General features: G+C 35.1%; 1 protein-coding gene across 2 annotated transcripts; it reads left to right on the top strand.

The window, feature by feature from the left end:
* Positions 1 to 21,158: 21,158 nt before the first annotated feature.
* Positions 21,159 to 46,269, top strand: LOC149555651 (Actin-like ATPase superfamily protein). 2 transcript variants are annotated; one of them, XM_089829772.1, is made up of 4 exons: positions 21,159 to 21,727; positions 30,127 to 30,282; positions 45,383 to 45,743; positions 46,080 to 46,269. In XM_089829772.1, exons 1-4 carry the CDS (start codon positions 21,182 to 21,184, stop codon positions 46,082 to 46,084), a joined length of 1,068 nt encoding a protein of 355 aa, XP_089685898.1. In that variant the 5' UTR covers positions 21,159 to 21,181; the 3' UTR covers positions 46,085 to 46,269. The 2 variants fall into 2 exon arrangements, with proteins under 2 accessions (XP_089685898.1, XP_089685897.1); XM_089829771.1 differs by lacking the exon at positions 46,080 to 46,269 and having other exon boundaries at positions 45,383 to 45,976.
* The last annotated feature ends 25,820 nt before the right edge of the window (positions 46,270 to 72,089 follow it).

Here is a 72,089-nt window from a genome sequence, read left to right as displayed (position 1 = left end):
GGTGATCTTGCTACTATGTGGAATTTAAATCTCAGAGATAGCAGACGAGGTTGCACCCTTGGCCAAAGACCTCGCCACGGCAAGCACCGAGTTTGCCAAGATGGGAGGTGGACTCCCCCCCCCTGACTGGGACCCTGAAGATTAATATAGATGGTTCTTCTCGTGGGAAGCCTAGTCATGCTGGTATTGGGGGCATAGGTAGAGACAATGATGGTGGTATGGTTTTTCTCTTCTCTATTTACAAAGGTCAATACTCTAATAACCTAATGGAGGCCCTTTCCATTAAGATTGCAGTTGAGAGAGGTTTCTCTTTAGGCTGGAAGAGGATCATTTGTGAGTTTGATTCTCAAATTATTGTGGACATGCTGAATAACCAAATTTTGGAGGATGTTAGTTGGCAATTAGCTACTTTGGTTAGACAGACTTTAAGTCTTTGTAGTTCCTTGGCCTCTATTTCCTTTCATCGTATCCCTAGAGAATGGAATAGAGTGGCTAATTGTTTGGCAAAGTGAGCTTCAAAGAACGTAGATGGATGGGATATTAGTGGAAGATACAGGTTGCCTTTTGAGTATAGTGGGATTGTTGAACAACTAGTTGTGAGTGAAATGAATATGTAGTGTTATAGCGGGTTGCGTGCCCTTGGTTTGTACTTTGAATAAATTTTTACCCCTTCTTTTTTAAGATTATATAAAATTAATTTACTTTATTAAATTTACATATTTGAAATAAAGTCATTGTAAAAAAATTATAGAAAAATACCCTAAACATTAACCAACGATTACCACTATGAGTGAATTTTTAATTAAAATTGAATTCAAAAGATTAATGACTACTTTATTATGTTAATGAAAATAATTTTAACTTAACTTGATTTAAATAATCACAACCCTATGTGTGATGCTAATTGAAAGTTTTAAATATATTTCTTTAGAAAAAATAATTAGTTAACTAAAAATACAAATAGGAAAATCAATTTTATTTTAATTCTAATATTTAATATCTTTATATTGAAGATTAAAATTATATCACTTTCAAAATATTATTGTGTATGCATGTAGTTTTAATTTTAAAATTTAGTAAGTAAAATTTTATATTTAAAATTTAGAAACATTGTGTTTTTTGATTTTTCTAAATTAAACTTACAATTTATTTATTTTTAAAATTGTGGGTTTTAAAGTATTATATAATAGAAAAAATTGTAGCTACTAAAAATTAAACATATAATTATATATTGTAATAACCTCAACTGGTTATTCAATTGTTTGACATTTTGTCAAACACTTTGCAAGCAAGCTCTGATATCATTGTAATATCCCTTGTCAATTCGAGCCTCAACTTGTTGATTTGTAGGACAAGGAATATTGTAAAATACTTCCAATACGATCTCTATGCTTGTTGTTTCTGAGTTTCAGACTGATTATGCTTGCTTGAAATGATATCAAAGGAAATCTAAAAGCCTATAATTGATTACTACTATATCTAAGAAAATAACTAAATGCATATGCAATTCTCTTTTGGCTTTTCAAATGTATATAGATGAATTCTAAATGAAAAATGTGCACTTGCAACCAATTGGTATTTTGTCAAACACTTGGCATGCATACTATTATGTCAATCATGGAAGATATAAATATGCACATTACATCAAATATATGTACCTCCAACTTATCACTCCTTTAGTGAGATATTTTCTAATTCAATGCTTAACATAATATTCTAAGTTTCTTGGCTTTGCAACCCCCCAAAAAACTGAGTAGAAATGACATTATAAATCTGATATAAAATATGCATCTTCAGCTACTTATGATAGTCACTTTTACAATGCCAAATGACCAATTTAAATGATGCAAATTGATTGTAGAACCTAATATACAAATCGCCCCATGAAGGAGATGAAATTGAAATAATAGTCAAGCCAATTATTGTAGTGTGGGTACTGTTCACGACACTATTCACGTCATTGTTCACCGCACTGTAGCAGCCAACAATAAATGTATTCTCCAATTTAATCACAAATAGAACTTCATAATGAAGCTCTTCTAAATGTCAAATTTAGTGGATATTTCACCACCTCAAATGGTTGCAATAATTGACGCTCTCCAATGGCTAACTGAAATAAAAAATCCTTAGTTTCTTCTCCCAAGTTTATATCAAATGCAATTGACAATAATCAAATGCCTAACAATGAAGCTCTTGCCTCTATTTACTCTTTTCCTTTTGGAAGGAAATAAAATATTATTTAATTGCACTCTCTAGAAGCTTCCCCCTTTCCAATATAATAATTAGTTGTGCTTCTAGAAAAATTAATTAATTAAATATAAAGTCACCTTTAGATTTATTTATTTATTGGCTTTAATTTAATTTATTTCTCCTTATTTCTCCACATAGCCTCCAGAGAATGAAAAGCTAAGAACTCCGTTGATGGTATAAAAGATGGGGAACATTATAGTCTGCCCTCCCTGAAATTGCTTTTCCTCAAGCAATCCAACAACACAATGAACTCCAACCTCCACCTAGATCCTAAATGAAGTAGTATGTGACACCCCTGTCAACATTGAACCAACTGCATACCACTAACATCATCAGGACCAACAACATAACTTGTAGTATAGAACTCAAAACTTGTGCTAATGATGTAGGAGTTAGAATATCATTGGAAGAAAATCCCACAAGAAATATCTTCATCCTAGTCCCCACCCATATAATATATATTGGACTAGAACCCTGATCAACAATCCCTTGAAGAGATGTAGCTACAGGAGAACCATATGCACTCATGCCAATTGTATCAACAATAGGTGTATCCACGTCAAAATCTGTGGACACAGGAACATTACCAACTGCCCAAACACAAGACTGAATCTTTACAAATGGTGAAAACTAAGCCCAACTCCACTCAGGTGAGTGATCAACATCAACCTCAAACATTAGTTTGTCATAAGACAATGTTGCATCCATGTTAAACATAGTATTGTCCATGAAGTGAACATCAACACTTCGTTGATCGATAGTGTAATATGACTTTGTAACTATATTACTCACCTCATTAGCAATAACAAGTGTACTATCATCAGAGCACACATCCACAACTGCATGCATGATACTGAACTCCTCATTGGATGGTTCAATTGACATAGAAGTGGCTGTTGATATGCTAGTATCCTCCCATGCTCCTACTCCCACTATTGTTGCATCGCCGTCAAATACATGATCTGGGGAACTAATGCCAACAATTGCATCATTTGACTTAACTTGACATGAATTCTCATCACATTCCACCTCAATTGTGCCCAACTCATGTAGTGTTTCATAAGAAATTTCCTACAAATCTGAAGTCGCAGCTATATCATCACATTTTGCTCTTTGAAAAAGCGATATCATGCTCTGCTCAAACCTCATATTCAAAATCAGTTGGGTAATCAATTTGTGATTTTGATTCATCTCATTCACTAGCACATCCAACTATTTCCCAATACCCTATATCTTAGAATTTCCATCCCTTGGCAGAGAAGGACAACCTCTATAGGTATAATCAATTCCAAGCCTTCTATCACCATCCATAACACTGAAAACCAAGCCCTCTACCTATGGGTTGAAAGAAAAGTGATGAGCACTCCTCATAGTGTAATGCCGATAAAAAACTCCCAAACTCTGTCAAGGGCTCATCATCATCAAATTGGGAATCAAAAGATGGCTCCAATCTTTGACTCCAAACTATTTGAAAACTCTCTAGGAAAACCCAACCACAAAATCCCTATTGGGAAGCATTGTAGCCAAAGTCTCTACAATCTTCCTCACCAATCGTCGTATAGTACGAGAGCCTTGAATGAAAGTACCCTTAGATATACTATATGAAACCTCCTGCAAATCCAAGCTCTCAAGAAAATACTCCATGAATGACTCAGTGCAATAGAAATTATATTTGGAAGCATCAATCTGCTCCCTCGCAATCCACAACTGATCCCTCTAAAAATGTGACAATGCCAACTATCTAATGCTACTAGCCATATGAAAAGAAGAAATACATTGACTTCTAGTAGAAGGAAGAAAATCATAATGAGATCCTGTCTCCATTGATGCTCTCACCTCCTCTGTACATACTACACTCATATCGTAGATGAATGTGTTTGCCAGATCATCATGTCCCTCATCCTCAACCATAGAAGCAAACTCACCACTAACCACAATATGTAACTCAACAAGGTCTGGGGCTGGTGTCGATTGTACTCATTCTAACTCCATGGTAACCTTATCCAACTATGACTGTGACTCCTGAAGATCCAACTGAGTATGCTAAAGAGATTCCATAGTCACCTCAAGCTCTTGGGTAAGCTCAACCACTTCCTCCTCTTTCCCTAACAACATCTCATAGTAGGTACTGCCCCACTCTAGAAGGTAATCCCTGTTAGTAACTAAATAAGAGTAAGTATGCTTCAAGATCCTAACATCCTCTCAAAGTGCATGAACCTTTGCTAGAGAAAGAGTACTATCACCATGCTCATCAAGCATAGGAGCACCCCAATCAGATGTAGTTAACATCTAATGGATAGCATCATAATGCTCAAGAGCTAAAGAAATGTTACTATCACTCACCTTCAGCTGACAAGTCACATGATGCCTCTGTAATCCCTGACTCCTATGCAAGCTCTTTATCTCACCAACTACACTGAGATAGGAAACTGAATCAGAACTCTCCACCACAAAATTACTCATATGGGTGTTATCTTCCTCACACAATTTTGCATTTGACATACAACTGCCATGTACCTTAACCATCTCCTCATCAAAAGAAATGGAAGCCCTTGTCGTATCAATCTCCTCACATGTCTTAGCTTCCACCTCAATAGTAAGATCTTGTAAGAATCAATCCTGGTACTCATCCAAAACCTCCTCGAAGTTGCCACCCAATATCTAAGAAGGGGTGTCATACCTAGTATATCTCATAGCATCATCAAATGGATTATCATATGTGTCAATACTATCTGCACTGGCATCTCCTGACAAAACCTCAACTGTGGACTCTTGACTCTGCACACATGACTTAGTGCCAGACTATGAATCAATAATACTAGAGCATAAACCCACATCTACTGACTCCATTGAAACACCCACATCACCAACATCATAATTAAGTGACTATATGTGCCTCTGTCCTACCTGAGGAAGCAACTACCTCCTGCACTATACCAACACCATGAGATCTCACATACGAATCTTCACTTATAATCTTGTCCTCGAGAGAGCCAAAAGTATCAATGGTAACAATTGTATCAATTGTCTCTGCACTAACTATAGCAATAACTCTAGGAGCATTAACCTACTAAAGCTTGATGTTGCTAAGTCCATCATTAACTTTGCAGATAGGACTAGTAGGTGTCATACTAAATATAGTTACATCTGCATTAGGGACTCTTGTCGAGGACTCAAGCTTCCTCCCCTGTAACCTTGATGTTGGCCTTCTAAAGGCAAAAACCATATACCTCACTGCCCTTTCAATTATCTCTAGATCCAATAAACTCTCTGTTAATCTCTATTGATGAAGCTTAAGTCTCTCCATACTCTCCTGCAAAGCATTCATCTTCACGCTAACTTCTTCATTACTCCACTGACTTCTAGAACTGCCAGTTCTCCTATGTCTGTCCATGGCTAGAAAATGCTAGAGTGCTAGTCACTCCAAATGACACAACAAATCTGACAATAATATAAATTTCCTACTCCACAGGATGGCAAGAAACCACTCTGATACCACTGTAATAATCCCAACTGGTTATAATTTCTTGAAACACCAAATCCTTCTCAAATTCAATTGTTTGACATTTTGTCAAATACTTTGCAAGCAAGCTCTGATACCACTGTAATATCCCTTGTCAATTCGAACCTCAACTTGTTGATTTGTAGGTCAAGGAATATTGTCGAATACTTCCAATACGATCTCTATGCTTGTTATTTCTAAGTTTTAGACTAATTATGCTTGCTTGAAATGATATCAAAGGAAATCTAAAAGCCTACAATTGATTACTACTATATCTAAGAAAAGAACTAAATGCATATGCAATTCTCTTTTGGCTTTTCAAATGCATATAGATGAATTCTAAATGAAAAATGTGCACTTACAGCCAATTGGTATTTTGTCAAACACTTGGCATGCATACTATTATGTCAATCATGGAAGATATAAATATGCACATTACATCAAATATATAGACCTTCAACTTATCACTCCTTTAATGAGATATTTTCTAATTGAATCCTTAACATAATATTCCAAGGCTCTTGGCTTTGCAACCCCAAAAAAAATTGAGTAGAAATGACATTATAAATCTGATATAAAATGTGCATCTCCAGCTACTTATGACAACCACCTTTACAATGCCAAATGACCAATTTAAATGATGCAAATTTGATTGTAGAACTTGATATACAAATCGCCCAATGAAGGAGATGAAATTGCAATCATAGTTAAGCCGAGTATTGTAGTGTGGGTACTGTTCACGACATTGTTCATGTCACCATTCACGATGCTGTAGCAACTAGCAATAAATGTATTCTCCAATTTAAGCACAAATAGAACTCCAAAATGAAGCTATCCTGAATGTCAAATTCAGTGGATTTTTTTCACCACCTCAGATGATTGCAATACTAAAGAATTGATGCTCTCCAATGACTGACTGAAATCAGAAACCCTTAGTTTCTTCTGCTAAGTTTATATCAAATGCAATTGACAATAATTGGATGCCTAACAATGAAGCTCTCGCCTCTATTTATTCTTTTCCTTCAACCTTCTAGAAGGAAATAAAATATTATTAATTGCACTCTCCAGAAGCTTCCCCCTTTCCAATAGAATAATTCGTTGTGCTTCTAGAAAATTAAATTAATTAAATATAAAGTCACCTTTAGATTTATTTATTTATTGACTTTAATTTAATTTATTTCTCTTTATTTCTCCACTTAGCCTTCGGAGAATAAACAGCTAAGAACTCCATTGAGGGTCTAAAAGATGGGGAACATTATATATATTATTCAATATAATTATTCTCAAAATAATAATGTGATTTAAAACTTTTTCTAAAATAAAAAATTATTATTTTTAACGTATCCATGTGTCTTAAATAATATTTTTTATCACAAGAATTAACAACAATTTTAAACCATAATAAAAATAATGTATGAAAGAAACTTTAGCAAAACATTAATTCAAACTATTCATTTAGATAAAATATTTACCCAACCAAATACATATTTACATCACTCATAATGAATAAAGAAATAAATTAATACTAACAGTTGCAAGTTTTTGTGCTTGCAACGATGAGCTGATAAGTGTTTACTTAAGTAAAATAAAATTTAATTTTGTAATAAATTATATGCTAATAAATTATCATCTAAAAAATATTCCCATAAAATCTATTATGAAAAACTAATAAGAAAATTATATGGAAAAAAAACATGTATAAAGTGAAGCAAAAAGTATAAAATGAAATAATTATAAAAACTAATTTAACTAAACTAAGGGAAGTCTTGATGCTTCACCTCTATGAGCATCACCTAGATCCAATGAATGCTAAGTGTTCTATTTATTATCATTAGAGATGGATTTTTGTAAATTAGTACTCATTAAACACTAGTTAACGAGTTTGACTCAAAAACTAAACCCTGATAACAATATCACAATTTAACTTGTCATGGAAAAATATCTCCTACTTATTAATTTAAAGTCCATTAGCTTAAATATATGAGTAAAATCATTTTAAAAAATTAAAAAACTAAACTAATTTAAAATCTACCAACTTAAATATATGAAAAAAAAAATCATTTAAAAACAATCTCCGTAAAAAAAAAATCTGAAAAATTAATATGAGAAATATAAAAATTATATATTAAAAAATAACAACTCCCACAAATACCATATTGGCTAAACTAAAAATCAATATTTTAATGAAAAACTATATTAATTTTAAAAATTAATTTAAAACAATTTATAAACTAAAACTTCATTTATATAAATATCCTAATCGCTAATCAAAAAATAATTATAAAAATTAAAAGCTTAACTAATTTAAAGTCTATTGGCTTAAATATATAAATTAAAAAATTATTTTAAAAAAAAACTAAAAATTAATATGAGAAATATAAACAAATATAGTAAAAAATAGGAACTCCTCCCACAATTATCCTATTGGCTAAACTAAAAATTAATATTTAAAGTAAAAAACTAAACTAATTAGAATAACTTAAAAAATATAACTTCAATAAAAAAATGAATTAAAAGTGGAGAGAACAACTAATTAATTTTCTAAATAAATAGAAAAAAAATAGAAGTTAAAAATATAGATAAATTAATTTATAAAGTAAATACAAGAATATAAAATGGAGCTAAATAAATAAATAAGGAAAAAAAAAGTTAATAGTGTAGATAATAGCTAATAAAATTAAATAAATAGGAAACAAAATAAGAGTTAAAGTTAGAATGAGATTAAACTAGTCGAAAAATAATTAATGGCAAGGGCTAACAGTTTTTCGGTCAAAGACTAACAATTTTCCAACGAAAAATGTAATTTTACAGGAACAAAGTTCCCACATATAGCCTATCAACTATATAACAATATGAATATTAATAAAAAATAAAACACAAAAAAATGCATTAAAACATGGATTTTTTTATGTACAAGATACATGTGTTGGGTTTCAACTAATACATGCACTAAATGCAATCTAATGAGGTGGAATTCCCTTCTTTACCTGAATTGCAACCATAATTTTTTCTTCGTTGTCAAGACAAATAAACAATAAATCTATTTTGTGAAGTAAACTACTGGGGCTTTTTCAAATATAAAATATTTGAACTTTTCCTCTGACGCTGCTTTTTGATATGATAAAATAAGTAGAGGTAGTTTTTATTTCGGCCCAAAAAACTTGACCCGCTTATTGATACATCCAATAGAGCAAAAGTATCACATCCTCTACACTAGTTTTTTCATCATTTAACAACAAAGCTATTATTAAATTGCACAATATTTCAGGGATGCAAATTAAAAAATTTGAAAGCCTATCCTACCATTTCAAGCAAAAAAAACATAAAATTTCTCATAACATATTCAAATCCTAAGATGCTAAAAGAGGTTTGGAACCTTGCCAAAAACTTGCAAAATTTCAAATATATACGATAAATAGATGAGTATACTAAAAAGTATTAAAATGAGTGAATTTTATTTCAAATCTTAGATCTGATCCACAATCTATGAAATTAAGAAAAACATATCAACACCTACGTTGAAAATAAATTTTGAAGAAAAAAGATACTCTCCATAAATGCCTATCTGCAAAACATCTAACTAAAAAATGCCACAACTTAAAAGAAGAAAATTTGTGTTGAGCATGATAAATAAAAGAAGAACAAAGTACATGGTTTAAGATGGAGAATAAATTTTTTAGAATACTTTCTTTCAATTGTATATTTTTTACATTTTAGAAACTAATTAGTTAAATAGATAGGAAATAAAATTTAAATATATGAAAAATAAAAATAACCGAAAGATCAAACAACATTTCCATCGAAATTCTATTTTTCACGCCAAATTTGGAAGAACAAACTCTCAGGGCCCGTTTGTTTGTCGGCATAGGAATAGAAAATTAGAATAGGAATGGAAATGTGGAATGATAATGGAAAAGAGCATTCCCATTCTTGTTTGTTTCGCCTGGTATTTGATTGAAATATGTTACTCCCTTGTTTGATTGTACAAAATTAGAATTGGAATACAGTTAAGTTTATATTTTAATATATATTATTTATTTTAATATAGTATTATATTTGGTTAATTATTTCAACTTATTATAAAGAAAATAATTAATCTTTTTCATTCTATTTGAAATTAATTTATGTCAACATTTTTAATGAGTAGATATAAACATAAAAATATTATACACAATAATATAATTGTGAAATTCATAAAATTTGATCTGAATTTGATGAATCGATTCATACGTCAATTTGATTTTTAAATTCATTTAATATATTTTATTTGTTTCACTATATTATTATATTTGGTTAATTATTTCAATTTATCATAAAGAAATTTTTTCTTTATTCTATTTGAAATTAATTTATGTCAACATTTTTTAATGAACAGATAGAAACATAAAAATATATACACAATAATATAATCATGAAATTAGTTAAATTTGCTCATCTTGATCTGAATTTGATGAATTGAGTTGTACGTTAATTTGATTTTTAAATTCATTTAATATATTTTATTTGTTTCACTATATTATTATATTTGATTAATTATTTCAATTTATTGTAAAAATAATAATTTTTTTCATTCTATTTTATCAAATGAAATTAATAAGAAATTAATTTATTTCAACATTTTTTAAATGAATAGATGTAAACGTAAAAATGTTATACAAATAATATACATTTGAAATTACTAAAATTTGCTCATCGTTTAATACAAAATCATATAAAAGGTTTAGTCTCCATGATTTTTTACAACAAAATGGTCATTTCATTACTAAAATTAGAATCACCATCACCAATAGTGTGTTTATAAAAAATAGAACAGAATTAAGTCTACGTTGAAACACAATTTTGGCTTTCACCATAGAACCAATCTCCCTAGCAGCTGTCTCCCGTACAATGCACAACTTGCAACCCTTCCTATCTTCTTCTGTAGATTTTGACATGCTTGATGTAGATGAGTCTTATTTGACCCACTGAAAGAAATTGCAGACATTGTGCCCCTGCATTTGAAAAGTAAATTAGGGCTTGCCACAATAATAATTTTTTTTTAAAAAATACAAAAGATTAGTAACAACCTTTCTTTTATCCGGACAACAAAAAAACTTACGCCCAGGATTATCCTTTGTACGTGACGTCTTTATTATGAGAGGTCCAACACCACATCGACACAACGAAAAAGTTGACAAATCCATTGACCCTGTATAGAATAATGAACATGGAATAGCCATCAAGCATATGAACATGGAACAGCCATCAACCATCAACCTTCAAAGTTATTTGGCTACCCAATCTTATCATTGGGCCATTTCCCATTATAAATATTAGATATCAAAGATTGTAGGTGTAATGTCCAAATCAAGGTCTTCATTTGCTATGTTAGGATCTGTTCTATTTTGTAGTATCTTTGTACTAGAGATATAAATCTCTCTGGGTCATTATGGACTATAACACTGCAAAGTTAACACGCACGACAACTACTATCCTCATATTTTCTTCTTGTAAATAGTTGATTCAAACTACAAAACTAACATCAATTTATTAGATCAGTAGGAAAAATACACTACGTTGATAAATGCTTTGTTTATATCAGATTCATTCATAAGAAAGTGGATAGTATAAGTGACAAAACATACTCATTGCGTTCTCTCCATATACATATAAACATTAGACTATATTTAATAAACCTCCATAGAAAATATTGGTTTTTTGATTCTCTCTATACTAACAATACAAATGTTATTACAAGCAATATATGGTATGGAGCTCCTGGATTAAAGATTACGCATTAATACTCCTATTTTTTTTTTTCCTTTTCCCATAGATAGATACTATGTCTATATGGTCGGTCGCCCCGTATTACATTCAGAAGTGCAACACCTCTATTTTGTCTGAATGAGACATGCCTATTAAATTGACGAGTGACTATGAATTTAATGGTAGGTGAAGCGATAAAATTTCATCTTCCAATGTAGCTTGACTTTTACTAAGCAGACAGGAACATAAATCGTGATGTCCATATTCTTCCCTTTTGATTACTGTGCATGGGTTTAACATGTGAAGATTATCCTCATCTGGCTATGAACATTTTTTACTTCATAATAAATGAAATATACATGCACTAAAATTCATATAGCACTCTAATCGTATGAAAGCTACCACTTTCATCAATATGGTACAAAAGCCTGTATACTGTTTCCCCAATCTATCATGTGACTTTCTAGTATTAAATGTCGTAGTAACATAAGTTCTGTTTTTCCCCTTCTACATAAAATGTTGGATAACACGTCCACTATTTGGTCTAGACCTGACTGTATGGAATCTACATTAAGTAGCCACAACAAATAACTTTTTGAATCCTAGATATAAAATCTAATTGATACAAGTATTTGACTCATATTATATCTAGCGAATCCTGATTACAAAACATTGCATGAAATTTGATTTTGAAAAGCAAGGCAAATATAAGATTCAATATTAAGTTTTAACAAACTTCAACTATAGAATATCATAAATAAAATAAAATAAAGAATGATACTCTAGGGTCATCTTCCTTCCTACTATTGGTGACTCACCTTAGCACAAGCTGTTGGGAGCACTAAACGTCTAATGCAACCTACATCACTTAAACTCAACATTTTCTCATACAAAGGGGTAATAACATTTTCCTTTCTAATAAATTCATGAAATTCTAAACAAGCATATAAATACTGCACCTTAAAAATATTATTAAAATTTCAATCATATAAGTTGCAAAATCTCCCAAACAATCCCAATGATACATGGCACAAATAGTAGTAGCATTCAAAAATTTGATCATGCAAACAAGTTATAATTTTGAAAAATTTGATCATGCAAAAGTGTGATAAAGTCAAAATGGAAACACAAACTAAACATGGAATGTCATGTTGGAAAATCACTACAACCCTCCAAATTTATATTGGACATACCCTTCTTTCTCCTTTGGACTCATCACTAAGAACCCCCAAGCTTTTCTAGGTTTTGAAGTAAAAGTGTCATAAGCGACAATCATAGTTTGTCGACTAAGTCCAGGTATAGCCTTAAGGGTTGCAAATGTAGCTGATATATCTTGCTTCGTTTCTCCTTTATCAACTTTTACTATTTGAGACCCCCTCACGCCTTCCCATATATCTTGTATTCTTTCACATATCACATCTAAAGAAGAAGCCATGCTTGCCTTCCTCTTCTTTGTCCTCCTCGATGATGATGGTGTGGAAGCATTTTGTCTGACAGATGTATTAGAATCATTCATCCCAACGAACCCTTCCTCAAATTCGGGAGTGCCATCCATAGGTGTAATGAAGCCCCCATCATTGTCAAGATCAACCACCTCATCAAAAAGGTGCCCATCTTCATTCTCTTGGGCTATTGTAGTTGTACTTCCATCTGCAATGTCATTCCCAACAATGATTGCTAAGTCACTGTAATAGAGGAATGGTTGCCTCTTGTACACCCTAGCATTCTTGAAGTCCTTTTGCTACATGAAGGCAAATAAGGTATTAGATATTTATCTTTCATTAGTAACTTATCTTATAAACATTGTGTAGAGTACATTCCCTTTAACAACTCTTCCCATACAACATCATCAATATCCACACACTGAGTAGTTTCATTCCATGCAAAGCCACTCATATTTCTCAAGTCTTTCATCATTTGATAGGCTTGCTTCCATGTTTTCAATTTATTCTTGAAGTTGTCTCTTACAAGATTCATCTTCATATCCAAATTGAACCTCCTTTCAACGCTACTCCAAGCTTATTTCCGAAACCCCCCTTCTCCTTTTCTTCCTAATGTGACTTGCTCAAGGAGTATATTGAGCAATTTTTGTTCCATATCTCGAGTCCAAACAACTCTCAGATTTATAGGTGTGGAAGCAACAGTGGTGACACGAAGCCCCTCATCAATGCTCGTCAGGAGATTAGTGAATGACATTTTCAGCAATTATTAGCTGGAAAACAATAGTTTAGATGCAGAAAACAAGATGAAAACAGGTTTATGCATTTAAATCAAAATAAATGAGTATACATAAAAACACTTGGCTGTTAATGCACATCTAAAATCCAAAGGGCTAAAAAATCAGGAGAAATAGATCCAATTAACAAGTTTGACTAGTTGAGCTTTACTGAACTTTTAAACCTAGTTAACAAATGTCATTAAATTGTCAAATATGAATTAAGCAACATAGATACCTGCACATTACTAACGTTAAAACAAAGGACACAAATGGTTGCATCAACCCAAAGTATAGAATAACATCATAACACTCAAAGCTACCTTTAGTTGGGGGCACTTGATTGGAAGATTTTGGAGAGATCAAATCCTAAGCTAGAGAGATGATGTGAAATTCTTTGTAACTTTCAGAAATTGTAAATCATATAAACCATTAATGCAACTTCAAAGCTGATAATCTCACTTTATCCCATTAAAAGCTCTTCCATGAAAACAATTTCAAACTTTAACATACTCAAAACTTTAAAACAAAATCTCAAAAACTCTCCCCAAATGAAAACCCAATTTTCAAGATCTTTATCAAATTCCAAATCAAAGAAGTCTATCAGATATTTATCCACTAAAAAACTTTCAAATTAACCAAAAAAGCAAAATCAGAGAAATTATGCTGGAATCTTCATACCATTCTGTAAGCCATCAAATTTGTATTTACCATAACAATTCTCATGTAGTGTTGAAATCATATACATAACGCAAAAAACTTCCAAGCATTTTACAAGCAAAACACGATTTTCCAAATCTTTTATACTTATCTGTTTCCAAATCGCGAAAAGCTATGAAGCATTAATCCAAGAAAGCAAGTTTTAAATTATGCTAAAATCTTCGAACCATTAGACAATTCTCCAATCTATCATTTTCCAAATGAAAAAAAGTCATCTCCTAAAACAACTTTCTTATTAATCTGAAATCCTATAAAGCAAGCTAAAATCTTCAAAGCATTTCACAAGCAAAGCTCAATATCCCCACACTTTATCAAATTCGAAGTCAAAGAAACCCATAGACACAATGCAAAATAAAATCCAACTCATCAAAATGCATAGGAAATATATATTTTTACCAGTTTTTAATAGAAACTCCAGCTCTATGCTCTCTTGAATGACCTGCTAAGTGAACATCCACATAATTAAACATTTTATCAAAAGCATACACATTTCATAGATCAATTTCTTCATAGACTGTTAAAGATGTTCCATTATATTTTATTCTTTCCTCACCAGAGAAATTTCTTGAGAGGACATTTTACTTGACAAATTATAGTGATTCATGCGAGGTTTTGGTGAGGTTGAGAAATGGTGAAGGCTTCATTCTAGTAGGCTGGCTGGTGAAAAGTGGAAAGTAAGAGTGTTACGTGAAAATGAATTAAAACAAAATGGCAGCAGCTTAACAACACATGGGTAGCTCTAAATCTATAGCTCTAAATTAGAATTAGTTTAACAACAAATAAGTAGCTCGAAATTTGTAGTTCATACTAGTCTAAATTAGAGTTAGTTTAACAACACATGGGTAGCTCTAAATATGTAGCTCTATATTAGAATTAGTTTAACAACACATGTGTAGCTCTAAATTTGTAGTTCATTCTAGTCTAAATTAGAGTTAGTTTAACAACACATGGGTAGCTCTAAATTTGTAGTTCATTCTAGTCTAAATTAGAGTTAGTTTAACAACACATGGGTAGCTCTAAATCTGTCTTTTATGTTCAGAGACTAACTAGAGATGGAAATTTGATAGCAGTAAAGAAACTTTATGCCAAATCTACACAAGGCAAAATAGAGTTTATGAATGAAGTTAAATGGCTGGCAAATGTTCATCACAAAAACTGTGTAAGGTTGCTAGGATGTTGCACGGAGAAAAATGAAAGGTTGCTTGTGTACGAGTATTATCCCAACAAAAGTTTGGACAACTTTCTCTTTGGTAAGTTATCATAATATCTTAATTTGCCCTAGATAGATGAAGAAGTGACTAATGTGTTAAGAATAGGAATAACAGATCCAGAGAAATGCAGAATCATTCATAGAGATATAAAGGCAAACAACATTATGCTTGATCACAAACTCAATCCAAAAATAGCTGACTTTGGCTTAGCAAGATTTTTCTCTCAAATCTTCATATAAATATATATTAAACACAACAAATGTCAAGGCAATTTAAGCAGATCCATACTGTATGTCATGGTAAATTTTCCTTCCTCTATTTAATTGCAAATAAATGTTCATGTTTTGTGGTACAATTAAGTGTGAGAATTGTAGTCTTCCCACATTCTTCGAGCTATTTCATTTTGAAATTTTGTCCAATCATCTCTATCTCGTTGACTCATCCCATAAGTTTCAAGAATTGGCACATTTATCAAACACGACCATTGTCATCTTTTAATTCCACTTCGAGTGGAACACCGTCCTCCACCATAATGAAATTGTGTAGTATGGTGCATGCTAATACAATCCTTGTTTGGGTCATGATATTATAGGATGTCGCATGCTTCAGGATAGGAAACCGTTGCTTCAAAATACCAAATGTACGCTCTATTACACTCCTAAGAGAGGAGTGTTGGTGGTTATATAACTCTTCAGGATTGTTGATCGAGTTCGCTCTACAAAACTCTTTTAGGTGGTAACAAGTACAACAATATGGAGCAAGAAACCTAGGTACATTTGGGTATCCGACATCAACTAAATAAAATTTTCCTACACAAATAGAAAAAAACATTATAGTCAAAATATATCAAAGAAGTTTAGATATCATATAATCATATAAAATATGAATTAATATACCAGGAGGAACCACAAGTGGATCCGCTCTAGAGAGAGCTGAAGCAAGCATCCGACTATCTATAGCAGACCCTTCCTAACCAGCAAGAATGTATTGAAACTTATAGTCAAACGAACAAACACCTAAAACATTCTATGACAAGTTGCCTTTTCTATCACAATATTTTGCTTGGTTTTCCACTTCAACGGTAACTGGCACATGGGTTCCATCAAGTGCACCAATACAATCCTGTAAAAATAAATAGTATTATCAAATACATATTAAAATTATTGATTCTATAGCAAAGAAATACATGTCATTACGATGTTTACCTTGAAGAAAGGATCAAAATGGTCCTTCCCAATGATTGCCAAAGGAGTGGTTGGAGCAGGGGCTAACAGATAGTCTTTATGTAATGCTAAGATAGCCTTCAAGACCTTGTGGAAGTATCGACTCACTATCTCTCCCGAGTGACCAAAGTTATGGCCAATCTTATGATTCCTTAAATTGTGGTCAAGTGTATGCAAGAACATCACAAGTTCTTCTTCTAATGTTATGTTTATTGTATCTTGAATCCTCCCTTTTTCTCTTAGGATTTCAGCCAAGCGAAAGAAGGCTACTCTAGACATGCATATTTGGTCATGGCAATTTGTGTGATTAGAATGAATAATATGCTTATAAAAAGGACATGCAACTCTTCTTCGCTTACGCCCTTGTCTTCTACCTTCTTCATGAGATGCCACTATTTACACAACAAGGGTTACAAGCAAAACAACAAGCAAGTGCACGACCTTCAACCTCCTAAAAATGGCTCCTTGAACTTGAACATCATCTTCAACATCATCATTAGGATCCATAAAATACCTGCAACCACAATATGGACTACATATTTTAGAAATATACAACACAAACAGAGAAAGATTATGACAGTAAGGAAGCATAACTTCTTCTCCCAACATCCAACATCCACTATAACTTATTCTAAGATGGAAGGTAAAACTATGCATTTATGAAGCTACATGATCAAATGGAATGATAAACAAGATAAAATGATGCAATTCAACTAGAATGATGATCTTTCAATGCAAGTCTCATAGTAGCCTAATCTCCTGAATAAAAAATGTTGTATACAAATGACTTGATTTTGATGTGGATTTATAGATTCTCAAGGCTTTAAAGAGTTGTATTTGTAGATCAATGGTCAAGATCATTCATTTGAAAGGAATGGGTGAGATAGAAAAGGCTACAATTAAACTTAGAGTAGATTTTCTTCAGAGCATTACTTAGAGCTGCAAAAGAAAATTCTGTTAAAAAGAAGTGCTTAAAGAAAGATACAACCTCTTTAATGAAGTCAAAACATATGAGGAACAAGGTAAGTTTCATGATTAGCAATATAAACTATACAACAAAAAAATCTTCCCTCAAATTTAGAGTCTCTTCAATTAACATTTTGAAAAAAGATCAATGCTATTCCTAAGAATTAACAATGGTTCCCCCCACAATAAATTAATTTCAGCATAGAGATCAAATTTGCACAATCCATTATAATTATAGTGAAAGCTTCTAGATTAGATTGCGTTCAAATTTTTTCATTAAAGTTTCCAATCGCACTTTGTGATGCATCATCAAAATGAAGAGATGCAAAAAACAATTGCACCTCTTGCTCTCTTTCATCTTGAAGATGGATTAGGTAGTGTGATTGGAAACTTTGATAAAATAAATCTGAACACAATTTTTTGCATCTCTTGCTTTCTTTCATATTGATGATGAATCATAATATGATTCAAAACATTGATGAAAAAAATCTGAACACAATCTAATCCAGAATCCATAAGCTTTCACTATAAGTACCATTATATATAAAATTACTATTCATACCATTGATAGGGCTACTCTTAAACATCACACCAAAGAGAAGAATTAAGGTTGGGAAGAAAAAGTTAAATTTGACCATTTTAACACTTTTATTCTAGGAATTGAGCTTAGTATGTGATATTTAAGCCATTCCTGATAGACAGGAGAATGAGGAAAGAGTTCAAAATGAGCCTCTTTGGGCTTTCTTTGAACAAGACACGATAAAGGTAGATCAACCTCTAGTTGGTTAAACATCAATTCAAGATTAAGTCGAAGAGAACAAAACACGATCAAGATAAATATGTGAAGGAAGGAATAAAACAAAGAGGGAGTTATGGTATTGAAGAAAACAATATAAACTATATATCTCACCCAATTTCATCTATTAGCAGGGCATTCTATATCTTGGAGGCATTCGTCATAAAATACAGTGAGATCTATCTTCTAAAAAACAGACATCTCACTCCAGTTATACAATGTTCCTACATTAGTTAGTATAAATGCATTCGAGGACAACGCATACAAAGTAATGAAAGCTCACAAAACTGGCGTACGAGACTAGAATGAAAACATCTACATTGTCCCTACACCAACTCTATGGCACCGACATGAATGCAAAATAGTCCCAACAAAACAAACAATGATAAAACAATTCCTCTACTACTACCCATGGCGAACTTAAGTTATAATAAATTTTATATTAATACAACAAATTATATTAACAATGATTAATATGCATTCATATTCTCCAAAAAACTCCAAATAAAGAGACTTCAAATGACAACATATTAATAGTGATTAATATGCTTCTTGTTTTAATCTTTTAACCTAATCTCTCTTTTATATTAATACATTAATCACTATTTTACAACAACCAAAAAACTCAATGAATTAAAAAATGCTCTAGACAAAACTTAAGATTAAAACATGTTTTCACCAAAAAAAACTATGGAAGTGGAAAATGAAACAGGGTTGCACAGTAAGTACTTAGAATACACTGTTCATGATTGACTGAACATTAAAATAAAAATAAGAAAAGAAAAGCTTTTTATAGAGAAGCATGCTTACAAGTTAGAACACAAAGATTAGGTTTTCACCATGAAGAGAGCTGCAAACTCTCTTTGTTCATTTAAAAACTAAAAATGATCATCTCAAACATTTAATTACTTGGAAAATCCATTGTATTCATGTTTCACATTTAATAGAACATAAACCAAATTGTTCATGGGCTCGAAGATAGAAGAGGTGTCAAAGCAAAAAACCAGTGAAATAGGAAAAAAAAAAAATGCTCATCTTTAAGCAGAGCCTATTCTACAATCAAATCTATCCCCATAGAGTTCCACTGAAAAGAGAGATTAGGTTAAAATATTTGGAGTTTGCAATTCCTCTGCTACTAACCAAAAGTTCACAACATTCGTTAAGGAAGAGTTTTTTGTATGGTGCTCTGTTCATTATAATCAACAAAGAAGACTCCCACAACCATTATCATTCTTAATGCACTGGCTATATATACACAAAGACACACTGATCAGTGGTTTTGGTGAATGAAAGTGAAAGAGCGATTTTGTTTGCCAGATTCTGTGTAATAATTGTAACGTGGAGAGAAATTAAATTAGATTAATATGGACATGGTAGACATGAAATTGCCGCCCCATCATATTTGCAGTACGAGAGTTTGTATAACATACGAATGTCAAGATAAGATGGAATACAATATTAGGGTTTGATAGAAATGTGAACGAATGAATACCAACTCATCGTTATCTAGAAGGAACAATCATGGGAGACAATGGAAATATATTGTTGTGTTGGGAGTTTATGTGTGTGCCTGTTCAGACGTGTTACATTGCCATAACTGCAAGTTAATTTTTCCTTGCCCTTTTGCGACCAGTCATTACAATTGCCATTTGAGTTGCCCGACAAAAGAGAGAAGGTTGTAAGAGCAGAAGGTTCTAACAAGCCATTTTTTCCTATTTTTTTTGGGTTATTTGTGTTCTCTGTTCTGGCATTAAGTTGGGTTTCGTCTTTGGGTTATTTGTCTTCTCAGTGATGAAAGCCAAAAGGCCCTCTTTGGTACGAAGAGGTTATAGAGACAAACCATACAAACAAACGTTGCGAGAAATCAAAAAGTACACTTACAATCAGAGGCAATCATAGAAGGCTCATTGGTTAACGAGATCATACCAGCATCGGTGGCAATTGTGGAAACAATGGCATCGACCGTTCTCCACAACGCAAGCACAGCAAAAAAAACCCTCCACAAACTTGGCCTCCACAAAAATGAAAATGACGAAATCGAGTGTCAAAGCATGAAAATAACAAAATCAAGCGCTAAAATGAGAATGGATTCGAAATAATTGGTAAATTTTGAAAAAGATAATGTGAAATAGGAATGGACCATTCCAATAACAATTTTTTTTTGGATATCCTTGGGTAAAATTGGAATGGAATTCCGTATTCCGTATTCTAATTTGGCAGCAAACAGCGAATACAAAATCAATTATAATTTTCCCATTCCTATTCCCGCAAACAAACGGGGCCTCAAAGAAAACATTTAATTTCAAAATAAGGATTTTCATTGGCCTAATGCGCCTGTTCTAATGGCGAGCAGACTTTCAATCATCTTGCCCGCTGCCAGACGTTATGAACCGTCGATTTCGAAAGTCTGGGATTCGATTCACACTAGTATCCTACCAATTTTGAAGAAATGCGTAGGGGAAAAAGAGCAGCAGGGAGGAAACACACGGATTGGTGTTTTGACAGAGGCATCATAATAGGATTGCAAATTGTGATATTTGGGAGGAGGCGAGTATGATAGCAATAGGGTTTGAAGGCTCTGCAAACAAGATAGCTGTAGGAATTGTTAAACTTGACGGAACAATCCTTTCGAATCCGCGGCACACATACATAACCCCACCAGGACAAGGCTTCCTCCCTCGAGAAACAGCCGTACATCATCTGAAACACATTCTTCCTCTGGTTGAGGCAGCGTTAACGGAGGCCAAAGTTAGTGGAGATGAAATAAATTGCCTGTGCTACACCAAGGGCCCTGGCATGGGAGCTCCCCTCCAGGTGTCGGCCGTGGTGGTGAGGATGCTCTCTCAGCTCTGGAAGAAGCCCATTGTGGGAGTCAACCACTGTGTGGCGCATATTGAGATGGGCAGGGTCGTCACTGGCGCCCATGACCCTGTTGTGCTCTATGTTAGCGGGGGCAATACCCAGGTCATTGCTTACAGTGAAGGCCGCTACCGGATTTTCGGAGAGACCATCGATATTGCTGTGGGAAATTGTTTGGATAGGTTTGCTAGGGTTTTGATGATCTCCAATGACCCCAGCCCTGGTTACAATATTGAACAGGTAAGTCTAATTTCACATTTTACTGCTTTTGTTGTGTGTGGTCATAAACATTAATTCAAGTTTCACTAACAGTTTGCTCTTGATATGCCTTCTCTTGTATCTAATTGGAAATATAACTGGAAAGAATGGACCCTATCTGACTACGTTAGAGGCCAATAAAATATGTTATTACTCATAAGGCTAGGGTATTTGCACTATAACGATAATAGCCATGCACACTGGAGCGATCTTGATATTGTAGATTGCACTTTGATCTTGATAATATTTTTACAGCATAAGTTGCACTTCGCCTATTTTATCCTGCATTACCTTTTATTCTTGGGGTAATGTACACTGCCTCCCTTTGTCATGACATCTATTTGGCAACATAATCTACTATCTTTTCATCACAGAGAATGAAAAAATGGAGTTTCAATGTTGACTGACACAATTATGAACTCTTGTAGGAGTAAATTTAAAGTAATGAGCAGTTTAAATCAATATGGTTGGTCTTTAATCGATTTTTAGTCAAGTTACTTACGTCAGTTATTCAATTTGGACTTGCTTTTGATCCTGGAAGAGATTATTTAACTTTGAAGATGTTATTGTGCAGAGTTGTTAGAATAGGAATGCAAATTGCCAATAACTATTGCCACTGCCATTGTTGCAATGCGACAACTAGTTATATTTGTGGAGATAGCTCAAGAAAGTGTTCTGCTATAACAAAATCATTAATATTAAACAAGTGGACAATCGAGAGACAATGAGCAAGAGAATGCTATCACATTAATGTTTATTGTGTCACTTAGAGGAGTAATCATCCAATAGAGCAGCAAATGTACATATAATATTTTTCAAGATGTCTCTTTCTTGCCTAAACATCAGATGTGCCCAAGTCTTTGTTTGTTAATACCTAATACATATATTACTATATTGGAAAGGGGCAGTCCACCATGGCTGAAATTTTGGAGAGGTCCAAACTTAGCTTGTCTTTTGAGGGGAAAAAGAAAGGCTTTAGAGACAGACAGATATAAGAGATGGAGGCAATGGGTTAAAAGTGAAACTTTTGTACTCCACATTTCCTCTATTTGCTTTGAATGCAAGCACTATTGTTGCCCCTTGAGAGTAGATTTGTTTATTTGTACCACACACTTTAGATTCGCAAATTTACATTTCCCACTTTTTAAATTCAAGTGACATAAATTGTTGAAGTTTGTAGCTGAGATAGAGATCTTTATCTGTAATAGAAATATGTTTGTTATGACTGTTATGGTCATCTTCAGCTGAAAGATATGTTTGTGATTATAGTTAAGTTAATATTATGCAAAAGACATGTGTCATACATCATGCGAAGAGGCATGCATATGGAAATATGAATTGTTGAATATGTGGAAATTTGAAGGGTCTTATTTTTGGGATTCAAAGAGACCTTTGTGTGTAAGATAAAGAACCTTATACAATCTATTTATACGATTGCTTGGTATATTGTAATTAAGTCAAGAAACAGGCCGTGTACTCAAATGTTTTATATCAATAAAATATATATTTTGCTGGTGTGGTTGGGTTTTTCCCTTTAAGTGGAAGGGTTTTCCCAAGATAAATCTCTTGTGCTTCTTGTACATTTTGTTTAGTTTTTCTTATGTTGTTTATCTAATTTGTGGGCATAAAGCTTTAACATAGTATCAGAGCCAGGTTAGATTCAACAAATAAGGAAATGATGAATTATGTAATCTAGGATTCGCATGTCTTTAGATGTTTCACAAAAGTTTTTTTTTTGTTGCCTAAGTCATAAGATTATGTCATCTCGTATGATGGCATTCTCATGTGTTCATACATGTCATGGGTGGATGTAAGAAGGATCAACTTGAACCTGAATTAGAGCATTGGAGTATAGTAGTCAAGGATGGAAATGTTTTGGAATCAAAGTAGAAATCTGAGATCCAATTTCCTCAAGGTGGACCTCTCAGGCTCGCTAGAACTCTTGACAATACACCTTAATGAGTCGTGTTAGTGAATAGATTTGTCCTTCGGAAAGAAATGTAAACGATGACTCAATATGCTCGGAAAGAAGAACAAAGTGTACTAATAGTTGGATGAGTTATCATTGATTGATAACTCTCCTCTGAATTGAGAGGTATAACTCCCTCATAAAAGATACTATGCATGTGATAAACTGATTATGTCTTTTACCTGAAGACACGAAGGGTTACTAACATTCACCCATCAATATGGAATGAATGTGATTACAAGTTTTAAGAACGGAATAAAGAAAGAAAGCATAGAAAGTAGCCACATGACTAATCATTTAACCTTCTTTACATCACAGAGAAATGGAGAAACCATATTTTATTCTGCAACTATGAATAACCCAGGACTATATTCAAAACACAACAGAAGTGACCTTGCGATCAACAACGGTCCAAGAATTACATTTCCAGACCACAAGACCTGATAAACATAACCCATCTTTATTATGAACACACAACATAAAACCATAAGATAATATGTCCTTGCAATTACAATCAAAATACAAAATAACAAATAAATCCCTTATCTTTGTTACAATCCAATTATCATTCTTCTCCTTTGGCTGCCCTATGACTTGTAGGAAAAGGAAGAAGAACCCCGCATGAGAAAATATCTTCCTCGATAAATAGTCTATCTCCTTTTTTTGCATTTTGATGATCTCTTTCAGTTTTAGCAATAGATTCTTGGAACTGACTTTTACCTTTACTTGACTTGGTAAATTCTCATAATTCTCAACACCCTAGGATAGTTTGGAATTTAAATAAAATCAAAGGTCGGGGTTCCTCATATGATTTTATAAGATTACTCTTAATCGTGATAATTTATAATAGTCACGTGCCTCCATGTGCTCAAATGGAACTTGATTAATTCTAGAATAAGCTAGTGAAGGTTATTTATCACTATATTATCTTCACCACCTATCATTGTTCTATCACTTTTTGTAGTGATTTTCTTATCATGCATCGGCTCTGCAATATAGGAAACTGGGATCTTGGGGTGTAATTCATATTTGATGACCAAGCTCATTATATGTTATTTTTGTAAACTCCTTTCCAAGCTACACTTTCAAACACTAACTTGACCCCTTAATTGCTATCAGATCCACATGGTCCAATAGTGGTATCCTATGATAATACGACTATCACAAAAATTTATAAGTTTCGTCCTTGAGCCTCCATCTTTGCACACTATACCTTTGACCTGGTCCCATTATTTAGAAGCTTTTGAAGCTTTTCCAACAACTATGTTGCACAGGCTCATGATAACATTATAGGACCGCACCCACTTTGGACATTTTGTCAAATGATTGGCATTCCCTCGTCCTTTGTAAGTCAGGATTGATTGCGCCCGAGTTGCATGTATATAAAGCTTCCATAGATCTTGTAAAAATCGAGTCTATCTATTGACCCTTATTTGTCATGCCGTCAAAGAGAGTCTCGCACTAGAGATGACCTTTTATATTTCTTTTCAATCTCAATTCATGGTTTTGTTGCATATTCGATTCCCTCTAATTCGACATCTACAAATTCATTATCTCCATCTTAGATGCGATCTATTGACTCCTTAAATGATGAAAATCTCCACTTTGCAACTAAACTTTTCTCCAGAATGCCAATATCAATCCTGGTCTTCTCATTCACGAGTTCTCATGTACATAGCTTGGCCTGCAACTCCACAATGATGTCTAGCACAACTTAAAGATTATAAATACACATTCTCAATGACCCCCCACTTAAATGTGACATGCACAAATGCATACCATTGACAATCACAAGGGCATCCTTTATCTGATTATTATTATATTCATTCAAGCCCTGGTTATCCATTCAAAAAAATACAGCTTGATTTAGACAAGTAACACTATCATCGAGGTTAGGTCAAGCGTGTGACCCTCATTAATTTCAATATGTATATAGTATATGAGACAATGGGTTGGTTCTCCTGAAGTCATCCATCATTGGCTCCAAGGGTTAGGAATAGAAGACCAAAAAGATGCCCATGTTGTAACTAGGAATGAGTGAGACAACTAATGATGATTTCATCATTGACATAGTACTTGGGGAGATCTGTTTTCTTATCAGCGAACTGGCCACATCCTGCACCTAGATTTGACATATGTCTTTGGTGCCCAAAATGCATTGAGGAGAACTTAGATTCAGGCCTCAAACTCTACCTATTTGGGACATCCAAAATTCCCTTATATTTTGATCAGTAATATTTTCAATCTTATACTCACCTACAACTCATGCTTTCCAATTAGAGGTTTTGGCAATTGATAAACCAGGGCTCTTAACTCATGGGACTGTAGAGCTGAATTGTTGAGATCTTGAACCTGAACTTTGAACCATCACCTCTGCATTGAACCTCTGAACTGCATACTTCTGATTCAATGAATCTACATTTCGAACCTTGAACTTTAAACTTTGAACTTTGAACTTTGAGGTTCAAGTTCAACATGGCTAGAGAACATTGCTTCTTCATAGATCAAACTTTACAAAGGCATCAATAGTAATAAAAACCGGTGAGAAACTTAAACAATTTAAGAATCTTTTCCCGCCAGGCTGATTTTCCAAATTTAAAAACTCGGGTGCTAAAAACATGCTTACAAGTCGTATATCGTCTAAGCTGTATATGAATGGTAAGCAAGAGTATGCTTTGTTTATATGTTGAATGAATCTTAACCTCAACTTATATGTATGGGAGCGTTATTTTTGTGTTCATTAATGATTGGAGAATCTCATAATATTTTTCTCTATGTATATCAACGAGATTTGCAATGTATCAATGCTTGATGGTTTTGACTCTCGCATTTTCTTGAGTAATTCTTGCCTATCTCATTGTTGCGGCATTCAACATGCTCACCAACAAAGATGTGTTTGCTAGGATTGTTAATTTTTAAAGCTCTAATTTGGATGGTGGAGCCTTTGTATTCATCTCCTTTCGTAACGGTGATGGAAGTTAAGTCATTCACGGGATCTAATCTCTTATTTCTCGCAGTCGGCTATTCTAGAGTTGGTTTCATCTAAAGAAGTTTTCTCTTCTTCTCTAGTTTATATATGCTAATATATGTTAAATTGAGAGTGATTTTATTTGTTTCGTGACCTGCCTTTCTGTTTAACTCTTACATTGCATTGGTGAATTCACTGTGATTAATGTTCACGTCTTCTAGTGATTCTCATATTTATGGTATCATAATGTTTACCATTCTTTGCCACCTGTGGAGGAAATTCTAACATCGCTATTTCATAGTGGTTGCGTGGGCTTTACATTCAGGAGAATACAATTCGACAAATGTAACTTCCATCGATCCATGTCATCATGTGTTATCTGGTCAAATGCACATACTCGATTCTTTGCCTCTAGCGTCAGGAGTTTGCTCTATGATGAATAATTATCTCAATGGTCGAGCCCGTTCCTGCTAATTTCAATGCAGTCAAAGGATGAAGCTTCGTGTCATTTGTGTGTACTGGCAATGTTTATGCCAAATGATCTTCAATTTAATCAAAGTCGTTGTGTAAGTTGTAATGATATCAAATGGAAGTTTGGCTTGGACCTGGATCGGTTGCTGGATACATTATGTTTGCTCACGTCATTGTTGGTCTCTTTAGTAGTGGAATTGGGTGATGGGAAGTAGTAGGGTTCCATTCATCTGCTCATTTATGCTTAGACCTTCGGTGTTGTTGTATTCAGAGGGTTAATGGCATGTCTTTTCCTCTTCCAAAAAGATCGCTCATTTTTTATGAATTCTTGACAGTAAAAGTCAAGATCTTCTATATTGGTTGGTCTTCCAGTAAGCGAAGGTGCTTCAGCAGTTTTGTACGATAAATAACATTCTGACAGTGATTTAGTGTTCAATAATTCACATGAATGTTGGGCTGCCTTTTTATTTTTATTTTTAATGTATGGGTTTTGAGATCCTAACCTCAAAGAGATAAGTATTCTATGATTTTTGTATCTAACTGAAAAGTAAGAATACCTTTGCTTGGATCTCTATGATAAGTGGTTTTTATGAGTTGTTATAAATCTCTTGGTTGCAGGGTGCAATGGGATGGGGAGACTTTGCAAAGGTTGTTTGCAGTCTTGAATATTAAATTGATGGCACATTATCTTCATTAAAAAGGGAGAATCACATTTAGAGAGAGAGACTATTCAACTTTTGAGGTAAATTACGTAACAAAGGGAAATGTCCAACTCTTTGCAGGTTTATGTAACAGTCATCCATCTTGTTGTAGTTATTGAAGATTTCCCTGTTGAGAGGGAGTCACTGTTATCAAAATTGTCCCTGCTGAGAGGGAGTCTTTATTATTAATGTTGTCCCTGCTGAGAGGGAGACTCTGTTATTAAATCTTGTCTCTGTTGAGAGGGAGACATTGTTATTAAAGTTGTCCCTGCTGAGAGGGAGCCTCTGTTAAGAGAAAATCTCAGTTATTAATGCATTCATCTTTGGGAGAAGTTTGAGGTGAAAGCCCTCGTTCCACCCTTTTTGAGCAGGTACGGTGGATCACCCTCTACAAGTAGGCATGGTGGATATGCATTCTTCTTTGGGAGAAGTTTGAGGTGAAAGCCCTAGTTCCACCCTCTGCGAGTAGGTACGATGGATCACCCTCTGCAATTCGGCATGGTGGACATGTATCCTCCTTTGGGAGAAGTTTTTGAAGTAAATGCCTCCGTTCTACCCTCTACAAGCAAGCATGGTGAAAGTCATGAGTGTGACTCCATTCTATGTGATTATGAAGTAACTACGGTGAATTATGTTATGTTGAGATAACATATGTGAATTAATCATTTTTTATTGCAGCTATATATGCTTTCCTGACTAAAAGATCTTTGTCTTGCTAAGAGGGAGTGTTGAAGTTTGTAGATGCGATAGAGATCTTTATCTCTGATAGAAATATGTTTGTTATGACTGTTATGGTCATCTTCAGCTGAAAGATATTTGTGATTATAGTTAAGTTAATGTTATGCAAAATACATGTGTCATACGTCATGTAAAGAGGCATGCGTATGGAAATATGAAGTGTTGAATTTGTGGAAATTTGAATGGTCTTATTTTTGGGAGTCAAAGAGACCTTCGTGTGTAAGATAAAGAGCCTTATGCAATCTATTTATACGATTGTTTGGTATATTGTAATTAAGTCAAGAAACAGGCCTTGTACTCGAACATTTTATCATCAATAAAATATATATTTTGGTGGCGTGGCTGGGTTTTTCCTTTCAAGTGGAAGGGTGTTTCATTTGCATTTTGTTTATTTTTTCTTATGTTGTTTATCTAATTTCTGGGCATAAAGCTTTAACATACATAACTCAAAAAAAGATATTTTAAGAACAAAAAGGGAACTAATTACCCACCCACATGAAATGGAATGAAACAAAGATCTAAAATTATTGAACTCTAAATACTAAAAAACAGTTGGTATGTAATTAGAAATGAGAATGGTGCTATGATGGGTGTTAGAGGCTGTAAAGAATACTCAAATGGAGAACAAACAGGAATTGGGTTGACCGGCAGTCTAAAGAGGGTGGGGGATAATCAGGTTTTTATGTAGAACAATGTTTATATATATATATTTTAAATTTGTATGCATTTTATATATGTTGAACAGCATTATTAATCCTCAATTACCAATGTTACATGATGTTTCTAACATTGTTAATTGATGTATAAACTCACATACATTCACAACTGTATTCCTTTATAGTTTATCTTTTGACTGCTGTGGTCGCTTTATCAATGCAATATATGTATCCATGGGTGTTGAATAATGGTATAATTTATGCCTTGGATGGGGATTATATGATTTCAATTGTGATATTCTTTCGTTTTGTGCATTTTGTAATGCTAATTTTGATGCAGTAATTTCACTTGGTTTGAAAGATTGGGATGAAATAATCTCTTGACTACTTTATTGTCTATGTTCATATCATTTGGGTAATGCAGAGGAGTTCAATAACCATACTGTATTGGACTATGGCTTAGATAGCATCCTTATATTATTCTATTCCCTTTTTGGAGTTCATAATACGATATTTTAGATATTGTGTTTTTGCCTAGATTGAAAGTTAGATTTACATGTATTTCTAATGTCTTTTATTGCTATTTTTGGTTGTGTTTATATTATCCGTGTAATGCACGAATCTGATTAGTGGCTTATCTTGGACTGACTTAAGAAAGCTACTATTTTTCGCACTCACTTTTCCCGTTTCTTAATATGTTGATTTCATCTACTGAATTTCCTATAAGTTTTATTATTTGTGATTTTATTTGAAGGCAATTCTACCATGTATTTTAGTTTTTAGAAAATTCGATATAAAGCCGAGACCCTTAAATATGATAGCATCTGGAAATGGAAAGGAGCTTCTGATTAAGACTGTTCACTTATTGCATGAATCAGCTAGCGAAGAAGGGTAACCAGTTTGTTGAACTGCCATATGCTGTAAAAGGCATGGATGTGTCCTTCAGTGGCATACTCAGTTATATCGAGGGTACTGCTGCACAAAAGCTTGAAACTGAGGAGTGTACACCTGCAGATCTGTGTTTCTCCCTACAGGTTTGAGTCTGACAACCTATTATACAATTTTTGGCCTTTTTACTGTAATGAAGGTCGTGAGTCTGATTTTGATGGATACTTGACATGATCAACAAGGAAGAGCTCCTCATTTTTAGTGTTTCTTGCTGAGTTGAGATTTAAAAGAAGGTTCAACCTCAGTATAATCTAATTCAATTACATAAATACAAATCATCACTATAAATGTTAATATACTGCTTCAGCTACTCCATATTTCTGTAAGTTTTATGTTGCTACACGTTTTTGCTTTGCCTGTATCCTGAAGTCACAGATTGTTAATCTAGTGAAAGGCAACTGATCCACGCAGTTTCACACAAATCAGATTACAACCAGCAAATGATAACAGTAATTTTTGAAATAACTGTAGTTCAATCTTTTTTCATTGAAATAAAAACTTATTCTGATACAGGTGGACTGGCCAAACCACAAAGTATTACAAATACTTTATAAAGCATGTCTTGTAATTCAGCTTAGAATTCCAGAAGGCAAGAAGCTCAGTCACAAGGCATAAAACACCACTCAGGAAAAAATTACCAGCGGCCTGCCTGGTCATAACAGTTTGATATGCTAGCAAGAAAAAAATAACTTAATTTCTGCACATCCATTACCTACTGTACCTGCCAATACTTATATGTTTCTGCTCTTTCTAGGAAATATCAGGCGTTCAAATAAAAAAGAACTGCTGTTTTTCTTAACTCACAGGATCAATACTAGGTGAGCGGAGAGAGCAATGCCTGATAGGAAACCTGAATTTAGGTAACAGCTTGTCAGGACTAGCAGGAATTTTGTTGTCCACACTCCACCAGCAATGATGAGACTGCCTCTGTTTCAATGACCTGAAATTAGCAAATGGCCACAGCTTACAAATACCCACAACCTGACTTTCATTGCCTGTTCAATAGTAATACTAATACAGCACTATGAAGATATGTTTAAGTACCAACAAGAATAAGGCATGCGCCAGCAGGGAATAAGGCGCTCAGAAATGATAGTCCAGAAAATAATTTCAACACCCAGGGAGTCTTTTGGCAGGTTACAGCAGGGAGGAAGCACCTAACATAAGGTTTCAAAGACTAACAAATGCAGCCAACCCTTTGGTATCCAATACACCAACTGAAACAGCAATGGTGTAAAATGGCAAATACAAGCTAAGCAATTCGAACCATGATGGTGGTGTTGAAAAGAGCTTTCCAGTGTTATATGGAGTGCACAGAATTGTTGGAAGCTCAGTATATGCTCCAATCCAAGTTGCTGGTACGGATTCTTTTTGGGTTCGTCCGTACAAGAATATATGTTTTTTCAAAAAAAAAGTGTATGTATTCATATATGCAGCAGTAAATAAATTCATACACCATTATGCTGATATGAAAGCAACATAGCAAAGTACAGCACCATATATATTAGCGTTTTAGACTTTAGTTAAAATGACATAACAAAATGCCAAAATACATATAAAACAACCTTTTTGGTCTTTTTAGTGGTCACCTTTTAGGAATGGAGGGTCAAATAGACCTAGTTTGGAAAAAAAACTCTTTGAAAAAGTCAAAAAAGGTGTTTTTTGACCAAAAACCCTCAAAGTTTTGTGAAAGTCCGTTCGGGTTCCTCGACTGGAAATAAAATTCACCCAAAATTCTTCTAAATTCCTTACGGGTTCCTCTGTGATAATTTCTTTTAAATTTTGTTCTCTGCAGCAGACTTTTGACCGCATCTAACAAGAATCGGACTTTTGAGCAAATCGAACCAGGAATTCTTAGGTCCAGGAGCGAGTCTGGTAACTTAGGTGCCAATGAGAAATAGGCAACTTGACCAGAAAGAGGGAAACCGGCAACTTCGAGGAAAAAATAGAGGGCCAAGAAGTGCACAATTGTCAGTGAGGTGGTGAGATCTCATGCTAACAAGTACACTACACCAACCTCAAGAAAGTTACCTGCTAAGCACACCAAACTGCCACTCCTGTCACTAAGGCCAAGCCAAGGATCACATCTCCATGAGGCATAGTGCATAGTGCAATGGGGGCTATATAAAGAGCAAGAATTTGCTTTGAAAGACATATATGGGACTAAAATCTTGATTTTGCTTTCCTCCACTCTTGGGCCCACCACCCCTGTATGAAAACCTAAATATTTTGCAACAAAATAATAATAATTTCATTGGAAATGAAAAAATGACCAATAAGGCTTGAGCTGGTTGGATGAATGAATGCCCCAAAGGATTCCAGATGGAATAAAAACCACAGTTGATGAAATTGCAGATCCAGGGAAAAAAGACACCTCAGACAGTGATAATTAGGTTAAATGATGCCACCTTGGAGATGAGATAGGTGCTAGTGATTGAATCGCTCATGAATTGAAGTCTGCCGATGGCAACTCATTCTTTACACTGGCTGATCAAATAAATGAAGGTATATGAGTGCCTTCATAAAAAGTCAGCACCAATCAAGCACAACATAATCTGCCCCATAAAAATCAGTGTCGGGCCTTTTCTGCAGTTATTAAACCTTCAGGAAAGTGATACTATCAGCTTGCAATATTAATCTAAACCCTTATATGTCTGCCAAAATGCTCCAGATCTGTCCTGCAATACCTGAGACATGATAATCATCCCTTTTTGGGTTTGCAATGTACAATGCAGATGATGATTTTAAACACCCTGGCAGAGAGCTCCTTATGCAACTCTGTAATCTGAAGAAAATTCCACAGTTCAAACAGTATTGCTGCTGATATTGAAACCAGTTTTATTGTGGACAACGGCCTGCCAAACTGAGGCGACTCTTTGAGTTTGAAGAATAAAAAATGCCAGCAACTGAAAATTGAACAATAACGCCTGGACCTTAAAAGCTCTGATGAAAATTTTCAGCAGGAAACAATTGCAAGAAGATAGGCTATGATACCATGATAGAGTAGTGCTCTCAATCCAGGATCCCAACCTGCAGATAATTTTCACAAAGAGATGAACAGATATTTCACCAGAGGAGATGATATATTATGAAATGATATGCAAATGTACAATGGCATACTTATATAGGCAAGGTGTGGAGATAAGTACACCAATGAGATGCAATAGTAGGTAGAACTGAACTGCCTGACGCAATTATTAAATAATTTTGCTAAATGCCTAAGTTGGACTCAAGCATGAGTAAAGAAATAATACTTACTCCAACAAAAGTAAATGCAACGCTGAATATGTCTGTGAACAATCAATTCAGGTCTAACATGTGGAACCATAGAAGAGCTTCAACCTGGCAAAAAGGATTTCAACAAATGCAAGTGATTAAACTTAGGATGGATAAATTCTAAATATTAGTATGCATAATGCAATGTGTTTCAAACATCACATATATATAACAACCATTAGACTGAATCCCATCACCAAAGAAGAAAATGTGGCCAATGGAGACTTGGACATGAGACGAAGGTTGGTGTCGATATGTACTAGATGAAGGTTCAACAACACCATTGAATATTGTAGAAGAGCCATTACAAGATCTAATGATGTTCATAAAAGAGTGTGGTGGACTAAGTTGACTTCGAGTAATGGTTTGGGGGTTGCAAAGAACTTGTTTCAATAATTTTCCTAGCACCCATATATGATGTTTCTCTAGGGATATAAAGGAAGCTATATTCATAATTTTTGATTGGATCTCCTAGAATATAAAGAATAGTGGTACAAATACACTAGGCCGAGTAGATCCACAAAGTTAGGTAGAGTAGATTGAGGTACACTAGTAATTGCTCATAGAGGGAGTTGTGCTCTGACAGTGCATACCAAGATGAACACGATAAAAGCCAACACCATAAGGCACAAGATTTTTGTTCTCGAGGAAAACCCTGTCAAAGGAAAAACCCCCATGAGAATAATACACATAAGATCATGCACTAATATGGAAATGTCCCGGTTAGGAGAACTGAACCTGTTAGGAGTCAATACAATGCATTTAGTACACCAGTTCTTGTTCAAAGGTTCACAACCCTGTTAGGAGTCAAAGATAACAAAAGACTCACTGGCTGAGCACATTACTTGAAGGGTGGAGGTTAAAGCCACCTTTAAGAGGACACACTGTCTGAAAAGAGAAAGGGTAATCCACCTTTGATGAACTGACTGATGACAACTTAATTGCCTTTATAGTTCTAGTGAAGTACACGAGGAATGATCAAAAATTCCACTCATACCTCTGTGAAAGGATCTATTCAACCTTCAGCTCTGCTCTGATATTCATCGTCAAGGCTCACATTCACATTCACATTCACATTCCATACAATCAAATGAATTTCTTTCCTTTATACAAGTTTGTTATTGGCAAAGTCTAACACAACTGACGAGATTAGTTAGTATCTAAAAGGTTGCGTGACGGTTGAGTCATCCCTTGGGGATATATATGTATTGAACTATGGATCATCATTATTGTACTCATGATTGTATACTTTGCTTATATGAATAAAATACTATCTTGTTATGTGTCATATTATAGCCTCTGAATGCAATAACTATCCGTTTACCTTGTATGGTAAACATTTGGCGCCGTTGCCTGTCGAAACGGTATCAAATATGTGTTTTGAAGATTGATGCCAAATTTACTAAATAAGGATCAAAATAAAAGAAAAGAAAATGATGATGTAAGCACATGAAGCACTAATTTGCATACAACAAGTAGAATGAAGGTATAGACTTCCAACAACTTGTTGACAGGTATTGAGGGAGTGTCGTTCAAGGTGACCACGGTGCCACGGAAGCTCTGACCGACAAAGTTAGAGTGCATTCACCCGACCGTCCACAAGAGGACTTGATAGAAGAGACAACGGAAGAGTTTCAAAGATTGAGGTTGATCGAAGAATCAAGGGAGGAATTCTTGGAGTTGTATACGCCAAGGGTGAAGAATCCAGACAAAAGAGGAGGAACCAACACGGCTTGAGGTGCTGAAGGAGCATGAACGTGGGGTGAACTCTTCATCCCCGACACACTAGATGAACAGATACAATTTGATAATCGAACAATTCAGTTGTTAGAAGGACTGATCACACCATCATTGAGTAACACGGTTGTGCAGAATAGTGTGGGTATGCAAAACAATACAGGTGTGCAACATGCACAAAAGTCAAGCGAAACAAAACTTAAGCTAACAATGGTAGTGCTGAAGGAGAAATTGCCTAAATTTATTGGTGACAGGACGGTCGATCCAGTTCGACACTGTAAAACGATATGGACTGCGAATGGCGTAACAAATGAAGATGACTGGATTCATCAGTTTCCAACTACCCTAGGAGGTGTAGCAATTGATTGGTTTTTAGACATTGACCAGAAGAAGCTAGCCACATGGGTAGAACTCAAAAAAGATTTTACAACAGAATTCGGAGTATTAAGGGACGACAATGAGATCGTAGCGGAAATCTATAGTACAAAGCAAGGGAAGAACGAGACAGTTTGCAGATATGCAAGGAGATTGAAGGAGTTGGTTGGAAAGATGGAAAGCTCACTAGCCAACGGGCTAAAGAAATGATGGTTTGTCGAAGGGCTATGACCAACACTTCGGAAAAAGATGAAAATAGTACCTCTGACATTGTACATTGATGCATATAATTGGGTGGACTTAGGAAGCAAACACAAAACTGGGGAAAAGAAGAAAGACAGATCTTCGGAGTCAGAAGACTCATCCTCCAAAAGTAGTGATGAAGAATAGAATAAAAAGGTCCGAGCATTACAAAAAGATATGCTGCGTATGATGAAAGAATTTAAAAACATGAAGAACCTTGGCCAAAATAGAGAAGGGGAACTATGGTGTACAGAGTGCAAGGAGGAAGGTCACACAAAGGGCTCTTGCCCCAAGAACTAGTTTTCCGATATCTACCATATTGTCTAACATTCCACCAAAGAATGCCCGTTTAATATGAAAACAAATGGTCACCAACAAGTGCTACTGACACAAGAAGTGTCCACCTCGAGAGCTATGGGAACAAATACAAACAATGACACGACAACTTCAGAAGGGTATCACAACAACAACTGACGCAGAAGAGGAGGCAACAACAATAACAACAATAATAGGGCTCGTAGTCGGATACAATATGATCCAACAGGGTGACCAATGATACAATGCCGCGCGTGCAACCTATGGGGCCACTTCGCTAGAGATTGTACTATGAAGGAAACACCACAACTATTGTGCAGATGATGTGGTCCTGGAGACCATGATGACTCAAAATGCCCCAAGCTTGGGGTGAACCTATTAACTATAGAAAGGTGTGAGGAAGAAATATTAGCAGTTACTCACGCACAAGTGAAAAGGTGACATACCCAAATCTTGAAGAGGAGAAGAAAAGGATGCAACAGGCAAAAGCAGAAATAGAAAAAGAGATGGTGGCTGAAAGAACACAAATGAAGGACACTGCGGGTACCTCAAGAAGGAACGAGGCAAAACAAAACATTATACTATAGGTAATGCATGCTGAGGTTCCTATGAAGTTAAACGACCTTCTTGCAATGCCTTAGTTACGGACAACAATCTTAAACACGATACCATCCCCAAAGGCAGTAGACGAGATAGGGAAGAACACCCACGGTGGAAGCGAAGCTGCCACGACAGACCCAATGCTACTTGCACTAAACATAGGAAGACACCTTGCGGTAGTGGAGATGGGTATCCTCTGAACCATCCTAACAAACACAATTGTAGATGGAGGGTCGAGCGTAAATGTATTACCTAAAGAGACGTAGTAGAATTTGGGACAACCAACTCTATAGCCGCCTACGTTCCAATTGCTTAGGGCCGACCAACACGGAATCAAACCCCTCGGGACTTTAATGGCACAGACCATAACAATTGGGAGACAACCCTTCCTGCTCGACTTTGTGGTCATTCTACTGAAAAGAAAGGGTTACAACACCATCCTCGGAAGGGGCAGGTTAGTACAGGCAAAGGTGAAACATGATTGGAAAATGAACACTCTTAAATGGAAAGAGGGGGTAGCAGGTTTATAATTGACCTACACACCCAGATGGTGGGAGAAGACATGGCGTCCTCGTTAGACTTCGAAGGTGAAGAAGGAGACGATGAAGGAAAGAAAAGGATGAAATCCAATGAAAAAGGAATTTTGAAACTAGGAGGATTCGACGATGATGACTTGGACTCATTGAATGGCCTACTCCATTGGCAAATGGAGGACTATGAACTCTTCCCGAGTTGTTACATGTTAAGGGTGGAAGAAGGAAGTAAGGAAGATGAAAAGAATGAATTCCTGACGAAATACAAAGGATTCAAGGAAGGAGACGCACCGATAGATGAAGAGAAACCTATTAGATATGAAGAACCTATGGTGAAGACTGTGAACCTAGGAGACGATGCCAATTCAAAAAACATTTTTGTGGGTGATGACTGGAATCCTGTATTGAAAGCAGTGGCACTCAAAATATTCGTGGAGTACAAAGATTTTTTTGCATGGACGTACAAAGACCTAAAGGGAATGCCACCAGAATCATGTGTCTATCAGATCCCACTGATATAAGGAGTGGTGCCTGCACGGAAGTGACCATACTGGGTGAATAAAAACTATGTTGCACGGGTCAATGATGAGATTAACCGAATGCTCGATGCAGGCATTATCTTTCGAGAACAAACAAGTGAGTGGCTGTCTCCAATTGTAATCTCACTAAAAAAGGATACAACTCAAATTAGAATATGCGTGGATTTCCATTGTTTAATGCAATGACAATTAAGGATCCACTCCTAATACCATTCACGGGTAGCATTTTGGAGGAAGTTGCCGAGCGTGAAATATACTCATTCATGGATGGATTCTTTGGCTACAATTGAATATCCACCGTAGAGGAGGACAAGTTGAAAACAACCTTTGTAGTGGAAGATGGAGTTTACGCCTACAATTGGATGCTGTTTGATTTGTGCAACGCCTCGACAACATTTCAAAGGATCATCTTGCACATATTTGACAAGATGTCTATAGTTAACTTTAAGGCTTTCTTGGACGATTGGTCAGTTTTCAATGCGAAGGAAAACCATTGGATTGCACTCAAAGAGTCTATGGAGAGATGCAAACGTGCATGACTAGCACTAAATCCTAAGAAGTGCAGATTCATGGTACCTCAAGGAAAACTGTTGGGACACATCATGTGTAAGGTAGGCTTGAAGATAGACCCAAACAAGGTTTGAGTAATATTGGAAATGCCATCGTCGACGAACGTGACCGAAGTAAAATCATTCCTAGGACACATCGGGTACTATAGGAGATTCATTAAATTTTTTGCCAAGGTGTCTTACCCTCTCGACAAACTAACTTGCATGGGGAAACCCTACAAGTGGGAAGTAGAATAGGATGAAGCCTTCCAGGAGTTGAAAACAAGACTGGTCACAACACCTATAATGGCTTACCCAGACTGGGACAAGGAGTTCCACGTACATGTTGATGCATCAAATTTTGCAATCAGAGCAATAGTCGCACAAACAGGTGATCATGGATTAGATCACCGGTGTACTTTGCAAGTAGACTCTTGTTGAAAGCAGAAAGGAACTACAACACGATTGAAAGGGAAGCTCTTTGAATGGTGCATGCTGTGTAGAAGTTTAGACACTACTTACTAGTAACCCTGTTCATGTTCTACGTAGACCATTAGGGTTTGCTATATTTGGTGAATAAACCAATCATCCAGGGGCGGATAAGTATATGGTTACTTTTGTAGGAATTCACATTTAAGATTATAGTACGACCCCAAAAAAACCATGTGAGCGCAGATTACCTCTCTAGAATTAAGTCAGGGGAATCACCTGAGGGAGTCAATGATGACTTTCCCAATGCACAAGTGTTCCAGATCACCATACTTCCATCTTGTTACAGAAGAGTATCTTTCAATGGGTTAGTTCCCTAGAGAAATGCAACCAAACGAGAAAAGGAATCTCGTGCGAAGAAGTCGAACATTTCAGTTGATCAATGGGCTACTATACAAGATGGGACTTGACCAAATCCTGCAGCGATGCGTTCGCAAAGAAGACATACCTAGAGTATTAAAAGAGACACATGAAGGGCCAACATACGGACATATGGGGCCGAACACAACTGTGCGCAAGATACTTCTCGCAGGATTGTGATGGTCTACCTTACACAACAACGCCAGGGAGTGGGTTGTTGGATTCGATACATGATAGAGAGTCGAAAAGCCACTAAAGAGGGATTTTATGCCCCTAAACCCTTCACAAGCTCAAGAACTTTTCAAATGGTGGGGATTGGACTTTGTCGGACCATTGAAGGTACGCAGAGCCCGTAGATGTCGATACATCGTGGTAGCAATAGAGTACCTCACAAAGTGGGTAGAGGCACGAGCCTTACTAGACAACTCTGCACTAAGCACGACGAAATTCATCTATGAACAAATCATTTCAAGGTACAACATACCAATCCAGCTGACAAGCGACTGCGGAGGGCGCTTTGTCAACGATGTCATTAGACTACTTACGACAGAATTTAATATCTACCATTCTCTTTCAAGCTCGTACAACTCAAGAGCGAATGGACAGGCATAATCAACAAACAAAATCTTGGTTTTAGTAATTTATAAATCGTGCGGTGTTGAAGGTGAAGATTGGGAAGCAAAGTCGCCATTGGTGTTATGGGCTTACCGTACCTCCTAAAAGGTCACTGTGGGACACTCCATTTCAATTATGTACGGTCAGGAGGCTATAGTACTAGCAGATTTTTTGATATTGAGTTTACGAATAGCAATTGAGAACAAGTTGGGAGACATGGAGTCTTAGGGAGAGGTTATACAACTTGAATAAGCTCGACGAACGGAGACTACAAGCACATTGGGCTATAATGATTTCATAATTGAGGCGCAAGGTCTGACACGACAAGCATTTAAAACTAAACAATTTCAACCAGGACAACTTATACTGAAATATAATGGCCGTAATGAGATCAAACTAGGTAAATTTAAGGTGAAGTGGGTCAGGCCATACAAGATCCGTGAAGTTGGCGAAAACAGAGCGATCAAGTTGTGGACGCTTGACGGAAAGGAAGTAGCCGACCTAGTAAATGGTTCAAAGTTAAAAATTTATCATCAGAGGAATGAAACCCGGGGAGAATGTGAATATTTAATAATAAATAAATAATAAGTAGTAATAGTAAAAATATGAAAAGGAATAGCAATTAGAATGATGGGAGAATAAAATGATAGAAGTGTAAAAGAGAAAAGTAAGCGAGAGTCGGACGCTAAAAATAATTAAAGAACATACAACAAATGTGAGGACAAGATACTACAATAAGAATGATAGGAAACCTATATAACCACCAGATAATAATATGAAGTAATTAAGAACAAGTGCATATAGAAGGTACATTGTATGGTCATGGCAGACATAATTAGAGAGTATCGTACAACTGTATAGCCAAGGTGAGAAGCACATAGCTAGAAGGTGCCGTATTCTACACCATATAGGCATGCCATGAGGTAATACCGTATGAAGTTGGGGAGGAAGCCACTGTATGTTCGTAACATACAAATAGGTAGAGAAGGAAGCTATCGTATGACTGATCAATCAGCAAAGGAAACACATGCATGACTGTACGGCCATAGAACAAGCATCCCAAGCCCATTGTACAGTATAAATAGTCCACCAAGGCATGAAGAAGCCACCATACTGTTGCCTATAAAGCACCCTCGAAAGCACAAAAAGCCACAGTACAGAACTACCATACGAACTAAACAAACAAGGACAACAGGCAAAAGCAACACATATCGTATGACCAATAAGGGAATGTAGAATCGTACAATTTAAGAAACATAACACAAACACAATAGAAAGTTGAAGCTTGTCATATAGCCAAGTTATAATAACCCACCGCTCAATTAAGAAGGCATACCATATAGCCGAAATTGCAACAGAGGGAGCATGGTATGAGGGATGGGTTTGCCATTTATCACTTGCTAGGAACAAAGAAGAGACTGTGTTGTGAAAGGTAAAGAAATCACGATACATAAAAGACTACTACAAACAATTTTCAAGGGCACACTGAGCGGTCGCTAAGAGCCCGTACGACATTGTAGAAAAGTAACGCATCAAAGCAAAAGGCAAATGCACCATATGGTATTCGAAGGAACTGTACAGAAGAATTAAGGTACTCTGGAGGAGAAGCAAACACTCTAATTGCTCTAACCACTTCATGCACACAAAAGGACAAAAGAAGAGATAGTTATGGAATTGGCTGGGAAGAGAGCCTGGAAGAAAAAGTTGGAAGAAGATTCAGCTACTAGTAATAGGATGAATAAAAATGTGAAGTCATTGCCCTTGGGCGTTTGCGTTGTAGGAGGCACAAGTACGAACAAAAAGAAGGGCAAACAACAAGCACAAGCGGTGGCTGCAACAGTGCATCTCACGCCTTAGTACATACCTTTTGAAGGTCTGAATGGGTTGGAGTGCAGGAAATGGTGTCAAGATACCCCTGATAATCACGCGATAAAGAATAGCATAAGAAAGGCACAATTAAAATGGGCAATCCGAATGCCAGTCTTCTACATCCGAGAGTATGAGGGCTTTTTGCGCACTATAATAGACACTTATGACAAGTTTTCCAGAACCAACTTGTTTTCCTACCTAGGGCGGGACTTGGTAATTTCCTTCAGAGTAGCAAACTTCACTAGGGTATTTAGCATACCCAGCCATGCACAGGGGGCAGAAAGATTGATGGCACTAGTAGGGCGAGTACAACACAGGACTTGTGTGTGTATCTGAGTCAGAGGTTTAGCATCAGACTAGTAGTGCAGGCATCCAAAATTCTCTCACTTATGAGAGAAGTATACCAGGAGGTGGATCCTATAGCTCCATAGGAGGGGAGTCAGCCCACTGGTACAGTTGAGCTACCACCTCCACCTTCGACGGATAACATTGCTGAGAGGATGTTAGAGGCAGTTGAGACAGCGATGGGCACACAGGAGCAGCCCACATCAAGCCCATCCGTAGCATTGGGGGAGGATGTAGAGGCATACTTGGCTTACATGGTGACTCGAGGTTGCCAAGTGGTGACTTCTGTGCAGGCACACGCACTGGAGATAGTGGTGCAGGAGTTGGGGTAGGTTTTATCCTGCATGCAAATCAGTTGCCCAACTGCCTTTACAGTATGCTTCGAGGCACGAGGGTGGCCTAACACAGAGATTCCGAAGATGAGGTAGGAGTGGAATGCTAGAGCCTGTAGTAGAGAGCCGAGTGGAGAACCCAATGCAGGAGATAGTACAGGTGTATTGGGATGCATACTATGCTCTACGATAGAATCAGGTAGATTAGGTAGCAACAGAGAGAGCTCGAGAGGAGACAACTACTCGATTAGTGGCAGTTGAAGCCAATTTGGCTATGCAGCAGTCAGCTTGGGAGTGAGAGTGGGCAACACTCATTGCCGAGTTAGAGGCAGTTGAATAGGAAAGGGAATCAGAGAAGGTGACCTTCTTATCTCAACTTGAGGAAGCAAAGCAAGCAAGCAGTCGGCTACAGATGGAGTCGAATGCAAAAGAGGTGGAGCTCAGGAATCTAGCAGAGATGATGAAGAGAGCTTTAGAGATCAGATGCAGGCTAAGGCAGATTTGAACACTTGGACCCAATAGGTGCACGAGTTACGGCCACAGTTGAAGGCTACTACACCTGCACCACCAGGGACACACCTTTCTTCTTTTTAGTCTTTTTTTGATGTACTTAGTTGTCTCTATTTTGTCATCTGAAGACGACTTTTCTTTTGGGGGGATGGTATTATCGGCAAAGTCTAACACAGCCAACGGGATTAGGTAGTATCCGAATGGTTGCATGACGGTTGAGTCACCCCTTTGGGATATATATGTATATTGTCCGATTGAACTATGGATCATCATTATTGTACTTGTGACTGTATACTTTGCTTAAATGAATAAAATACTATCTTGTTCTGTCATATTATACCCTTTGAATGCAATAACTATCCGTTTACCCTGTACGCTAAATAAATATGTAACAAGCAATTAGGTCCGCATGTTAGGACTTCCCCAATTGACAGATATTACATCAACCAATGCTAAGGTACACATGGTACCTATTACAAGTAAATTACAATTACAATCATGAAAACACGTACCCATAATGAACTCTCCAATCCTTAACACATGCTACATCATCTAGTCGGCTTCGAAAAGCAATCATCCAAATGCCACATGCTAGCAACCATCACAACATGAACCAAATGAACCAAAAATCCTGAAGCATGCTCTAATCCAAGTCTTCTACAATAATTCCAGCTCTCCAACAACTTATACTCAAAACACAGTAATCACCTCTGGCATAATTCCTTGTTTGTAACTCTCTCTGATCAACATATAAAGCTCTGCGACCATAGACATAAGGTCTATGTTCACTCTGAAACATGTATCCCAGCTTGCTTACTCAGGATGCCATACATTGTCCATACTGCCCTGTCCAATAGCCTGTAACATCCAAAATCATAGTCTGTCCAACTCATTTCTGAAACTTGCGAACATATGTTGACATCAATAATAAAATCTGAATGTCAACATCCGATACAGCAACAATTCCAATCAACAATCTCCCCAAATATCAAGATATCCAACAGATGCTGCTATGACAGAGAGAACAACTCTAAGAGTAAGAACTGGGTTGTTGGGGAGCCTCACTCTTGGATCCAATCAAGAGCACCTCCTGTCTGATTTTTACCAATCCATATGTGAATCAAATTGTCTAAACTGTCTTTCATGTCTCCACCAATAGCATGACGGGTTTAAAGAAAGTAGCAGTCAGGTAGGTTGATCTGGAATCGCTGCAGAGAGACCTATGCTTGAAGCCATATATCTCACGAAGAAAAGGGGTCAAGTAACTGTAATGTGGGCAGAATAAGAAATTCAGAAGAGAACTGTAATCTATATAATATTATATAAACAAAAGTACCTTACACAGGTTTCATAGTAAACGGGACAACTATGGAATGTATGCTTGGCTTGCACATCCGAATAAAGTGTTTTGGGGGCATAAACAAGCTGGGTGAGGCTTTAAACATGTCTTAAGTGATTGGATGCTAAAATAAGTGCACATGACATGGAGTGAAGAGTGTGAAGTATAAACAATTTTCATCTCATTGGCAACCATGGTAAAAATCATGTAGGTAAGAGATATAAAATATCTCCTACATATCTGTGTACAAGTGGCATTATAATTCATTATGGCATAGAGGGCATACAATGCCATGCATTAATCTATGCAGGAGACTCGGTATTCAAGATTGCCATCCTTGGGTCTACGGACATCGAGTGTAGCTCTACATGGTTGGGGCACATTACAAAACCCATTATGCATTCATATATTTCATGTAGTATCAAATGGGCTAGCCATTTGTATATTTCTGTTGTAATATTCTCCATTTCTTGCATCTTTAAAGAGTCTAATTTGCAGCCCTTTTGGCTAATAAGTTTTTTCTTTGAATCTTCTTAAATAGTTTTGCATGTTTTGTCTTTTTATCCTTGCATTACTTTTCTCTTAACAAAATGGATGTTGTTGCATACTTAAAATACAAATCCATTGCAACATCCTAACCATTCTTCTTTGTATTGGACATTTACAAGGATACTAGTCTTATTAAGTCTCACATCAGGGGGTTGCTATAAGATGATTGCTTTCCTTGATTGATTGGATAATTCAATGAGTTAACTAGCATCGACATTCAACTTGATATGACAGTACTAATATTCCTTTATATGACATGGACAAATATCATATTAACTTGTGGATATATTTGTGCATCGATATTCACATTTGCATTTCTTGACCCTACAGTTGAGTTAAATAACATCAACATACACATTTTTTGGTGTGATCAATATCCACAATAATTTTCAACACATCCCATCAGCATGTTGATATTGCCAATTAGTTTATTTTACCTCCAAACCTCAAGTTCCAGATTTGTGTTTTGCTAGATCTCTAAGATAAATGTCCATAATGAAAGTTTGTAGCTAAGATTCTTAATTGAAAATAGTGCTTTAAGCATCATTTTTTAGCTGTACTTCATTTGTCGACTCTGATAACGTTCTAATTGTCCTTGTTTCTGTATGGCAGGAGACTGTGTTTGCAATGTTGGTTGAAATTACAGAAAGGGCTATGGCACATTGTGACAAGAAAGATGTTCTTATTGTTGGTGGGGTTGGATGTAATGAGAGGCTTCAAGAAATGATGCGGATAATGTGTTCAGAGAGAGGAGGCAGGCTTTATGCAACTGATGAGCGGTATTGTATTGACAATGGAGCGATGATTGCTTATACAGGCTTACTTGCTTTTGCTCATGGAATGAAGACAGCCATGGAAGAATCGACTTTTACACAGAGATACAGGACAGATGAGGTTCATGCTGTATGGAGAGAGAAGCCCTTCCCACTGTTGAAGAATATTGAGGACACAGAACACCCCATATCATCTAGAGGTGAATGTATCTAAGCTTAATAGAGAAAATGGAGGACAGTTTTGAAAATCAAATTTGCTTGTCAAAATGAAGGCCTGTTTGTCTTGTTTCTGCAATATTCTACCTGGTTGCATGAGAGTCTTTATGCTGTGAAAACTTTACTAGTGCAGAAGAGAACTGTACTAATATTCTCATGGAAAGCATGCCAATTTCTGTTCTAAAGAAGTATAATATAAATTGAAGAGTTTCTGTAAGTAGGATGTTGAAGAAAAGAAGCATTTGAGGAGTCTGCTGGATACTAATTGCATTAATTTAGAAGTCTTGTTGATTCGGTTGTTTATTGCCTTTTGGATGCAGGTTAGTTATATCGGGTGTTTCGAGATTTTAGACTGAACCACTGTCATAGAAACAAGGAGGACGTAAATGATAATCAAGTTTTTAGGTTGAACTAATTTTCTTGTCCATGATGATACAGAGATGGAGATTATTTAATTATATGGTGAACAGATACTGTAAGAGTTAATACATCTTTGTGGTTTTATTGCTATTTAGTGTGCAATTTCTTTTTCTTTCATCTAATTTCTTTCTGCATCCATAGTAGGTGTTTTCATTATGTCTGTTCCTCCCTCATTTTATTATTAATCTGAAACAGAAAGTTTGAAAAATACTAGATAGTCAGATCTGAGAAAAATGGTAGCTAGAATATCAGGCCTATTCTTACCAGGCATAATTTATTTATTTTGTATATAATTGCTTTGACAATTGTGGATTATTTATTTTTATTCACAAATGCAAGGTTGACCAAGAGACTCATTGCTTTCATAAACCAATTTTTTTGGTCACTTGCAAGTCATGTTTGTGGCTGTTGATTGTTTCAATTTTAAGCATTCGTAAGTAGGTAATCTGCTAGAGGTTCTGAGAATATAGTGCAACACAGATTCTTATGTTCAGTAGCTGTAGATCTTGCACCATGCAAGTAACATGGGAGAGTCTTCCACCAAGGGTTGCAGACACTTAATGAGATCTCCAGCACTCTTGATTTAAGAAGAAACTTTATAGATTAGCATGCCATAAAACAATTGACAAGAGCTTTGCAAAGGTACTTACCATTAACGAATTGATCAGCAATCACCTTTTGAATGACTGCATTGGTATTGTGAGCCAGTTTTACTACTATAGTGATGCATGAAAGAGTTTGCAGTCAACAGTATAATGCAAATTCTGCATGGTGAACAATAGATTGGTTGATCAAGTCTTGAATATTCTTTGTTATTTTTCTGACAGGTATGCACTTCTCCATCGCTTTCGCCTCATCCTTCCTTACACTTGCCCTAGCCACTGCCACATCTTCACCCATTGCTAGTTGAAGAAATTTCTGAGCACTTGGCATGGACTGTGACGGGCTTAAATACTGCCAATAAATCCTCAATTTGAGATTCGAATTGATTGCATGTGATAAGATTGCTATAGTGATGAATATATCATGATTGATGATTGCTGTAGTGATCCCATATTGGAATGATAATTTCTGGAAGAAAAATGAATGCGTGGCTATTTATTTTGATCAAATATTTCCAATTCCTTCATTATTTTACACCATGGTTTTCTATTTTGGCAGATCTTTTGCCATTACTGACCGAGATTCTATTGACCTCATTTACAAAAGGTTGGATCTGATTATTTGTGCGATGAACATGTTTTATTCTCAAACCAATGTCCTCTGCTTTTGAGTTCCTCTGACGGCCTTATGATTGCTTGTGTTTTCTATGCAGTTCGCCACTGCGAACTATGAAAACTGATTATGCTATCACACACACACACACACACACACACACACACACACATTTAACTTCACATTTTTGTGCCATATATTAAAATACAAAAAAAATATATGTACATATGGTAATCTATTTTTGTATATATTCAATCAAACATGTGTGTACACATGCATATGCATCTACACATATATACATATATACATATGTACAAGTATATATGTATATACATATACACATATGGACATGTATGGATACATATTCGTATACATATACACATTAATATAATTTAAACAAATTAATCGATGCCTAATAATTTTGAATATATTAAATATCCAATGTTATAGCAGCCATTGGATATACGTTATGGTTAGACATTTGATATTTTCCTGTTATCTATTATATTCCAACTTTTGTTATGCTTGCTTGTATTCACAGTCAAGCCAAGCAAAACATCAACATGAATCTTTGCATATTTTGGCAAATGGAAAGTGATTTTTTTTTCATATTGCCACTTTTGGGCTCCACATGATCCAATACATATTTAATTTTTGTCAATCAATTTTTATATTTTTTGTATAACAATTCTATACACTCTATAATGAAAATAAGTTTTTTTAATACAATTTGAAAACTTGTCATAATTGTGCACTAAAATTTTTTCAAGTTTTTAAAGCGATCCTTCTTCTCCAACGTAGTTTATTGTATGCATCTCTTGAAAATATTTCTATGAAATGGATCAAAACCAAATATCTATGTAAAAATTCCGTTCTCCATTTCCTAACTAATCACTTTTAATGATTTTGGTTTCTCTTAACAACAAACAATTTCATTACATAGTTTTTATTTGTATGCATGAGGAAATATTTATCACTCCAATATTGTATAGTGGAGGGTACTTCGTACCTCTCAACTCTCCCACACCTTTGGGTTACATGCATATACTATCAAAAAATGCAACCTCCCAATACTTACATTGACCAAATTATTATAAGAAAATACTTATGTGACATTAGATCAAACTACTTTGGCTTATCTTCAACAATTTTTTAAATCAAATTTTAGAAGTTGGGATTCAACACCCTTGTATGCACACATTTGTTAAATAATACATGTTAAAAAGCTAAAATATAGCTCAATATCCATCTTCCTCCATAATGTCCTCTGAAAATGATCCAAAATTTGGTGTCACATATATTTCTCCTCTAAACTCCAAGCAATCTCACAACTTCTCTAAAAAAATTCCATGATATATATATAATGACTTATTGCACTTTTGTTATAGTATCACGTTTTAAACACTATTAGTAAACTATCCACCAAGCCTTAAACCCTTGTTGGGTCACTGTGCTTGTAGGGTTTGTGCCTTAACTAGGTTGTTGAGTTCACAAATTTGAATAGGTAAAGTGCGAGGATGTGGTCCCTTATACATGACCTCACTAGTTCATATGTCCAAGTCATCTCATGCAAGCGTCACCAATCATGTCAAACAATTTACTAGGCATTTAAAAAAAATGAATGATATGAAATACACTATCTTGAAAAAACCTATCCATCATGAAAAATATTGAAACATTATAATGCTAGGATTTACAAAATATTATGGAATAGGAAATGCATATGTCTTCCAAAGCCTTTTGTGGTATTCATATTGACACAATTCCATGTTTCAACTATTCTCATTAGAAAGCAATCATAATTTACGTTTCTTTCTTACAAATTTTTGTAATTAAACAACTACTTTTGGTCTAACATATCCCTCATTCAAGGATGTAAACATATTTTCCACTTTGTATAATGTCCTACCAATCAACCACTATGTTCCTCTTTGTTTATGTTATAGCACATCGACCCTTCACTAAAAGTTCAACTACTTGGTAGAATAATGATCTCATTGACCATTTAATTTGTAGATAATTCTACTTCCTTTTTCCATTTAGTGGATGAAATTCTTGTCCTACATCCTCAATGATGGCTTCATATTGTCCTCTAATGGATTCTCTTGGGGTTACTACATACTAAGTTCAACTTTATCATCCCATCCTACATATTATTCTTTCAAAATGTTTTTGGCCTCCTTGGCTATGGACTATGAAATGATTCATGATTTTTCTTATCCTATAAATACAAATCAATAGATAAACTCTTTTGTTCAGCATTATTCCTCTTTATGGGAGGGGGATTTTGTTGAGGTTATAGTTGAGGACTATCTCTTTTCTCCCTAATTAATGGAGTCCCTTGGATGACTATACAAATAAGTAAATAATTATTCCTAAACATTTTAAATTACCAACACTCGTTAATGGGTGTGAATTGTAAAGAAAGGAAGTAACATTATATTAGATGATTATTGTACAAGGATTGGATCCTTTTTAAAACTTGGTATAGGTGTTTGTGTTAGGATTATGTGTTAGTGTCTTCATTGACGCGAGCATGCTATGCAAATTAATGTTATCCTATTATAGAGAAGTGCATAAGAAGTATGTGAGTTTTACGTGATGTAGAGAAGTATAAGTGTTGTATCTGACAATTGATACGTGGGAAATAATTGAGAAGTGTTGAAAAGTATGAGAGCTGAACCTAATGCACACAAGTGTGGAGAACTATGAGAGTTATAATTGATGGTTAATATGCATTTTTTTTGAAGTCTAATATGTAAGAAAAAGTATCTAGGTTTGATGTGTTGGAAAGAGTATCTAAGGTTTTATATGAAGGAAACAATATTTGAAGTGTGATATGAAGGGAAAAGTATTTAAGGTGTTGTATTATATGCTCACATGATTATTTTGATGTCTAGTAATAAAAAATTGGTAAGTGGTGTATCTCGAAGATGGAAGTATGGGAAGGTAGACCATGTAGGAAAGAGTATTTGAAGTCTTTATGAGAGGATGCTCTGTATTCCTCCAAAAAAGAATTTGACATTTTGCAATTTTTGTGCTCTAATGTATGGTCTATGAAAATATTTCATTATCATATTTTAAAGTTGATGCAGGAGCATTTTGGGTGTAAGAACAATCTTGCATCACCTAAAAATATTTTCTTTTTAGTCTTTTCTATTTTAATAAGGACTAGTAGATAGGGTAGTTACTATTTATGGGAACTTGCTATTTTTAGTAAGTTTGTGATACGAGCTCGGAATGTTCTCATTTTCTACGTGAAGGTTCATTTTAGAGTTATAAGCCTACCATAAAAATCTCATTGCTCCAGCTTAACTATTAGAGAAATCATTATAGATTTTCGGTGAAAATATTTGTAGAAAAATTTTCAGGCTCACCGTTGGAGGCCTTAGAGTTCTTGGATGAGGTTCGAAAATTCAATAAAGGGTGTTTGCACCATTTCGAGCCTGTAGATGAAGAGCTGACGTTTTCGAAAAGTGGTTATAATAGCCAATCGCAACAATGGTTCATGAGTTATGACATTTCAAAGTTGGGCTACCTGAAATATCTAAAATAATTGTCAAAGATGTATTTGGCTGACTCTATATGTATTGTTAGGGTTTGTCGGCCCTAGGTACTAAGTTTCAATGTTTAGAACCTTCCAGTGCGGCATTAAATTGCCTATTTAAGAAAGGCCTGAACATTGTCTAAGACAACTTTGGGTGGTAGTTCGTAGCTTAGTTTTGCAGATTACTGTAATGAAGGCACCCATGTGGGTTAGCATTTTGCACTTGTGAATTATGTAATTCCACATTTGTGGCACAAATAAGAGGTTCATATTTTGTTCTCGCATTTGTTGTTGTTTCTTTCTTTCTATTACAAGTTTATGGTTTTAAGGGCATCACCGTTCACCAAGTATCAGAGCCAGGTTCTTGAGTGTGTGGAAAGATCGTTGACTGTGAGATAGTTCGCACCAGGACCGTGATTTGGGTTGAGTGTGTAGACTGCCGATTGTGAGGCAGTTTGCACTAGGGTTTCAATAGAAGCGCGAAAATGCCTCCACGAAGAGAGAGTGACAGAAGAGCTGTAGGTGTTACACCTGAGGGTTTCCTAGCCCTCCAAAGACAAATGCAAACATTGGAAGAACAAATGTGTAGAGGGATAAATCTTCCCGTAAGAGATGAAAGCGAGGATGAGGACAAAGTAGAAGAAAATTATTAAGCAGAGGTAGTTCTAAACCCAGATGAAGAGAGGCTTTTTAGGGCTATCTCCAAGATTGGGAAAAATACCTAAGTTTGAGGTTCCCACATTTTCAAGAAATCTTAATTCAGAGGAGCTAATTGATTGGATCAATGAATTGGAGTACTTTGAGTATGAAGATATTGAATACCCTGATAGGGTCAAGTTTGCAAAGGCAAAATTGAAGGGACATGCGAAGATCTGGTGGTAGGAGGTTCAGTTGGAGCGAAATAGAAAGGGACAGGACAAAATCACCAGATGGGAATGGATGGTAGCTAAATTGAAGTGAAAATTCATTCTCGTGGATTATGAGCTTGATTTGTTGAAGAAAATGCAAAGGTTGAAGCAAGCGAGAATTATTTTTCAAGAGTATACCGAAGAGTTGTACCAAGTTCTCATTAGAACCGACCATGTAGAAATTGATAAGGAGAAAGTGGACCGTTATCTTTATGGGTTAATGCCAAGCATTTAGGATGAGCTGAGTCTGGTTCAAATGAACAATATTGAGGAGGCATACTAGTTTTCCCTAAGAGTAAAATTGAACAAGAAGTTTGACAACAAGAATAGTAGAAGAGGTCACGGTGGAAGATTTGGCGGACGATCTTATGGAGATCGTGATGATGACCAGAAGAACAAGGATGAGGCTGGAAGTAGCAGTCATAACCAAAGGGGAAACAATTCTAATTGCTTCCATGATCAAAAAAATAGAGATCAAAGAGGAAGAGGCAGAGGACAAGGAGGCTTCCGTTGGAAATGTTTTCATTGTAGAGAAGAAAGGCATAGAGAGCTTGAACGTTCCTAGTGCCAAGAAAGGATAGATTGAAGAAGAAAAGGCCAGGTTAGAGTTGCACATGTTGATGGAGATGCTAGATCCTCACATTCTGAAGATACTGAAAGAGGAGAAGTCCTAGTTAACATAAGAGTCTTGTTGAGTGGTAAGAATGAAACTGATCAAAGGAGCTTGTTTCACACAAGGTGCTGATGTGAAGATAAGTGTTGTGATGTGATCATTGATGGTGGAAGTACTGACAATCTGTTGCCAAAAATGATGGTCACCAAGTTGAAGTTGAAGAGAGAGAAACACTTGCGTCTATATCGTATTGCTTGGGTGCAAGATGACCACAAGGTCATGGTCAATGAGCAGTACTCCGTGAAGTTCAAGATTGGAAGCTACTAGGATGAGGTAATATGTGATATCATACGTATGAACATATGTCATATGTTGTTGGGTAGGTCGTGGCAGTTTGATAGGCATGCTATACATGATGGGTGAGAAAATACCTACACTCTAACCAAGGATGGAGTGAAACATAATTGAAGCTATTGAAGGAGAAAGAAGAAAATGTATGTGGTGCTGCCAGAATATGTTTTGTTGATGGAAAAAGGTTTCTCAAAGGTATGAAGTGTGAGCATGTGTTTTGCTCTAATTCCAAAAGATAGCAAAGACGTAGAGGAGGTATCTGTAGAAGTTGCAAATATGTTGGGAGAGTTTTCTGATATTGTATTAGATAATGTACCTAATGGATTGCCCCCAATGAGGAAGATCAACCACTATATGCATTTGGTTCCAGGAGCCAATTTTCCAAACAAGGTAGCGCACAAAATGATACCAACATAAAGTGAAGAGTTGAACAGACGAGTTCATGAGTTGTTACATAAAGGGTTGATTCGAGAGAGTTTGAGTCCATGTGCTGTACCAACCATATTAGCACCAAAGAAGAATGACGAATGGAGGATGTGTACAGATTCTCGCGCTATCAACAAGATCACAATCAAGTATAGATTTCCATTGCCAAGGATGGATGATGGACTGTTTGGGTGGAGCTAAGTATTTTCACAAAGATAGATCTAAAGAATGGATACCATTGGATTCACATCAGAGAAAATGATGAATGGAAGACTGCTTTGAAGACAAAAGAAGTACTATACGAGTGGTTAGTCATGCCTTTTGGGTTAACCAATGCACCAAGAACTTTCATGAGGCTCATGAATGAGGCACTGAAGGAGTTTTTGGGTAAGTTTGTTATTGTTTGCCTAGATGATATTTTGATCTTTAGTAAGACATTGGAGGAGCATTTGATCCATATTTGCAAGGTGTTTGATAAGTTGAGGGGAAAAAAGTTGCTGATAAACTTGAAGAAGTGCAGTTTTGCAAAGGAGTTAGTGTACTTGAGATTTGTAGTCTCAGTAGAAGGTCTGAAAATGGACCTAGAGAAAGTGGAGGCTATCCTTGAATGGCCTACTCCAAGAAGTGCGATAGAGGTAAGATCTTTTCATGAACTGGATAATTTTACAGAAAGTTCATAAGAGGTTTTAGTAGTATTTGTGGACCCCTGATTGAAACAATGAGAGGGAATATGAAAGAATTTAAGTGGATTGTTGGGGCAAATAAGAGTTTTAATCTATTGAAACAGAAAGTTACTAAGCAACCCATTTTAGCACTTCTCGATTTTAACAAGGTGTTTCAAGTAGATTGTAATGCTAGTGGTACTGTAATAGGAGCTGTTACGAGTAAAGAAGGTAGACTTGTTACATACTTTAGTGAGAAATTGAATGATGCCAAAAGAAAATATTTTATTTATGATCAAGAATTTTATGCTATAGTTCAAGCATTGAAGAAAAGGAGACACTATCTTCTTCCTAAGGAGTTTGTTTTGATTATTGATTATCAAGCTTTGCAATATTTAAATAGTGAAGGAAAATTGAACCAAAGGCATTTGAAGTGGGTTGAGTTTTTGCAGAGTTATACATTTCTTTTGAAACACAGGAGTGGGAAGTCTAACAAAGTTGCAGATACTCTTAGTAGAAGACAACTTTTACTGGCAGAAATGTAGATAGAGGTGGTTGGGTTCAAGGAACTCAGTACTTTGTATCCAGATGATCCCAATTTTGGTGAAGCGTGGAAGGCTTGTACAAAACTTGTTACACTTGACAGGACAAAGTGGTTGGATTTCATGATGTAGGATAATATGTTGTTCATAGGAAGCTAGTCGTGCACTCCTTGAAGTTCAATGAGAGAGAATCTCATCAAGGAAGAGCATAGTGGAGGAATGGTTGGACATTTTGGTAGAGATAAAACCATTGCTTTGGTTGCTGAGAATTATTATTGGGCACAGTTGCAACAAGATGTGAAGAAGTTTGTACAGAGTTGCAGAGTATGTTAGATGGCCAAAGGAGTGAAGTAGAATACAAGGTTGTATCAACCATTAGCTATACCAGAGAAGCCATGCGGGGATGTCAGCATGAATTTTGTTCTTGGATTACCGAGGATGCAATGTGGGCATGATTCTATTTTTGTGGTGGTTGACAGGTTTTCAAAGATGACACATTTTATTCCTTGCAAGAAGACTAGTGATGCTGTTCATGTGGCATAGTTGTTTTTCAAAGAAGTGGTGAGACTACATGGTCTTCCAAAGAGTATAGTTTTAGATCGAGATACCAAATTTGTTGGGTATTTCTAGCATACATTATGGAAGAAATTGAAGACGAAGTTGAAGTTCAGTTCATCACATAATCCATAGACTGATGGACAGACATAAGTTGTGAATCATAGTTTGGGAAACTTGTAGAGATGTTTGGTTGGAGACAGGCCAAAATGATGAGATCTGATTTTACCATAGGCAAAATTTGCATATAATAATTCTGTGAACACGAGTACTAGAAAATCACCATTCCAGATTGTATATGAGAGTACTCTCAAAAATTCTCTTGAATTGAGGCAGTTGGATAAAGGAGAGATAAGTAGTGCTGAAGTAGAAGAATTTGCTGAACATTTGAAGAACATCCATGAGGAGGTGAGGAAACACATCATAAAGATGAATACATAGTATAAAGCTAAGGAAGACGTGAAAAGGAGGTATAAGGAATTTTAGATTGGAGTTGAAGGCATGGTTCATTTGAGAAAAGAGCGTTTTCCAGTGGGTACATATAATAAGGTAAAGATGAAGAAGTTTGAATCGTGCAAGATAGCGAAAATGCATGATTTTGGAAATGCTTATGAAGTGGAGTTGCCTGCTGAATTGAATATTTCACATATATTTAATATTTCAGATTTGACAGAGTATTATGAAGGAGGTGATGGAGATGACATTACAGAAGCGCAGTGGAGTATTCCAATAGCTAGTTCGGCTACAAAGGAGATTGAGGAGATATTGGACAATCGTGTTGGAAAAAATACAAGGAACATAACTTATGAGGAATACTTGGTCAAATGGAAAGGGAGGCCAGTAGAGGATTCATCATGGCTACCAAAGGAAGAGGTTCACCATCTTGTTTTTCCTCTAAACACTTGAGATGTGATGGAGTCACTTCCCAAATTACCCCGAGTGTCTGATGTAGGAGCATCCTGGGTGTAAGAGCAATCTCGCATCACCCAAAAATATTTTCTTTTCAGTCTTTTTCTATTTTAATAAGGACTAGTAGACATAGTGGTTACTGTTTATGGGAACTTGCTATTTATAGGAAGTCTGTCATACAAGCTCAGAACGTTCTAATTTTCTACATGAAGGTTCATTTTAGAGTTATAAGCCTACCATAAAATCTCATTGCTCCAACTTAAGTATTAGAGAAGTTATTACGGATTTTTCGTAGAAATATTTGCAAAAAAAAATTCAGGCTCATTGTTGGAGGCCTTAGAGTGCTCGGATTAGGTTCGAAAACTCGATGGAAGGGTGCTTGTGCCGTTCCAAGCATGTATATCAGGAGCTGGCTTTTTCGAAAAGTGGTTATAATACCGAATCAGGGCAACGATTCGTGAGTTATGGCCTTTCAAAGTTGGGCTACTTGAAATATTTAAAATAATTGTCAAAGATGTATTTGGCTGACTCTATATGTATTGTTAGGGTTCGTCAGCTCTAGGTATTAAGTTTCAATTTCTAGAACTTCCTGGGCGGCAATTAATTGCCTATTTAAGAAAGACTCAAACATTGTCTAGGACAACTCTGGGTGGTAGTTCGCAGCTTACTCTTGCAGATTACTATAATGAAGGCACCCATGTGGGTTAGCATTTTGTACTTGTGAATTTTGTAATTCCACATTTGTGGCGCAAATAAGAAGTGCATATTTTGTTCTCGCATTTGCTGTTATTTCTTTGTTTTTGTTATGTGTTTACAGTTTTAAGGGGAGCACCCTATATCAAAAGTCCACAAAAATAAAGAGAAATATTTTGATATTTGTTAGTTAGGACTTTTTGCTCGATTGTGTGATTTAGTGGAAATGTTTGTAATGTCTATTCAGTATTTCACTTTGGATATCTTATGTTTCTTTTCTTTGCAAGTGACAATATATTATTAAGTGTGATGTTGTTGTTTGTGGTGGTCTTAGATCAAATCAACTAATTTTGATGAATTAAAATTTACAAATTATTGGTCCAGATATACTTTGGAGAAAGGGTTAAGGGATTGAAATAGGTCCTGCCATGGTGTGTTATGCTTTCCACACTATCATGTTCATTGGAAATTATTTTTGGACTATATATTTCTTCAAGGCTATGTGCTTTAACATATAATATTTTTCTTCCTTGTTTTCTCTTTTGCATCTTGGTGATGGATCATGCAGTGTGATTTGAAACGTTGATGATACAAAAATACTGTAGAATCAAATCCACAAATTATCTAACAAAATGAGATGGATTGTGAAAACTTGATAGCTTTGATAAAATTCCTCATCACAAAGAATTTTCCTTCCATTGTAGTGAGCTTAAAAAAATTTGTATATAGTAATTCATATTGTAAGGGGAAATTCATTGTGATTTTTCCATATTGTATCATTCCTATGAATTTGTTGTTTATGTGTGTGTCTTCATTGTAATATCTTTCATTGATAATTAGTTGGATTAAAGTTAGTTGTTAAAGGTACGTGATAGAATAAATTAATATTTTGTGTGCTAGTTTACTCCCCTCTCAATAGCCAAAGGTGTCCCAAAATTGGTAACACTGCATTCATCTCAAAAAATGATCTTAACCCCCCAAGCTAGGTTCAATATGGAAAATTAACATGGTGTAAAAGTACTAATTTTTGACCCAGAATAAATTATATATTTGTCAAGAAAGGGATGAAAATACATTTTAACTTTTTGTCATTTAGAGTTTTATAAGCTGCCATAAAATGCTACACACATCTAGCATCTAATACCCCCTTGACACTAGATGAAACCGATGCTCCAAAAAATAATGTGAAGACTAGGAATGTTTTTGATTAGGTGAAAATAGGTTTTTAAGGGGCCTTGAAACCTTGTACAAAGCATGTTTTAGGAGGGACATGAAACATACAACATAGGATAAGCATTTATGTCCAAAAAAAAAATAGAGAAAAGACGATAAGAGACATAGGAGTAGAAAGGGGAGCAAGAAAAAGAACCCCCCCTGCAAACACAAAGAACAATAGTAAAGAAGGAAACAACCAATTACCCAAGAGAGGAGGACAAAAAATTCCTTCCAACTAAGAACAATTAACCCACATTTGGAATTCCCTTTGAATCTCTTCTTATGGGAACTGAGGGTCATATCAAAAGAATGAGAAGATTGCATAGAATATTTTCTTCAATCGCAATCCATCCTTTCTCAGCCTTGTCAACTAAAGTATGCCAAGCCAATGGATCCACAAAACCATCACAACTAGTAGCACTAGGGACAACTGACTCGTTAGGGTTAAGAGTTGAAGAAGAGATAACAAAAATAGATGAACTACCACTACCAACAATAGCACAAACAACAATCTCCTTAGAGACACGAGTTGACGAAGAGACAACACTAGCAGAAAAACCAACAAGGATATTATTAGTAGGGACAAATCTCATAAGATTCCTCTCAAAACCAACATTTATCCCTCACAGAATCAAATCATAAACACCATCATAAATAAAAACAATAGGGACTACATTGTCAACAACTAATATAAGAGATGAATTATAAGTGTTATTGGAACCTAGGGGAGTAGAATCATTTGGAGCCAAGGAAAGGCTGGGAGTGTTATTAAAAGGTGTTTAGGTGACTTGGAGTCACTGAAAGTCATGTGATGTAAGAAAACATATGAAATTTGGAAAAAGATGAGAAACACATATGGAGATAAGAAGACACGCAAATCAATTTGTAGAACCTAAAGCATAAATTTGAGACTTTAAGAATGTTTGAGAAAGTGAATATTGAAGAATTCATGCACTAGGGGAATGAAATTGTAAATTAAATTAGAAGAATTGGTGGAACCATAGAGGACAATGAATCTTTATTGAAAGTCACGAGAACTATGACTAGACCCAACAAAACCTTGCCGATTGTTATTCAACAAAGAAATGATATAGATAAATACACTTTGGAAGAATTATATGCAACATGTTCTACCCTTTGAAATTAATGTCTAATTATTAATAAATAGATAGTGAAAAGAAGGAACAAAGATGTATGAATAAAGAAAGGATCTAAATTGTATAGAGACAAGTAACCCTTTAAATGGTTTAATTGTGGAAGAGTAGGACTTTATGTTGCTAGATGCCCATACAAGAAACACTAAAAGATGTCTAATAAAGGGATATAAAATTTAGATGAATGAAAGAAATACTAGAACAGATAACAAATATAAAGGAAATAAAAGTTTCGTTCAATGGAAACTCCGTGATTGGAGAATAAGGATTGAAATGATTGAAATAATGAAATATAATTTTTGTCTATTAAGGATTATGATAGTAACAAGCTCAAAGGATGGGATGCTAGAAAATAATATATGAAGACTACTCTACATGTTGGAGAATAATATAGACCTTGGATCATTGATTTTAGATGTTCAAATCACATGAATAAAAATAGAAAAATGTTCAAATCCCATTTAGTGGTGAAGGATTTTCACCTATATGTGGTAAGAGAACTATATTAATTGATGGTAAACACAAAACTAGTGATTTCTATCGCATCAAAGGGCTTAGGAAAAATATATTAAGCCTAATTCACATATGTAGTAAGATACTTGAAATTAGTTTTCATGCATCTAGATGCGGAATTAGAGAATTCTCTAGAAGAATAGTCAAAAAATGTACGAGAAATAGAAAAGCTCAGTATGTTAAGGAAAATAATAGATGCCATTTTTTTTTAGTTGATATAAGCGAGTGCTAGATATGATGTAAAATGATGATACATGTCAACTTTGAAAATATGATAACAATAAATTTTGATAACATTGTGAGATATCTATCCAAAATCGTCAAGCCTACTAAAACTATATGTAGAGAATGCTACTTGGGAAAGACAAGAAAAAAATAACACAAAAATAAGGAGCATGATCCAACAAAATTTCTAGATGTTTCATGAAAGATTTACATTGTTTATTTCCATTGAAAGATTGAAATCCACCAATGGTCATGAAATTTTGAAAGAGCACACTAGTCCAGAGAGAATGAATCAAAATTTGTGCAACAAAGGTAAAAATAAATAGTGAAGCTAGTAATATGAACTCTACTAGGTATAGATTATACTCTAAACATTGTTAATGACAACTCAAATAAAATAAGGATTTATGAAACACTCAACATAATGGAGAGCTAGAAAAACTACAAACAAAATATTTTTGGTTGATGCAAGATTTTTGTGAACCCAAGATGCTCTTGCATCAGACACCTAGGATTGATTAGAAAGTGAGTCTCTCACTTCGATTCATGAGAAGAATCAAAATTATATAACCCATCTTGAGAAATTTATTAGAATATGCAATTGGTATGTCTTTCCACTTCATTAGATACTCTTATGCTTTACTTACTGTACTTCTTCCTGTTGGCCTGGTTTTGCACATCTAAAAGATTTGTTGCATTTTATAGTGAAAACCCAATTGATTCTTTAAATCTAGGGGTCATGTGCATTTAAAACTTATTTGTACTAGATAAAGACCTCAAGTTTCATGAAACCCTTACTTATTTATGCCCTAGATTTCAAAAATTAGGATAGCATTGGTTTATTTTAAAAATATGCGGGAAGCTTTTCACTTTAGAAAATCTTTTTCCTTTTTTTTTTCCAGTGTTTATTTTTAAAAAAGTACTTTTTTGAAAATCATTTTTACTTTTAACCTTTGTTTTAAACTGTGGTTTTAACCTCAAGTTGACCTGCTAGAGTTCTTTTGAAGATATCTTAACCTTGGTATGGTCTATCTTGTCAAATTGTTGATCAAAATAAGATCAACGGTAGGCACTTTACCGTAGTATGAAATTGAATGAGCTTTATGAAATGTGGGGAAGTGCCTATGTGACACATAGCATAGATGATGTTGGTTCCTCCATGAGCCACAAAAAAGTAAGCTTGTCAGAACAACTCAAGGTTGTTAGATTGTTGCTAGAACACTTGGCAGGTTAGCTCAATTTCATTGGATAATATTGATGACTAGTTTCAAACAAATTAAATCTTGTGGAACTGTCAATTGTTTGAAGATTGACGGTGAGTATTTTCTCGCTTTATGAAGATGCTCGAGTTTTAAAGAAAGTGGGGAAGTGCCTTGACAACATGTGGTCATGTGGGGTCAGTCGTTCCAAAGGTTGCTAGGTAATGCTGAGGTGGAACACATGCCAAATGTTTTAAAATGATTTGCTGAGAAGTCTACGTGTCTAATGAGTTGGAGGGTGGATGTGTAGTGGGCCCAAAATATTAAAGGCAAGTGCAGTAATTCCAAAGATTTTTCATGATTGTTGATCTTATGAAGATCGACGATCGATGCTTTCCCGCAATTTGAAATTGCTAAAACTTTAGCAAATGTGGGGAAGCGCCTTGATGACACATGGCCAGTTTCACAACAGGGTAACATAGTCATTTGGTTTTAAAGCTAAGTCATTTGATTTATAAAGATTGATAGTTGAATTTTAAATTCCACGGTGCAACATGAAATATGACTATTTGGGCATTAATTCTGATCAATGCTATTTTGTGTGAAGCTAATTTTGCAATAAGGATTCTGATTTTTCATTATTGAACACTAAAGTTGCAAAATTCTCACAAAGCGAAGATATTTAGAGCTAAAGGAAAATTTTTCTGAGGTTTTTGAGTTGCTGCTAACGAATTTTAGAGAGATAAACAAGAAAATTGGGTAAGTATCTAGACTTCTGGATAATTGAGAAAGTACACTCATAGTAAGATAATTTTTTAAAATGCTTCCATGAAGGGATTTCTCAGGGAAAGTAGATTACCTAAAAAGGGTTGTGCATGATTATTTTTTGGAGAAAATGCCACAATCCATAAATGAACTTTCTAGGGGAAAAGAATTCATACCAAAGAACCCTAGGTTATTGACTAGTGAGGGTTTTTATGACAAAGAAAATTGGTTGAGAGATGCTGAAGTAGCTGTCAAGGGTTTAAAGATTTTTCCTAAATGGTTTGCAGAAAGAAGACTTGACAATCCTCTGAATAATGTATGGGAATTTGACATTGGCAAGTTAATTATTCTAGAAGTTTTCTTTGATGATGACTTACTTGCAGTAATGTCAAAGAAATATGATGCAACAACCAGGATAGTGAAGAATCACGGTGATGATGATCTTTTTAGGGTTTCATAGAATTAATTAGAGAGGTTTTCAAATTAAACCCTAACCATCCAGTTCATGAGAAGATAGATACAAAAGATCTCCAAGCTATGTATGATACAAAGAGGGTATTTTTAAGGGGAGGACTGCCACAAGGAAATTTTTCCAGGATAGGACAATTACCCTTAGTTACACCAAATACTCCAACCCCATTATTGAGAAAATATTTCAACCCTAGAGCACAAGAGATGTATTTATCTCTTTGCAAGATATTTGGTATGGATGAACAATATCACATCCTAGGTTCTATTTTTTTCATCATTGCTCAAACCCTTTAGTATGGTATGAGTTTAATTTTTGATTTTGCTACCCTCTTGGCAGAAGAGATGGAGAAAAGCTCCATGGAATTACTCCATGTTAATGTACATATATTTGTATAAGGGAGTTACCTTTTTCTAAAGAATGAAATTGGAATTGGAAAGAGATGGAGAAAAGTTCCAGGTCCAATTATGGAGGGAAAATATGACATGGGAGGAGACTAATGCAAGTTTTGTTAGATTTGATAGGTACTTTTCCTCCAGGCTCAGAATGTTACTAGTTGGAGATAACCATAGGATACCTCAATCACTGTTAGAGCTAATCAAACCTAAGGATCATGCAAAAGGATACCCATATGCAGTGTCCACTATATTCAAAGTTTATGATTTTCTTGGAAAACCACATGTGTTACCTTATCAAGTGCCTTTGAAGGTGGGAATTGCAGAGCTTTTGTGGTAGATAAGATCGGTGGAAGAGGGATATTTGTTGGGAAATCTAAAGGTACTTTCTTTCCCCAAATTACTATTGTGCATAATTTTGTTTTTGTCAAGAAGGGATGGAGGCACTTAGAAAATTTTTTAGACAAATATTAGATGGCTCAATCCCATTCTCGCTTCATAGACCCAGAGGGATTTTATGAATTATTTAGAGAAAGAACAAAAGCCAAAGCCAATAAGCACCTTGTATATTTTTGAGAAGATATAGTAAGGAATATGTTTTCATTGTAGGAAAAAGAAGTTAGAAAAGAGAAATGGAAGGTATATAGTAAGGTTCTTGATTTTATAAATGCTTTTGAGCCCAACTATGATCCCCTTGCCGATAGAAAATACTGCGGTGCAAAAATAGATATGTTGATGGATAATTTTGTTGGATTCATGCAAACTTTGAATGAGAAGAATGAAATTTAGACCCAAACACATCCTGATAAGGCCATTAAGGTGGAGAAAATATTGGCAAGCATGACAATGTTAAACCCAGGGCAATATACATTATAGAGAAAATTTGGGTATGTAGTGGCAAAGAGTGCACAACCTATACCTCTTTACGAGAGACAACATTCTGAAAGCCCACTTGCTGCACCTGCTACTAAGAAACAAAAGTTAGAATAGGGATCTTCTTCTAGGGTTGAAGTGTAATCTTCTACCCAAAATCCTCTTAGAATAGATGATGAATTGTCTCTAAGAGAACAATTGAAACAAATGGGAGGAGAAAAAGATATTATTAGAACTACTACAGATATAGGAGTGCTTGAGGAACCTCCTATGCCAACATTAGATCTCACTATGGGAGACTACAAAGGTAAATAAATAGATCCTATAGTTTCATAGGCATCTAATAAATTTTTTGATGATGAGAGTTTTGTGAAATCAAGAACATTCACTCAATTTTTGTGGAGAAAAAGTGTAGACAATTTTGAGGAAAAATGCAAAAAGCTTAAAACAGAGCAACTTGGAAGGTAGGACTCTAAGATTTAGGAGGAAGTCAAGGCAAAATTTATTGAGGAATTTGCACATATAACCCCTGAGGGGGGTAGGTAGTTTCTGAAGGATTCTGGAGTTGTATTGTTACCAGAATGGGATACATCTAATGCCATGATTTTTGGTACCATAAGCAAATCAAAGGACACCCAGTTTAGAACTGAGGAGGAAGTCCTACAAGCCCATATGGGGTTAAAATATAGTAATGACCATCAGGATTTAGTGATGTGGTCCATCCAAAAAAGGGACAAAACAAGAGTGCAAGAAATTTTAGATTCTGAATACACATGCAACCTTATTGTTTATAGGGTAGAGGAAGTAGACATTGAAAAGGTGTCCCAAATGACCAAAGAAATGAATTTTTTTGAAGTGGTAGTTGCTACCAAGGACAAGAACAAATTTTTAAAGCTCAATGCTAGATTTTAAAAGGTATTAGAGGCCTATGAGGAAAGAGGAAATAGAATACATCAATTGGAGGCTCATATTACTCAAATGAACAAGTAATTTGGAAAAAGAAAAGTAGGAGAATCTAGCCAGCACAGGATTACTTATCCTCATCCTCCAATTGAACCTTTCAAACAAACTCTCATAGAAATACTAGATACCCCACAGAGACCCCAATTCTATACAACCAAAGAGTTTGAGGAAGAAAAAAATAAATTATGGGCAATGCATGTGGAATTGGATGTCCAATATGAGGATTAAATAAGAAATACAATTATGTATCTGGTAGACAAGATTGGTTGGCCTATGTTTATGAACAATTGTCAAAGTTAATGAATATATGGAATGAGTTGAAAAATAATGAGGCCTCTTTGAAGCCAATTGTGAAAAAATGGAATAATAGGGACAAAGATACTACTAATTCAATAGTTTCTCTATATAGCCCAACTTCTCTTAGGGTACTACTAATTCACATATGAATCATTATCCAAACTCCCTTAAAATCCATGATACTCATACACATATGAAATTTTGAATATAGGTGTAATATCCATACCCCTAGGTAATTCTACCTCATAAGCATTCTTAGAATCAAATGTCTTCAAGATTTTACAAGGTCCAAACTTCCTCATCTTCAATTTATTATCATTTCAAATTAGAAATCTCCCTTTCTTCAAATGAAACATAACCTCATCTCTGACTAAGAAATCCTTATGTCTTCTAGTTCTCTCAACCCGCTCCTTATACTTTTGATTCATACTTTCCAAATGATACTCAACTTCCTCATGCAATGACTTCATACAATTCAAAAAATTCTTTGCTTCATCACTCCTTTTATCTTCTTGATTAAGATCCCTTAAATTCCAACGATCTCTTAGGAATCACACCATTAAATACTTAAAATGGTGGCTTTCCTATTCTCCTATTCACTTAACTATTATATACAATTTTTTCTTAGCCAACACCAAATCCCAATTGCCACACTTGTCTCCATGAAAGCTCCTCAATGAATTCCCTAAAATCCTGCTCACTACCTCTGTTTATCCATCAGTTTGTGGATGAAATGTAGAACTAAATTTCAAATAAATATTCATCTTCCTCCAAAGTGTCCTCCAAAAATAGCCTACAAAATTTGTATCTCTCTCTAAAAATATACCCCTTGGTAACCCACACAATATCACAATCTCCTTGAAGAATAAGTCTTGTACATGTATTACACCTAATATCTTCTTAAATGGAATAAAATATGGCATTTTATTCTCCTATTCTCCTATTCACTTAACTATTATATACAATTTTTTCTTAGCCAACACCAAATCCCAATTGCCACACTTGTCTCCAAGAAAGCTCCTCAATGAATTCCCTAAACTCCTGCTCACTACCTCTGTTTATCCATTAGTGTGTGGATGAAATATAGAACTAAATTTTAAATAAATATTCATCTTCCTCCAAAGTGTCCTCCAAAAATAGCCTACAAACTTGGTATCTCTCTCTAAAAATATACCTCTTGGTAACCCACATAATGTCACAATCTCCTTGAAGAATAAGTCTTGTACATGTATTACACCTAATATCTTCTTAAATGGAATAAAATATGGAATTTTAGAAAATCTATCCACCACTACAAATATAAAATCATTACCTCTTTGTGTCTTTGGTAATCACAAAACAAAATCCATGCTAATGTCCTCCCAAGATCTACTAGGTATAGGAAATGGTGTATAAATGTCCATCTAATGTCCTCCAACATTGTCTAGTATAGGCCATTCCAAAATTGCTTTAACTATTTTAGGATTCATCTTTAAACCTTCGCTGAATTTAAAAATCTAAGATAAGCTATCTCTTTCTTCATGAAATAATATTTTTAAATATTTATCAACAAATTGTCTTTCTTCAATCTCTGTGACATTTCTATTAGATGAACATATGTTCTTCCTTACTCTTACTAAAAATTAGAATATCACCAGTACACAATCATAAATTTATACAAGAATTCCCTCAATACCTCATTCATTAATCTCACAGAAGTATTAGGTGCATTTGTGAAATCAAAAGGCATGACCAACCATTCATTAAATCCCTCATTATCCCTAAATGTAGTCTTCTTGTTATCACCTTCCCTAATTTTGATAGGATGATATCCACTCTTCAAATTGATCTTGGTAAACTACTTTGCTCCACACAAAAAATCCATTATGTCATCCATTCTAGGAAAAGGAAACCTACAACTTATTGTAATCTTGTTGATACGTCTAGAATTTTTATGCATTCTCCATTATCCATTCTACTTAGGTGCCAATATTGTAGGTATTACACACTCAACTATCAATTTTGATGAGGCTTCGAGATGAAACCCAGGGAAATTTGGTGTTGGTATCTATCTAAGAAATCAATTTAGGATCCCAATTGCTTTGAAATCCCCAACTATTCCACCAGGCACAAATAATATTGCTGAAGCCACAACTTTATTGTGTGGGTTAGTATTGGCTAGCTCCTTGAATATCTCCTGAGTTCATGTTGAGGGTGACTCATTGGTTATTATTCAAGCATGTATTAAGAGGAAAAATATTAATTGTAAGTTGACATATATTTTTGTCCAAATATGGAGACTCTTGGATACTTTTGACATCTGTATGATATCTCATACATATCAAGAAGGAAAGTGTGTTGCATATTTTCTTTTAAACTTGGGGTGTGATTGTATTAATTTGGAAGCCCATTATTCGTTGATCTTCTAAAAGGTGAGCAATGTTGAGGTAAGGAAAGGTGAAATAGCTGGTGGAACTAGCCTTGAGCCACTAGATCACCGAGCATGATTAGAATGGATTTAGTTGAATCTAAGAGAAGGCCTCACTTGCTAAAATCTTATTGGATAGTTTTCTCACTACCCTCTATATATCCATTCTCAGTTACTCATTTGGTTTTGATGGCTCAATTGTGTTGTCAAGGCATGCTAAGAATTAGAGGTATGATCTAGATGTCAGGCTTGGTGAAACATCAAGTCCAAAGCTATGCGAGTATGGGCAGATCTCTGGTGCATGCCTTGATGCAACAATGGGTGTAATTCCTACATTGAAGATTAGATGCACATCTTATAGACCTCTTGATAGTACTCATATTAGAGATTACATTGACATGACTGATTTGGTGGATGCACATGTTAAAGCCTTGGCTAGTGCCGGTCATGGTGAAGTACATATATATAATGTTGGCATTGGCAAAGGAAGGTTAGTCAAGGAATTTATAAAGAAATTCCCTTGGTTATCCTACAATTCTAGGATATGCCAATCTTGATTAGAATGTACGGTATCAAGAAGCTAAAATGGGCATTATTAGGAAATGGAGTTTTCTTCCTAGTAGTTGGACAATAATGGACACTATTTGGATATACCTTAATTGGGCAGTGAAACAGGATTTTTTTCCTAGTTCTTTCCCTGTGGAGCCCTTGATCTAGGTTTTTATTTTATATATTTATATATGGTAGCTCTGGCTCATTATTTAAAAAAAAAACAAAACTATCTCCGATCGGATCTTTCCTTAACAATTCTTGCACTTTCCTATTCAATTCATACCATTTTCATCTAATGTGGTGCTTTTCTTTTAATAAAATTCTCCTAGAACTAGATCTATATAATGACTAATACTTCTAATAGACAGTAATCCATCCAATACATCATCTAAAATAATGTCTTCACACTTGGTTAGTAAATTCATAATTTCTTTAGGGCGTTCATCTATCAATCCAAAATTAGGTTTCTTTGGGACCAAGGCATAATATATAATTTCTTTATTTATACCATCCAATAATTTCCTTCCTTTAACTAAAAAAATCCTTACTATAGTACAATTCTCATTCTTAGACTCTCTTACCAAAGGTAATAATTGATTCATCCCATTTTACACTATGGTTTATCTTTTATATCTACCATAATGTATATCTTGTTTATCATATTGCCAAGGTCTACCCACCAAGACATGAAAATAATCCATCAAGATAATATCACAAAGAACTTCATCATGATAAGATCCAATTTTAAATTGCACTGCACATTGCTCATTTACTAGTACTTTATGATCATCTCTTATCCATGAAATTTGATATGGATTTAGGTGCTTCATCTATGGTAATCATAACTTGGAAACCAACTCCTATGATGGTAGAATATCTAAGCTTCCACTATAAATGATGATTTTACAACACTTTCCTATAATTGTACATCTAGTCTTGAACAAAAATTTCCTCAATATTGGTTTTTGATCAAGTTCCTCATTACCTCCTAATCATTATGGATTCTCCATGCTTTGGTTGGTTCAAAGATTCAAGTGATGCCTTGTCAAAAAATGTATTCCTTCTACTACTATTGGCTTTGTTTCTTAAAATATCTTGTGTTCACTCAAATTATCAACGTCCTTCTTCTTCACATTTGAAACGAGTGCCTTTTAACAAAATCCCATTTTAGTTTCTTTAATTATTACCTCTAAGGTAACCTCCTCCTCTTCCATGGTATGAAATTTCTTCCTTCCATTCTAATTTTCCTTTATTTCGATCTGGACAATATTTGATTCCTTTGGTAAATGTCCTACTGCTTTGAAATTTTCTACTTCTTCCTCTTTGCCTATGTTCCTATCTTTTGGTGAAATTCTCCTCAACCTTTAGAGAAAACTAACAAGCCTCCTCAATACTTTCAATCATCACCAAATTGATCTCACCATGAATAGATGTCCTCAAATCATTAAGATATCTCAAAATTATTTCAACCTCATCATTCTTATGTCATTATGTGATATCCAACCTATAAAATTCTTCAAAATTCTCTTCCACAATTTCCACAATAGTGTTTTTTTTTTTTTTTGCATTTTACTCAATAAACAAACTTGATAACCACTAGATAATAATTTAACTTTCGACTTACTCATCATCTTGTCCCATGAATTGATCTTTTCTTTTCCTCTCATATATATATCAATTCATAAATGTTCCTACTATAATGATGCATGTCATTTCAAATTGGTGCTAGAAAATTTCATTTTCTTGTTTGTGTTTATACTTTCATACTCAAAATACATTTCCATCTTAGTGATCCCTTCAAGAAATTTCTCTGAATCTCCTTTACCATCATAATACGATAAATTGAAATGTGGTCTTGCATTAACTCTAGTTAGGGATTTTAGAAATATTTCATCTCACTGTTCAAGTACAAGCTCAACATTTATTGCAAAAACTTCCTCACTTTTTTGATCACTCACATCTTCAATAAAAATTCCTCTTCTTTGGGTATTTTCAACTACTTTGAATCTATTCAAAATTTTCCTCAACATATCTATCACTCTTGGATCTACACCTCCTTCACCAAACCATCCTTAAAACCCTATCATATTGTAGGTAAAATATTCAACTCTTCAACCCTAAAACCAATCTTAGTTAGGGATTAACAACTATGCATTTATAACACAAGTTCATAGGGAACACAACCTTCATTTTGATTCCACTTGATACAATCCCTAGTTAGAGAGAACTCAAGGAGATTGGTCTATCATGCATCAAGAGAAAAAATAATGGAACTTACAAGTATATAGTGAGAACCATGTGAGATCAAACTTTACTCATTGAAAATAAAATGTTAAAAGATTTGGCAATTTTCCTTTGTACATGCCAAGCTTACACATTCCTACTTTCTTACAATCTTTAGCTAGGGACCTTAGATCTAATTATAATGAAGTCTATCTTACCAATCATGAAAAATTCCTAAATAGATAAATCACATTACAATATATAAGCATCACAACACACATGTTAGCCTCAAGATCTAGATCATTCCCCAAGAAAGGAAACATATTGCCCGGTCCCAAATCATAAGGAAAATGTTACATAAACCATTTGAAAACTTGTAGTTCTAGATCTTTGTCCTCACATAATCCAAGGACATTAATAGATGTTCCTCCAAGTATCCACGATCATATATTTTCATTACATGATCAAAATCAACCAATGATCATTAAGACTCGTAAGAAGAAGCTACTAAAGAAAGAAAAAATTACAATTTGAGAAACAAAGATAAAAAAAGGATGAGAACCAAGGAATAGGAACCATTCTAGGAATATATCATACTCAAAAAAAGGGTGTGTGCACCAAGATGGTGTGCAAAAAGGGGGGTATAATTGGACACCTTTAGTCTGAAATCAGGTAAACATGATCTTGGAAGACCCATTTGAGGGTCATGCAATCCAAATGAGAAAATGTGTAAAACAAAAAAAATGTAGTGCTCTAAATATAGTTTCTAAAATACTGATTTTTAAAAAAAATGGATAACATTACAAGGGTCAAACCTTATGTGCATCAAAAATTGTTCCTGCTTTTTGATGAAAAACATAACATAGCTATTTTTGTGTGCTCAACAAAAAATTTAGTTATACTTAGTATTTTGAAAAATCATTTGGTAAAATGATAGGTAAGATTGAGATATAGAATTTGTGTATTTTTTCATAATATTTTGATGAGTAGTTTTTTTTCTATGATTTTTTGAAGCGAGTACATCCTAAAATTCTAGTACTTCTTTGTGCGCTAGGCATAACATGCATCAAAATAATCTAAAATCAACACTTTTTATAAAAGTGTAGAACAATAATATGTAATTTATTCTCCATTTAGTTAATTAGATCAAAAGTTATTAAAAAAATGGTAGGCATATGTCTAAGAGGACTGTTGAGACATTGATATAGAAAAATCAACTTCACAGTGCTAATCTTGTCCAAAAACTAAAACATTTATATGGTTATAAAGGTAAGAAAATGTATGATATTATGGCAGTAATTTTAGATATACCCACTTCTATTGAAATAATTGATTAATTGTGTATTGTCTTTAATGTTATACAAAATGTCATATCATTTCCAGTGAGTGCTCACTCAGGCATTGAAGATAGTTTTTTGTGGCTACTGAGCATTCTAGAGTTTGTCTTGTTTAGAAGAAAATATCTACCAAGTCCACTTAGGCACCAAAGGAAAGTTTGCAGAAGATGAGTGTTAATTGAGCTCACTTGATTAATGAAGGAAATGTTGGATGGAACCAATGTTAACCGGGCCCACTTGGTTACCAAAGGAACTATGCGAATATGTAGTGTTAACCAAGCTCACTTGGTTAACATAGGAAAATCATTTTTGAGTTAGTGTCTATCGAGTAGGGTCAACTAATGAAAGATTTTCTTGTTTTGGTATATTGAGTTCAATTGATTTATCTGATGGTTATAGCCGACTAAGAAGATGAATATTAATTATTCTAAGTTGTATTTGAGTCAACTTGGCAATATGAAAGATATAAATAAAAGGTCAAGTTGAGGGTTAGAAAGTGTGTGAAGTGTGAATGCATGAAAGATAATTGAAGATATGATGATGCTAAAAGGAAGCAAATCAAGAAGGATAAGTAGAATATCCTTGAGATGCTAAAAGGATACATTCAACCAGGAAGGATCAAGTATAAGCCAGAATTGAGATCTATAATCAGCAATTCAGTTGCATCTAAATAAGGTCATGTCATTATTACTCTCTAACCATCATAGTAGTGATCTAAATCTCTTAACAGAGTTGTCTTAACAGTTATTTGTAAATCTTCTAACAAGGTGACATTTCTATTGAAGTGTCTAAAGACCTCTAACAAGGCCACTCCTAATAGGGTGATTAAATCCTCTAATAGGATCACACCTAATAATGTGTTTTGTAACCTTTAAAAAGGTTGGCTCCTAATAGGCTAACTT

The sequence above is a fragment of the Cupressus sempervirens genome, chromosome 5 (genome assembly GCF_028749045.1).
Source record: "Cupressus sempervirens isolate cs-2001-9-10 chromosome 5, ASM2874904v1, whole genome shotgun sequence".
In the NCBI taxonomy this organism is placed as follows: domain Eukaryota; kingdom Viridiplantae; phylum Streptophyta; class Pinopsida; order Cupressales; family Cupressaceae; genus Cupressus; species Cupressus sempervirens.
This window is presented reverse-complemented; position numbering and strand designations above follow the sequence as displayed.

Coding starts and splice junctions, on each gene's coding strand:
- LOC149555651 (XM_089829771.1), top strand. CDS start 21,182: ATGATAGCAATAGGGTTTGAAGGCTCTGCAAACAAGATAGCTGTAGGA. Junction 21,728..30,126: donor CTGGTTACAATATTGAACAG/GTAAGTCTAATT, acceptor TGCATGAATCAG/CTAGCGAAGAAGGGTAACCA. Junction 30,283..45,382: donor ATCTGTGTTTCTCCCTACAG/GTTTGAGTCTGA, acceptor TCTGTATGGCAG/GAGACTGTGTTTGCAATGTT.